This window comes from Salvia hispanica, chromosome 3 (genome assembly GCF_029641045.1).
Source record: "Salvia hispanica isolate PSC_SH4W2 chromosome 3, Shi_PSC_v1, whole genome shotgun sequence".
Classification (NCBI taxonomy): Eukaryota; Viridiplantae; Streptophyta; class Magnoliopsida; order Lamiales; family Lamiaceae; genus Salvia; species Salvia hispanica.
In genome coordinates this window covers 20,847,644-20,919,732 of record NC_142694.1, presented here as the reverse complement: position 1 = coordinate 20,919,732, position 72,089 = coordinate 20,847,644, and the positions used below count along the sequence as shown (strand labels likewise).

At 36.9% G+C, this 72,089-nt stretch overlaps 4 protein-coding genes across 4 annotated transcripts; all 4 read left to right on the top strand.

Moving 5' to 3' along the window:
* Nucleotides 1-6,890: 6,890 nt before the first annotated feature.
* On the top strand, nt 6,891-8,707 carry LOC125211620 (uncharacterized). The gene is made up of 2 exons (XM_048111496.2): nt 6,891-7,673; nt 8,287-8,707. Exons 1-2 carry the CDS (start codon nt 7,330-7,332, stop codon nt 8,504-8,506), a joined length of 564 nt encoding a protein of 187 aa, XP_047967453.1. The 5' UTR covers nt 6,891-7,329; the 3' UTR covers nt 8,507-8,707.
* Nucleotides 8,708-29,809: 21,102 nt separating this feature from the next.
* LOC125215909 (putative WRKY transcription factor 65) lies at nt 29,810-30,995 on the top strand. The gene is made up of 3 exons (XM_048117491.2): nt 29,810-30,018; nt 30,127-30,279; nt 30,360-30,995. Exons 1-3 carry the CDS (start codon nt 29,924-29,926, stop codon nt 30,886-30,888), a joined length of 777 nt encoding a protein of 258 aa, XP_047973448.1. The 5' UTR covers nt 29,810-29,923; the 3' UTR covers nt 30,889-30,995.
* A 2,825-nt stretch (nt 30,996-33,820) lies between these two features.
* On the top strand, nt 33,821-34,356 carry LOC125212880 (uncharacterized). Its single transcript, XM_048113166.2, has one exon. The coding sequence runs from the start codon at nt 33,853-33,855 to the stop codon at nt 34,237-34,239; it is 387 nt and encodes a 128-aa protein (XP_047969123.1). The 5' UTR covers nt 33,821-33,852; the 3' UTR covers nt 34,240-34,356.
* Nucleotides 34,357-37,773: 3,417 nt separating this feature from the next.
* LOC125209542 (uncharacterized) lies at nt 37,774-38,363 on the top strand. The gene is made up of 2 exons (XM_048109142.2): nt 37,774-38,111; nt 38,222-38,363. The coding sequence occupies exons 1-2, from the start codon at nt 37,856-37,858 to the stop codon at nt 38,317-38,319; spliced, it is 354 nt and encodes a 117-aa protein (XP_047965099.1). The 5' UTR covers nt 37,774-37,855; the 3' UTR covers nt 38,320-38,363.
* The last annotated feature ends 33,726 nt before the right edge of the window (nt 38,364-72,089 follow it).

Below are 72,089 nucleotides of genomic sequence, written 5' to 3'. Positions count from 1 at the left end.
ACTCGAAAATCGGATACATCTATTTGATGCGCTACAAGTCTGAAACTTTTGACAAGTTCAAGGAGTTTAAGTCTAAAGTAGAGACGCATCATGGTAAGAGTATCAAATGCCTGCGATCTGATCGCGGAGGCGAATACCTAAGTGCCGAGTTTTTGGACTATTTATCAGTGGCGGGAATTGAATCCCAAACGACTGCGCCGGGCACACCCCAGCAGAATGGCGTGGCTGAAAGAAGGAACAGGACCTTATTGAATATGGTCCGATCGATGATGAGTTATGCACGGTTACCTGTTTCGTTTTGGGGTCACGCTTTGCTTTCAGCAAACTATCTTTTAGACAACTTACCTTCTAAATCAGTTCCTACTACCCCATATGAGTTGTGGAATGGGCGTAAGCCCAATCTGGAACATCTCAGAGTATGGGGGTGTCCGGCTCATGTATTGGAAAAGGATCCAACTAAGCTGGAATCTAGGACTGAGGTTTGTGTGTTTATAGGATACCCTAGAGGAACGAAAGCTTATGAATTCTATAGTCTCAGAGATCAGAAAGTGATTGTGAGCACTCATGCCACATTCTTAGAGGAAGACTATGTAATGAATCATAAGTCCAGCAGTGAGATAGCTCTTGAAGAGCTAACTCAAGTCACAACTTCCATTAACCAAGAACAATCACCTAGTGTGACAACAATTCCAGAAATTTCAACTGATACTCCAAATATTGTAGTGCCGCGCCGCAGTGGGAGGGTCTCTCATGAGCCCGATAGATACATTGGTTTGGGAGAGTGCATGGATCACTCCTCGGACAGCAATGTACTCGATCCCTGGAATTTTGCAGAGGCGCAGGCAGATGTCGATCATTGCGAATGGGTGAAAGCAATGGATTCGGAACTACAATCAATGATAGACAAGGACGTCTACGATTTGTCTGTCCTACCCGAAGGCTGTACTGCCATTGGGAGGAAATGGATATACAAACGTAAACGTGGACACGATGGACGAGTTAAAGTCTTTAAGGCAAGACTAGTGGCTAAGGGGTATACCCAAAAGGAAGGCATCGATTACGATGAGACCTTCTCCCCAGTGGCCATGCTCAAATCGATCCGTATACTTTTGTCTATAGCAGCTTACATGGATTGGGAAGTATGGCAGATGGACGTTAAGACTGCGTTTTTAAACGGGAGTCTTGAGGAGACCATCTACATGGAACAACCCGAAGGCTATGTGGTAAAGGGCAAGGAACACATGGTTTGGAAGCTTAAGAAGGCCATTTATGGCCTCAAGCAAGCATCTAGATCATGGAACCAGTGTTTCGATCAAACAGTTCAAAAGTTTCGATTCGAAAAATGCCCTAATGAAAGCTGTGTGTATAAGAAGGTTGAAAAAGGAAATGTTGTGTTCTTAGTTTTGTATGTAGATGACATTCTTCTAATTGGAAACAATAAAAAGATGTTGTCATCAGTGCGAACTTGGTTGTCCAGCCAGTTCGAGATGAAAGATATGGGTGAAGCGGGACACATTCTCGGTATCAAGGTTCTTAGGAACCGAGCTAAGAGAATGTTGTGCTTATCCCAAGAATCTTACATCGAAACAGTGCTTAGACGATTTAGCATGCAAGATGCCAAGAAAGGTTTTCTACCTTTTAGACATGGCATCCATTTATCTCAAGAGATGTGTCCTAAGACAGCATCTGAGATAGCAGAGATGAGAAGAATACCATATGCCTCGGCAGTTGGTAGTCTCATGTATGCTATGCTTTGTACTAGACCCGATATCTGCTTTGCTGTTGGCATGGTAGCAAGATATCAATCTAATCCCGGCCAAGGACATTGGACTGCCGTAAAGAACATACTCAAGTACCTTAATCGGACTAAGGACTATGTTCTAGTTTACAATGCAGCCGAGCTCTGTCCTTTAGGATATACAGATTCAGATTTTCAATCTGATGTAGATTCGAGAAAATCAACTTCCGGATATGTGTTTACCTTAGGAGGTGGAGCTATAGTTTGGAAGAGTGTAAAGCAGAAATGCATTGCAGACTCTACCATGGAAGCCGAGTATGTAGCCGCTTCGGAGGCTGCAAAGGAGGCTGTATGGCTTAAGAACTTCCTTCTGGACTTAGGTGTGGTTACGAATATGCCCAAGCGCATCACCGTTTATTGTGATAACTCTGGTGCTGTGGCAAATTCGAGGGAACCACGGGCTCATAAGGCGAGCAAGCACATAGAGAGGAAGTATCATATCATTCGAGATATAGTGCAGAGAGGAGACATACAAGTGGTCAAGATTGAGTCAGAAAACAACCTGGCAGATCCTTTCACGAAGGCGTTAGCGGTAAAGCCGTATGAAAGCCATGTTGAAGGAATGGGAGTTCGACTAATTCAAGACCGCAATCCGCTTTCAGTATAAGTGGGAGATTTAGACGTTAGCACATTTTGTATACTCGAAAGTGTTTTGAGTATAAGTGGGAGATTGTTAGAGTTTGTATACTAGAAATCACGTTTCGAGTGATTGAATACTGTAAAACTCTTATTTTATTTTCCAATGAATAAAACAGATTATTTTTGTCATAATGTTGTTATGTTTTACATTTAATGGATGTTAATGCATGTTTAAATGTATAAGTTAACTTAACAAAGTCTAAGTCTTTGTTTTAGTAGACCGGTTGTGGGCGTCGTCCACTTTAAGGTAATACGGTCAGTTCTAAACAAAGAAAAATATGAATTTCACAACCTAGATGGAATTAGACTACCCATCGAGAAAGGTTGCAATGTCAGTCCGTATATTTCTAAGCCTTACTGAAATAAGATGACATTGGTGTGGTATAGCACTGAACGGATCTAACAGCAAGACTTGCCTTGGGCTATCTACTGAAAGGCGAGGTCTTGATAAATATTTATTTCTTAATCAATGTAGGTTAGCATTGAGCATACGGTATTGATTATGCATTGCTTTGACTTATCAAATGGTGCGGGTTTTTCGTAGCCCAATTATCCTGATATATTGGGCAGTGGTGATCGATATCTAGCGGTGCTAGGATTGCTATTATATTGAATCGTGCACGAGGTGAGTCTCGTTTGATAATGTCCTCAAGAGGAGCGCGAAACTAAGTTTTATTATTCGGAACCTAGCTAGTTGGAGTATGATTACTCTATGAATAATAAATGAGTGTTTCATGCTAAGTCCACTCTTGGAATTAATAAGAAGTTAATTAATTAAGTCAATAGCAGACATTAATTAATTAATGGACATATTAATCTTAAGCACGGGAAATGAAAGATAAACGGAAACCCGGATTACTTATAATTTCGGATTTGGATGGGGAGAGTTCAATATTACTTCTGTAGTGGCTGCTCGTAATATTCCAATTATAACTTATATTAAATTGTGGGTTCAATTTAATTAGTAAAAAGTAAATTGGATGAGCCCATATCCAAAGCCTTCCATAGATCCCTGTCTGGGCCCAAAAGGAACTTAATATAAATAGGAGAATAAAGGAGACAGAAAATACACAATATCTCATATTGCAATTTTCGAAAATTTCGATCTCTCCCAGCTGTAGGAGATTTCGAATTTGAGTCCTATTCCAAAAAGGATTTCTTCTGTCTTCTTTATTTAAGTCCTAGTATTCTAGTAAGATCAGCCCACACTGATATTAGAGTACAGTTCGGGAACCAGAGAGAAGATTTGTGGTCTAGTACTTAAAGCTACACGTGGAGAAGTCGCTAGCCATCTTCAATTCTTTGGAGAATTAATTAGGTATTATTCTACTCCGTAGAAAAGCATGTTTTAGGTTTTCAATATTCTTAAAGCATGATTAATTCAAGTTATGAGCATGATACATGTGATAATTACGCGAATAGATTTTGTCTAAATAATCTGCTAAATAGATCTGATTATTATGTGATTTATTTACATGCTCTTCCGCTGCGTGCACCAACAGCTACCGCTACCACCCGCGTGATCCATCGCTCGCTGATGCTCTTGAACAGAAAGTTAGAGAGAGAGAAAACTCGTTAAAACAAGTGGTGCAAATGAAAATGAAACGAAAATCGCGTTTATATATGATTTAAAAAAAAAAAAAAAAATCGAAAATCGGCGCTGGCCGATCGGGCCTCCACAATAGCGGCTAGCCGATCGGCTAGCGTTTCGGCCAGCGACGAGCGATCGGCGAGCCCACGCCGATCCGCTCGCCGATTTTGCGCTGGCCGGCTGCAATGGTTCGGCTAGCCGATCGGCCAGCGCGACGAATCGGCTAGCCGGTCGCTAGCCGACCATTGCGGATGCTCTAAAAAAACCATCTGCCACGTCAGATTTAGGCCAGCCATAGGCCAGCCGCAATAAAAACAATTCAAAATATACTACATTTACGGAATTAAAATTGCGATATACGAAATTAAATTTACGACACATATACGGGAAAAATAATCCATTCCATTAAAAAAAAAGTACAAAGATTTTAAAAAAAAAGTACATGATTTTTTATAAAAAAAAAGGGCTTCAACACCCGAGCCCCGCCACTCTCTACTCCTCATCGCCGTCGCCGTCGCCCTCCTCGTCGCCGTCGCCCTCCTCGTCGCCGCCGCCGTCTCCGCCGCCGCTGCCGCCACCCGTGGTATCTGAGCCCACGTCGGAACCCCCCAGCCATGACCTCGCGATCTCTAAATCAGCACGCATGCTCTCGAGCATCTCGTAAAGAATCCTCTTCTCCGTGGGGTCAGTGGCGTTCTTCCACTCTCGGAAGACCTGTAACATCTGAGCCCGCGTTTGGTTACGCGAATGGAGAGTGTACTCGAGTGGGGCGGCTGGGAGGGCGGAGGACTGGACCTCGCGGGGCGATAGGGGGATCCGCCCCTCGCAGCCCGCTGCGCCCGCTTCTGTCCAACCGGGCGGGGGCGACCAGTAAATGAAGGAGGGGATGGAAACTCCTCAGCATCCGGGGGGAGGTCGTGGGATCCGCGGCTGCTGCGCTGTAGTCGCCGCTATAGTTAAGTCGCTGCTTCTTCGGCCACCCAGCGTCGCACCCCGCCCGGAATTTCTCCGAGTCCTTCAGCAACAAGAAGCACTCCCAGAAGGTGAACTCCTTATACTTCCCCTCCAAGGGGAACTGACTCGCGGCTATCCTCCGGGCGTCGTCCTCAGTCTGCCCACTTCTGAGCTGACGGAGGGCGTTGGCGTACAAATTCGCAAAACGGCCAACCGCGGCCCTGGTGCGCTCCCACCCCTTCCGGACCTCCTCGTTGCTGAAGTCCTTCCCGTGCGGGCAGTGCCTCTTATAGGCAGCACTGATCTTCGCCCACATGTTGACGACCCGCTGGTTGTTCGCAACCATTGGATCGTCGCACACCTCCAACCACCCCTTGGCCACCGCGGCGTACTCATCCTCCGTCCACTTCCTCCGGCCGGTGGCAGTGGGCTGCGATGACTCGCCGACCGCCTTGCCCTTCCCCTTCCCCCTCGTCTTCTTCCTCGGCGCGGCCGGCGTCGGTCGAACGGGAGTATCATCGTCCCCGAGATCGATCCCCATATCATGCAATGACAGAAGGTCATCGCCAGAGAACTGCGTCTCCACCGGGGTCGACGTGTGAGACGAAGCCGTCAAAAAATCAAGCGAGGGCCGATATACCGCGTCCCCTTCCGGTGACCCCTGCACCCCCCCCCCCCCCGGCATCCCGGGATACATACCGTGCAGCATCCCCCCCTGCCACATCATCCCCATCATCTGCTGTAGCATCATCTGCTGCTGCATCTGGGGCATACCCCCCCACCCGGGCGCTGACTGCCCGCCGCTCCCCTGCTCGCCGCCCGGCATCCCCCACGGCATACCCCCCGGCATACCCCCTGTTTTCCCCCCATCGCCCCCCCGGCGCACCAGCCATCATCCCCATCATCTGATTCCAAGGGATGTTAAATCCCGGGCCCATCTGCCCCCATCCAGATCCCACGGGTACTGTGGGAGTCTGAGAGCCGCTCGTCGCCGGACTGGACTCGTTGTTGTGATCCATCACTCGATGATGCTCTTGAACAGAAAGTTAGAGAGAGAGAAAACTCGTTAAAACAAGTGGTGCAAATGAAAATGAAACGAAAATCGCGTTTATATATGATTTAAAAAAAAAAAAAAATCGAAAATTGGCGCTGGCTGATCGCTGGCCGATCGGGCCTCCACAATGGCGGCTAGCCGATCGGCTAGCGTTTCGGCCAGCGACGAGCGATCGGCGAGCCCACGCCGATCCGCTGGCCGATTTTGCGCTGGCCGATTGCAATGGTTCGGCTAGCCGGTCGCTAGCCGACCATTGCGGATGCTCTTAGGTTTAAGGTTAAAAGGAAAATTAAATGTCAAACAAATATTCTCTCTGTTCCATTAGAAATGAAATGTTTCCTTTTTGGTCTATCCCATTAAAAATGAAACGTTTCCAAAAATGGAAACAATACTCTCTCTGCTTTTTCTTCTCTCTTACTTTATTCTCTTTTAATTAATTCACGCGTAGCGCAGATCTTGCTGCAATGAGCCTGGGTCCAAATCCCATTGCTGTCGTGCTGTTGCTTCCATCTCTCAGACACAAGTGTGAGGCATTGGAAGATGGGCTTCTGGCAGCCAGTGGGTTAAGGCCCCTCCCTTAATGGGTTACTGCGTATCCTGATTTAACCCCCTCACATGATGTCGGGCCAGAGTGTGAGGGCTGCTAAGGTGATAGAATCGCCTTTTTTGCTGTAACAAAACAACACTACATAAAATCTCGTGTCAAAAGGAAAATGTTGCATATTTCATGGGACGGAGGGAGTATAAGGAATATGGATGGATGAAATAATAAATGAAGGAGAATAGTCTTATTAATAAAATAATAAAGTTAATATTCTAATCAACGATTATATAATAAATAAATTTAGTTGAATGATACAGAGAGGCAGGCCCTTGCTTTGCAAGTAGGATTTGGAAGAGAGAGAAATTCTTGGAGAAGCAGACAAGCCGTGGCCGTACCGTTGATGGAAAAGCCAGAATCCTCCTTTGTATTTGCATACGCTCTCTTCGATTTCTACACACTCTCCTCTTTGTAACCATCAAACACTAAAGTTGTGTAATCTACACACACGCAACGCACAGAGAGAGAGAGATTGTTGATTGAGTCAACTGTCAACTGAAGAATTTGAAGAAGCAGCTGTAAACGATGTCGATTTCGTCGCAGAAATTCCGAGACCCCTAATCAGACGCATATGTTATTCCACCCCCTTTTTAATCACGCTTGCTATTGCTGTGCTTCGCTGAATACCCATTCCTGCACTGATTGCTGATTAGCTCCCCATTTTCACTGTGATATTTTGAAAATTGTATTCAATGGATCACGAGCTGCGAGAGATCAATCAGAGAGGCGATCAATTCGGATCCGATGAGGAATCGAATTCAAGCCATTCTGAGGCTGCGAATTCCAATGAAATTGGTGATTCAAATGCGAAATCGAAAATTGAAGCGGAGAGCAAATGCCCTTCCCATGTAATCGACGTGAAATGCGATGGATTTTCAGGGGATAATCAGAGAGTGTGTAGAATATGCCATTTGAATGCGAAGGAGAGTGGGAAGAATTCGGTAGAGTTGACTGAGCTTGGATGTGGATGCAAAGGGGAGCTCGGTGTTGCTCATTTGCATTGCGCCGAGGCTTGGTTTAGAGTCAGAGGAAATAGGTGAGTTTCAATCTATTCAATTTTTTATTAATACTATTGATTATCTGTTGGAGAAGTTTTCTGTTTTGTTGAATCTCGTTGATCCATGCTTGATTGAACTCAATTAGTTCTGCACTGTGTGTGTGTGTGTGAAAAGTAAGAGAGAGAGAGAGAGAGGGGAAATTGAGTTGGCAATTAGTTGATCAAATAAGTTGTTGCAGATCTTGAGAACTTTTCACCATTTGATCCTTATGTATACAATCTCTTAATGTGAACTTTCTATATGAATATTCGTAGTTCTTGATAGTGCACTCGTCTCAATTGTTTCGGATATGAGTTATGTCTAGCACCGTGGTGGTCTATCCTTATGTTCTTGATCCAGCCTAATTCTGAGTATCGGCACTGTGATTTCCATTTTGATGGAGATGTTTCTTGAATCAGAGGAGGAGGAGCCAAATATGCCATAAACATGGCTCTGTTTGATGAAGATTTTGTGCAAAGACGATTTATTACATCAGTTTGTCCATGCTTGCATATCTTTGCTAGTTCGTTAACGAAGAAATCTAGCCTTGTCACTGAGATATGGGGATTTGGTGTTGGGTTTTACATGATTTGCTTCAACTCTTGCTTGCAGAATGTGTGAGATATGCGGTGAGACTGCAAAGAACATTAGCGGTGTGGGGGACATCCGGTTCATGGAGGAATGGAGCGAGTCTCAAACTAGGGAGGTGGAGTCTGGCCCATCAGGTGGGGGCAGAAGGTGCTTGAGCGGGCAGCCGTTGTGCAACTTCTTGATGGCGTGTCTGGTAATAGCGTTCGTCCTCCCATGGTTTTTCCGTGTAAATATGTTGTGACGAGACCAGTTTGAACATGGTTCTTGGTCGTTTTTGACAGTTTTTAAGGTATAGGCCTCCATTTTCCTACTCTATTATACGTTGGCGTGGTTTGCATAGTCTTCTTCTCGTAGATTTTTTGTACCTTTAACGAACGAGTGTTTTGTGGTGTAATACATATATCGATTGTTCATCAGTAAAATGCTACATATGATTTGATTATGTTGCACAAAACTTCCTCTCATCCATGGGAAAAACAGTCAATTCAGCTCATCAAGATCTGCATCACAATACTTAGGAGTCTGTAAGAAGCAAGTGGATGCTCTAGAGTCTAGATGAAGGGAAAGAAATGCAATGAAGATAATGCCTCAAAGTCGAGGTTATTTAGGTAACTTCGCTTTATTATCTGGGTTGGAACTCTTATGTAGATAAATGAAAGAAAAGTATCTTATCAACTGAGTTGCACTTCATCAGGAATATAAAATTAGTTACTAATGATCATTTCCCTCAACTCTTCTATTGCCCATGCTGCTATTCATATTTAAAACAATGGATTTTATTGTGATGTAAAAACAAAATCTATTTATTAGGTCCAATTTTGTCAAAGTCGAAAATCCAGTGTATTTTATAAAAGTAAGCAAACTTCTCTCTAAATATGATATTAAGCCTCAAAACTAAGGATCATGTACGATTTATTAATCATTATATATATTGAATATTATTGTACAAATAAGCTTAACGAGACATTCCATTCAGTGTGTCCGATATTTAATGTTCCATACTAAAACTCAGGTATAATGATAAATTTGGTATGGTAATGATATGATATTTTTATGACAATATTTTCGATACGGTATTTTGTTGGTACGGTTATGACTTTTTTAATACGGTATATCATACAATCCAATCTCTAGTCTTTTGTTTGTTCAAAAGATCGATTGTCGATATCTTGACAAAAACAGTGAATTCCAAAGTATTTTATGAAGTTAATTTTAGACATGTTGAACGTCGGAGATGTCGTTGTTCAACTTAAAGGGGAACGTGAGATTAAGAAAAGAAAAAATTATTACTAGTAAAGAACATGATTGCAAGTAGGGGTGACAAATCGTGCGTGTTGTGTCGTTATCGTGTCGACACGATAACGACACGACACGATAACAACAAACACGAACACGACCCGTTAAGAAAACTCCAAACACGAACACGAACACGACCCGCTACCCTCAGTCACGAACACGACACGGACCCATTAACCACACGAACCACTTCGGGTCAACACGACACGATAACAACACATATATGACACGACACAATAACGACACTATAATAATAATATTATAATATATAAATATTATTTCTAATATTAAAGTTTAAATTTTAATATTAAATTTTAAATTTTAATTTTAAAATTTTAAAATAAATAAAATAATAATAATATTATAATATATCAATATTATTTCTTAACGTGTAACACGAATACGACACGATACAACACGAACACGTTTTCGTGTCCTTATCGTGTCGACACGATAAGGACACGAACCCAATAAGCTTTGACACATATCCATTAATTTCGTGCGGGTTCGTGTTGTGTTATCATGTCGTGCCAAAAATTGTCAGCCCTAATTGCAAGAATAGATTGATCTGTAATTGATAGAGATGCAAAATAATTTCTATGTACACTGGGTAACATCCTCTATACTAAAAGCCATCGACACAATATGAAATATAAAGAAAAAAATATGCAACAGTTGATTCTTATGTATCTAAATCACCTCCCCCTCTCTCGATTACCATCGAAAATATTTAGTTCAAAAATAATTGTTTTTCTTATTATATACTCTTATAATATTTCAAAAATAATTGTTTTTTTTATTATATACTCTTATAATATTGTGCATTTACTTAACAATGAATCTTGGACTACATCTTTTACCTCACTCAAAGGGACAATCAAAGATGTTATAAGAGAAAGTAATGTAAACAGTCACTTTTATTATAATCATAGTTAAATATTTTTGACATTGTTATTGAACATAAAAAACCAAATATATGTATAAATATTAGTATTGTATATATGGAAACACTTTTATTATTATTTCGACAACAATAAATATATTATTTTATACGTCCACGAAAAGTACCATCTGTCCTATTAAAAAAGAAACATGTATATGTATTTGAAATGTCCTATTAGAAATGAAACATTTCTTTTTTATATGTGTATTAGAAAAATGATAAATTTCAAGTGGAAAAATAGTAAAGTAAGAGATAGAATGTTGTGTGAGAGAGAATATGAGAGAGAGCGAAGGAGCACGCCAGAACAAAAGCAAAGGAGCACGCTGGAGGGAGCATGGGAGAGCGAGCTGGAGAGAAAAAGTGAGAACCGAGGAAAGGGAGAGGAAGAGTGACAGGCAGATTCACGGCTAGGAGTTCTCCTACGGACAGGTCCTACCAGAGAAGAAGGGTTGAACAGGGTTACACCCTTTTTATCGACGACATCACCAAGTTCATGTCAAAACAGTGGTTGGAAGACATCTTTAGGTTCAAATGTGGACGAGGATTTCTTAGTGCTTATGTCTCATTCAAGCAATGGAGAAACACGTCAAAACTCTTCGGGTTTGCAAGATACAAGTCTAGAGACTTAGCAGCAGAGGCAAGGGTGATGATGGATGGTTTACTTGTAGGAGGAATTAAGTTTAAAGTTTCTTTTGCAAAGTTCGGAGAAACCCCGAAGCTTAATGTGGTGTCAAAGAAGGTGAACTGTAATGGGTTATTGTACGGGGAGCAGATCCCGCCTCGCTTGAACGGACATATGGACGGAAGATCTTGGGTGGAAGTAGTTAGAAGTCCACCCTTTGGACGGAGGTACATATGATAGTGCCAGTTCAAAGGTTGCCAATGAACCATCCAGAACCATGTCAAGATTGTTACAACTCCTGATAAGTTGGCGCTATAATGACTCAAAAGGTCGATACTTGGCTTCATGAATATCCACACCGAGATAGACCAAATCACTCGAGGTTTGGGTTCAGTACGAGAGAATCTTTGCCTGGGGGAAAAGAAAGTTCATTCTAACCTTGGCGTCACTTGATTCAAAGGAGGTCTTGTTAAACAGGATCAAACAAACGTGGCGGGATTGGAAAGAAGAAGATATGTTTGACACATGTGAAGGATTTTGGTTCAGATGCATAGGGGTCCCTGTCCACAGCTGGACCAGAAAAACTCTTGAAAAGATTGATAATGTTTGGGGTAAGGTCCTAATGGATCAAATTTTGAAGAAGCAACTATCCTCCTGTAAAGTGACACAAAGAGCATGAGAAGCTATAGCAGGAACTCTCCGATGGCCAGACCACTCACCGCTGGCGGACTACTTTCTGATGAGAATACCAGGAGTCACCAACCCGACAACTCAGAGTTTGCCTCCACTCACTGGCCAATTACATGCCCTAGAAAGTAAGGATGATGATTGGAGGACCGATAGAGCTGCTCGAGAAGTGCAGAATGTGAATGCCAGTTGTTCACACTGTCAACCTCCCCAAAACGATGGAAATAAATCTTCTCCAATGGATCTGATGTTGGGCCAGAGCGGGAAAAAAGAAAAGCCCAGTTTGAAAGGGCTAGCTTCTACTCAAGAGGATGACTTAGATTGGGCCGTGAGAAATGATATCTTTGATCTTCATTTTCTCATCTGCAGTAGTAAACCCAAGAAATTTACTTCAAAGAATATTTGTGAGACCTGGAAAGAAAGAAGAACATTCCTCCCTTGGATTTAGGCTTGATCTTGTCTTGTGCTCAAATAACTGCTTCGATTTATCAAATCGGACAAGCGGTTGATGAATGCTTGATGCTGGAAGGAGAGATGAATATGGGGGGTATAGTCTTGACACGAATGCGAATCTCGACAGAGAAAATTGCTTGATGATTAGCAGTCATTGGAACGAAGATGGTGATAATTGTCAAGGGGTAATTGGTTCGAAGGAGGCCGCTGAAAAAGAAAAAGGACGTAACAGAGAGCATGGAGCTACAGAGGAGGATTCTCTCGAATTATGTTACATAAACAACTCAAATAACGTGGTTGGAGCCCAAGTGCTTGACAAATGGTCTGATAGATTTCAAAATCTAACAAATGACAAGCTCGAAAAAGATAAGCTGATTTTCGCTAATTTGCACCTAAGTTTGAACACCCAATCTCAGCACAATCAAGACGAAGACCAAGATAAACCTCAAGATGAAGCCCTTGAAGATGCAGACTACCCACTAGGTTTTGAACCAATAAATCATCCTCTTTCTCCCGATCAGCGGAAAGAGACCGTGGTTTTGGATGATTCTATATATGGTGCTCCCAACTCCAACACTTGTATCCCAAAGAGAAAAGCTCCTACCCCAAAACCTGCTACAATGTTTAGAGTGACCAGAAGCGCGACTAGACTTATGTCGGAAAAAAGAAGCGAAGGAGTGAAGGCGTGAAGCCTTGCAAAGAAGCTAGACATGTTCTCAGCTACAAATGAGGGGGTGATCTCCGAATTGGAAAAAGATGAGTCACGTGCCAAACCCAACCCCTCAAGGAAAAGAGGAAGACCCAAAAAGGTCAAAGATGCAATCTGAAGAAAGATGTGACACTTACTAAAGGTTTTCACATGTGTAGATGAGTATTATTTGTTGGAATCGTAGAGGAGTGGGTTGTAGAAGGACATGGCCATTAAAAGCTTGGTTCAAAAACATCATTGCTTCTTCTTGGGTCTGTGTGAAACTAAACATAAAATCATTCATGATTTTAAGTTTAAGCTTTGGTGGGGACATGAAGCTTTTGATTGGGAAGATGCTCCTACCAGTAAGGGCGGTGGGGGAGTTATAGCATGTTGGGATAAGAGTAAGTTTGAGAGAAAAACACCAGCAAAGAGGAAAAATGGATTGAAGTGGAGGGTTGAAAAGCCACTACTCTGAATGTTCTCAGTGAGTGTTATTTCAGGTTCACGTATAGACTGAAACAGATGGGATTCACGCACTTGATCAAGATAAATCTGTCAACGGATCAAGCAAGCTACTAACTCGTCGTTGGGTGTGCAAACTGAGAGACTTGATGTAACACCCCGACTTTTTCCAACTTTTGTGCACCCGATAATTTGTTTTCACCTTTGTTTCTTTTGCCAAGAGAAGGATTTTATTTTATTTTTGGACCAAACAATTATTCTTTCCAAGCCCAATTTAAAACCCAATTGTTATGAGTCCAAAATATATATATATTTACCCAATTTTGGAGAAGCCTATTTATTCCGTCAGAATCGAATAGCCAACACAAAAATAAATGCTGTTCCACAAAATCCGGCACATTCAGTACCGAGATTAAATAAATATATAGGTTTTCACAAGATATTCCTCACGTTTCACAAATCTGTTACCATAAATATTTCCCCCACTCTGCAAATCTCAGCCGTTATATACACATATGTCTCTCCACATTTCTATATCAAACAGTTGAGGAAGAGAGAGTGCATAGAGAAACGAAACTTGAGAGAGGATGAGCAATGAGTAGGGGTGAGAAAAAAACAGAAGACCGAATCTCCGAACCGAACCAAACCGAAAATTTGAAATTCGGTTCGGTTTTTTCGGGTTTTCGGTTCGGTTCGGTTTTGAAATTTTGAAAATTTTGGTTTTTCGGTTCAGTTCGATCGGAAAAAAAAAATCGAAAAACCAAAAAACCGAATTATATATAAATACTCATATATATATATATGCTATTATTTAATTATACTAAAAATAAAAACTCTAAATTGAAGTTATCTTCACTTTAGTACCGCCGCCTCCTCTCTTCACTCTAACCCTAAATCCCTCCACCTCTCCACCACCAAGCCGTCACCCCTCCATCGCCCAACTCCGGTCCGACCTCCTCCGCGCCGTCAGGGAGAGAGCTCAGAAGGTTTGTCTCAGGCACTACTCCGACGCCCTCCCACAGCTCCAAGTCAGACACTGGCTTTTGCATAGCTTATCAAGTCACGCTTTACATCTGAGCTTGTGACTTGGGCAGTTAATCAAACAATGGCTTATCAAGATGAATGTTGAATTCATATCTGGATGGATGCGACTCAAGCAGCATCTGGATGCCTAAGGATTGTTTGCTAAGTGCATCCACATCTGCTTGGGGCACTCATTGCTGTAAGAGGATCCCAGATTGGCTCTTTGGCCAACTGTGCTGTTTTCTTTTTGGGATTTTCGGTTTGATTATTTGGTTTTTCGGTTTTGGGTTTTTCGGTTTTTCGGTTTTTTATATAATTTCGGGTTTTCGGTTTAATTCGGTTTTTTAAGTTCGGTTTTCGGTTTTTCGGTTTTCGGTTTCGGTTCGGTTTCAGTTTTTGCCTAAATTCGGTTTTTCGGGTTCGGTTCGGTTTGGGCGAAAAATCGAACCGAAACCCGAATGCACACCCCTAGCAATGAGGGTGAGATCCTGGGCAGTAAGGGTCGAATCCCACAGAGATGGAGGTGTGTCGAGTTGTGTTTGGGACATTTGAGAAATTTTGGCTGCTGCCACGCTTCACAGTGGGTTAAGTTTAATCTAAGGAACTGAACTGATCAAGTCACGAAAACTAATGGAACAACTAAACTAAATTAGGACAAAGCAAAGACTTATTAAACTGATCAACTAGGCTGACACACTAAAAGTACTTTTGTAAAAGTAAATCGGGACCACTGACTCAAATAGCGCACTACACTAAAGCTGAAAAAGGTGAAAAAGATGGTTATGCATAATGAAGAACGGCATTCTTCTTCTACGATCAACCAAAAGTAAATTAGCTAAGCAACTACGATAGATCTAACGGAGCATCTAGCATAAAACAAGAAATACGAATAATATAAACTAGATCCATGCAATTTATACGAAAGGAAAACAGATCAACAGAAAACTGCTCCGACATCATGCAAACCAACATCTCAAACTCATATCTAAACGTAGGCAAAAATCAGATTTTTACTAAATCTTAACAAAGCAAGCTCAAACTCAGAAAACATCATATCTAAAACATCGTTCATCAAAAACTTCATTTCATAAACAACTTCAACAACTCCAGCTCAAATCCAAAATTCCAACAACAAACTCATGCGATAAGAACTACTTGCATATGAATTAATTAAGATCAAAACTCAAAAACAACGATAGATTCGAAGATTCAACGAAAACTAAAACTGAAAACTAAGTAACAATGTATCAATCCTTCGGGATTTAGGAAAACATAAACGAACAAAAGTGTCTTCTAAAATTGAGGCACCCTTCTTCCTTGTCGTTCCTTGCCGAGGAAGAAGGGAAGAAATGAAGGATGTTGTAGTAAAACTTCTCCTTCGGTTGCTGCTATCCTACTTGCTCCATTCTAGCTTGCGGTGTGGAGTGATGATAGGTGAAGTGGTGATTTTGTGATGATGTACCCGCCTTTGTGTGTTATTCTTTCCACTATTTATAGAACAGCTTTGGGGCATAAATCCCCAGGGTAAGCTCCTCCTGATTTGGTATTAATGCCCTTGCGTTGGAAGGCATTCTTCTTTCTCTCTCCTATGATTTCTGATTTCGATTTATATTGACCAACTCGTACAACCGCTAGGTCCAGTCGCTCAGTCTGCCTTCACTTGATTAGTTTGCTTCAATTATGGGCAATTTTTCTGCGTCTCTTCCCAATTGATCAAGTTGCCCCAATGTTTGGTCGTTCTGATGCTTTTCAGCTCCTGCACATTCAATTTACCACTTTTTCCAACATTAATGCCCCGATTAGTGTAATAACCACCATTAAATCGTGCTTGAAACGAGCCCTATCCAGGGTGTTTTAAAAGACTGGAATTTTCCATGTGTGATTATTGTGGTGTATGGACCGAATTTGAGAGTAGGGAGACACGCTTTGTGGAATGAACTTGCCGAGGGACAAAATGGAGCTTCTGTACCCTTACTTGTTAGGTGGGGCACCCAGATGAAAGGAACGGTGGTGCAAGCTGCAATGGAAGTATCAGAGAATCGGAGATTGGAGTGATTCCTTGAGAATTGACGGCATTCCTTTAAAGGGAAGAAGCTTCACTTGGGTTAAGGGCATGTCTAGAAGCATACTTGACAGAATGTTCTTCGACCAGGAGTGGAGTTTCAAGTGTCCTGGTGTTTCAAGTTTCAAGTTTCCAAACTCTGTCTCAGATCACGCCCCAATACACAATGTTTTGAAAAAACATGAAGTTTTCTTCCGCTCATTCCGAAACTTGGATACATGGTTCAGCCATGCGGGATTCATCAAACCTGTGAGAGAAGAATGGAAGAAATTAGATGAAATCCCCGTCACCAGAAAGCTCAAGGCACTACACTCTCCCATTAGAAGATGGAATAAGTTTCATTTTGGAAATTTTGATGCCAAGATCGCTTTATTCGAGAAAGAACAACCGAAGATTCATGCGAAGATTGATCGAGCAAGACTGGAAGTGGTGGAGGTATGCTTGAGCAAATGGGTAGATAGGAAGACGAGCTACTGGAAACAGATTTGAAGAAATAGATGGATCAAAGGAGACAGGAACACGCAATATTATCATGTAGTGGCAGTGGGTAAGAGGAGACTCAATCGCATTGACCAAATTAAGAGGGGATATAAACTCTTTAAGAAACCTCAGGCAATTAAGATAGAAATCTTGAATTTTTTCAAGTCTCTCTATAGCCAGAAGTCATTGCCCCGGACTCATATTGAGGAGTCTATTGTCCCCAAAATTTCTTTGGAACATCGCTTACTCCTTAAGAAGAAGAATCCTTCACAAATAGAGATTTGGGAGGCGCTTCTGAACTGTGACTCTGCAAAGGCTCCAGGTTATGATGGCTTTAATTTTCATTTCTTTAAGGAGATGTGGCAAGATATTGGAAAGGAAGTAAGCGAACTTATCCATTACTTCTTTGACACAGGGCGACTACCTTCAGAGATCAACCATACTTGGGTAACTTTGATCCCAAAAGTGGAAGGGGCTGTGGAAGTCGAGGATTTTCGACCAATTAGCATGATTGGCAGCATCTACAAGATTATCGCGATGATACTAGCAAGTAGACTCTCAAAAGTGTTACCTGATCTTATTGGAGAAACTCAGTCAGCTTTCGTAAAATATAGGCAAATTCTTGACAGCGCTTTGATCGCCAACGAGGTTGTGTGCTGGCTGAAGAAGACACACCAGGAAACTGCTATCCTCAAGCTGGATTTTCAAAAGGCCTATGATACAATTAGATGAGACTTTCTAGAAGATACTTTACACGGTATGGGTTTTGGAGAAAAATGGAGTGGATGAATTATGGAGTGTGTGAGAATGACATCTATGTCTATCCTCATCAATGGCTCACCTACATCACCTTTCAACCTACAAAGAGGGCTTAGGCAAGGCGATCCTCTATCTCATTTCTTTTTCCTTTTGGTGGGTGAAACCTTCAACAAATTAGTGCTCAAAGGAGTTGTAATTGGTGTTTTATAGGAGTCTATATTGGGAGGAAACAGAACAGAATCACCCACTTACAGTTCGCCGACGGTACTATTATCTTCTCTCCAGCTGACACGGACACCCTCCATAACTATTAAAGATTCCTTCGATATTTTGAGGTGATTACAAGACTTAAAATTGACTATGGAAAATCCACACTCACCCCGTTGAACTGCAAGGACGAGTGGGTTGAAGCTATGCAAAGTTCCCTGAATTGTGCTGTTGCAAATTTGCCTATCAGTTACCTACGCATCCCTCTTGGGGTGAATCCACGGAGAGCTCAAACTTGGAAGCCGATAATAGAAAAGGTATAGTGGAGACTTGCATTATGGAAGGCATGGAGCCTCTCGAGGGCTGGGAGACTAGTCCTTATTAAAGTCGTGCTCCATAACCTTACTTTGTACTACCTAAGCATATTCCGTATGTCTAAGAAAGTGGCAAAGCGCATTATACAACTTCAACGAAGTTTTTTCTAGGGAAAAAAGACGGCGACAGAAGAGGCAACCTGATCTCTTGGGAAGTCATTCAAAAACCAATGGATCAAGGAGGCCTAGGGTGTTGAAAAGTAAAATGCAAAAAATAAAAGACACTAGAGAACTTTGAATACTACATTGTGATTGTATTTGAAATGTTGTTGTTGATACATACTACATCCCTATTTATAGGACTAGAGAAGTAATGCACCTAGGACCTAAATAATTGGAACTATAACACTATTAATGTTATATTCCTTGAAACTCTAAAGTGACTCTTTCTAATATTCTTGAGACTCTAATAGTCTATTTCCAACACTCTCCCTCAAGTTGAGTATCGAAAGTTTCTACAGTTAACTTGCACGATATTCACTTTGATAAATAGTTTATACTTGTATTCAGAAGTCCTTCACTTTTCATTGACAGTTTATGCTTGTATCATAGAGCTTCTTCAATTCGTCATTGATAGTTTTTACTCGTATTAAGGAGCCTTTTTTTTTGTAAGTTTAGACTCATTTCAAGGAGCCATCTTAGACAGTTTTGATTCGTGTCGAGGAGTTTACTCGTCTTTGGACTGAATTTAATTTGCAGCACAAAGCATCAGTTTGGAAGGCCATTCTTGGCCATTCAACCTCAAATTCATCTGAGCCCAATAACGCCAACCCAAATTTTCTTGCAAATCCAAATTGAGAAGAGTTTAACAACGCCTCCATTTTCTTTTCGCTCTCTATTCTCACCTCCAACAGCAACCTACCGCTACTTGTTTGGTGGATGACGCTTCACCGCCCATTTTGCGTCTCCTTTCTCCCCCTCTTCTATGATTGACGATGACCATGTCTTTTGATTTTCAGGCACGGAATTATCCGCACCATCTCCCTTATCCTGACATTAGTGGCCTCCAAAGCCGAGGTCGCAGCTGCTCTTCACCAATCGTTTCGCCACTCCCTTCTCTCTTAACCGCGCCTATCAGAATATCTCGGAATTGTGCCGTTTTTGTGGTCAGACTACAGCCATTGGATGGCGCCGATCAGAATCTCTTCGAACTTTGAATTTCCGCCTTCAGCACCGCGAGCGTTAGGGTCTTCACGGTTGCCCTTGATGGCAGCTTTTCTCTCTTCTCCGAGGACTGTCGCGGCAGCTTGACTTATCTCTTTCTTCCTTCTTCCTAGGTGGAGGTTTTCGACTTAATCTCTGTTATCCGTTCAGTTCAGGCTTGATACGCTCGGATTTTACACTGTTAAGGCTCTTAATTGGTCTGTTTTCAATGTCCAAATCACAATTCATGTCCATATTTTACATGTTTTATCCATTTTGGTATTTTGACATGTTTTGTGAGAATTGTGCATATTTGAGTAAAAAAGATAGGAAAAAGTCGAAGATGAAAGTCTGGAGCGTTAGAGACGTCCAGCGGCCCGCTGCGTGTGTCGCAGCGACCGCTGCACCTATTGCGGTCCGCTCCGGAGAAAGTTGCGCTAAAAATCTGAAGACGCCCAGCGACCGCTGGGGAGTGCGCAGAGACCGCTCGAGAAGGCCCCGAGGCCACTGGACTAATTTGCAGCGACCGCTACAACTCATGCAGTGAACGCTACACAAATGGGCAGAAGCTACGGGCAACGCACAGCGACCGCTGGCCAAGGTGCAACGGTTCGCTGCGAAAACACGGCACACGATTTGACCTAGATTTCCTCTAGACATTACCAAAATTAGCGAACCTTTTCCTTATATCCATAGGGCTCGAATTATCCCATATATATACTCCCTCAAACCTCTTCATTAAACACACACTCATACTTTACTTTGCAAACTTTTTGCCTCACAATTCTAGAGCATAATATTTGAGAGTTCTTCGCCGTGCAAGAGGTTGAAGACGGATTCAAGTGAAGATCAAGGCTACGAGGATTCTACCTTTGGGTTTTATCTCTTTAGTTCTTATGTTTACTTTGTTTTCCCTTCAAATTATGTTTTTAGATTATTCTATCATGTGTAACTAAATTCATAGGATTCTAGGGATGTGTTAGTAACGACTTTGGTTATACAATTTCCTTTGCTATTTAATATTCGTTTTGTTTTTACTTCGTTACTTTCTTAAGTTGTTCCGTAATACTGCATGTTTGAGTGATACATTCGATGCAGATTTAATATAACTTGCTACATAATCGTGAAAAGAGGTTGGCGAGTTAAATCCACTTAATAGACACTACAATTAGCTTCCCTTAAAATGACACTGTTAATTGAGAGTGAGGACTTTTCAAGGGTCTTAGGAGCTTTTAGGAGTTACGAATCTAGGATTGACAACCCTAGTGTTAGTATTCTACGCTTGTACCGTATGAGCATAACCAGTGTGACTCGTTCTATCGAAGTATAAACTGTGCTAGGGTATTGTAGGTGGTATTTGTATAACCATAACTGTGAACGCGCATCCCTGGAATTCTCTTATCTCATATATTTTACCTCTAGTCTTAGTCGCAATTAGCTGTTTACTGCTTTCCGTTTCTTGTTTTCAAAAGTTTTTGAAAAAATCTTTGTTTCTCCAAATAGTTGAAGAAGCTTCGTAGAAGGTAGCCAGTCCGTGATATTATTCCCAGTGTTCGACAACCCGGTACTGACCTTTAGCTATACTAGATCTACCCTGTATACTTGCAGGTATTTTTAGTGCTAATAAAAAGTGCATCAGGGCTCGGCCCCCTTCGACCATCAGTGATTGCCTACCCTTAATCATCATTAAATAGGCTGGAGTGCACTCTGTTTTCCCTCACAGGCCTATCTGATTTTGCCGGCAGCAGCTCCATTTCCGGTAGCTATTATGGCCCTACTTTTGATGTTCCAGCTATAGTTTCTTTTCTCCGAAGATTCTTCTCGGTTGTAGCGACGTGCTGTTACGGATCGATCTTCTCCGATTTTCATTCCTACCATCCATCGTCTTCTTTTTGACCATAATTCATGATGGGCTTTGACGATGGCTACTTCGAACTTTGAATGTTTTATTCTAACCATGGCCTTCACAGCGACTGTGGCGATGCTTTCTCTCTCCTCCTCACCGTGCAGACGCCGGATGCTCTGCCTCTTCCTCGGCGATTCTCTCCTTGATTCAGAGATGAATCGTTTAACAGTGGCTGCTTTATTCCTTCAATATCAAATCGGACTTCTCAGCTCTCTCTCTCTCTCTAGAGTGTTTTAGCTCTTCATCCACCGGCGGGTCTTTGCCATCTCGGCCAACATACATTTGGAGAGGTATTGTTCGGTCGGATACTTCTTCTCCCCCTCGGCCGGACAAACCAAGGACCCCTCCATTGTTTTCTTCTCTTGACGGTGGCTGGGCAGCACCGCTCTATTAACACCATTGATCTCTTGGCTGGGCTGCAACCATCTAGACAGGCTTAGCTCTTCTTTCTGTGGCTCTTTCCTCAGTTCGAAGAGGTAGAGAGGAATTGTCTGGAGAATACATCCTCTCCCCCTCGATCAGTCAATTCTTCGATTGCTTAACATCCTTTCCAAAATGCATTGCTGTTGGTCTCAACAAGTTCCTCTAGGGCCATCTCTTCTTACTCCTCTTCTTTTCTTTTTTTCTCAATTCGCCAGAATAGCATCCTCGTGAATTTCCCTTCGCCTTTCTCTCATCGGTTTCGTGGTGAAACAACACTATCGCTGCTAGCTCTGTTCAGCCGCCAACATTGCTTTTCGCCGCTACCATCTTCACCGTGGTCTGTCGTTTGTAGAGCAGCGGCCTCGTCGTTGCTGTCAGGGTTTCGCCGCCATTGTGTGTTGGCGTCTTACTGCCTTTGCCCAGCCTCCTCGCCACCAGCTCTGTTGCAACACCCTCTCGCCATTTCTGTCCCTACTGTGTGGCGCTGCTATCGCCCATGTTTCATGCATTTGCTCAATCATCAGTTGGCACTTTCCCGACTATTGTGCGCCCCCGTCTCAGGCTCTTCTCCGTTCACAATGACCACGACCTTTAATTTTTGGGTGGCATGCTCATGCTCCCTCGACGGCCTCATCGTGCAGATGCATGTTTGGTTTGAATCAGTAAAAATCCCAGTAGTTTGAGATCAATTTTCACTGCTGTTTGGTTATCTGGGCAGATTCTTGGTTGTATATTTGGAAGGTTTTTTTTTGGTGCTATAGAGACAGATCAATCCATGCAAGAGATCGAGACTACTCTGATACCATGTTGAAAAGTAAAATGCAGAAAATAAAAGACACTAGAGAACTTTGAAGAAACATTATGATTGTATTCGAATTGTTGTTGTTGATACATACTACCTCCCTCTTTATAGGACTAGAGAAACAATGCACCTAGGAACTAAACAATTGGAACTATAACACTATTAATGTTATATTTCTTGAAACTCTAATGAGACTCTTTCCAGTATTCTTGAGACTCTAATAGTCTATTTCCAACATAGGGGTGGAGGATATTTTCATTAAAAATGTTTCTTTACTCTTCAAGTGGTGGTGGAGATACGCATACGAGCAAAAACCGTTAAGGAAGGAATTCATCAACTCAAATCATGATCATAATTACAATGGGAGGCCTCGGACTACGAGCTACACGAGGATGAGCAGTCTTTGATGTCAAATCGCTAACTTTGAGAATTTTAGCAATGAGACACAAGAAGTTGTGAGAAAAGGAATTCGAGTTAAGGTGGGAAACGGGGCACAAGAGAGATTATGGGTGGACTTTTGGGTCGGGGAAGATAGTCTTATGGTAATGTTCCCCAGACTGTTTGGCTTATCTACCCAAAAGGAGGAGGTTGTCGCGAACTTTGGAGAATGCGAATGAGGAGAATGGACATGGAAGTTCCAATGGAGAAGAAAGTTTTTTTCCTGGGAAGAGGACTTAGTTGGAGATCTTCTGCATGTCTTGATTCGTTGGAGGATGAGAGAAAGCTCAAGGGATGTGAGGGTGTGGGCTTTTGACAATGCATCTTCCTTTATGGTCTCTAAATTTATTTTGCAGGTCAATCATCAAATGGAGTCAATAGACCATTCCTTGGAAGATGGAAGATTGGCTTGGAGGAAAATTGCTCCGCCACGAGCGCAATTACATTTGTGGTTTTTGCTCCATGGAAAAATCAACACAATGGAAAGATTATTCAGGCATGGAGCGCAAGGGATTGGTGGTGACAGGTGTGCGCTTTGCAAGGATGAAAGTGAAACCATTGATCATCTCTTTTTTAAATGTAGATTCTCCAGCAGCTTGTGGTTCTACTGTTGTCATCAATGGAACTTTTCTTACTGTCTCCCAGACCAAGCAAAGGCAAGTCTTCTCTCTTGGAATGGGGCGCCTTTTGTTAAGTTTGACAGGAATATTTGGATGTCACTGTTCTATGTCATTGCATAGTCCATTTGGAATATCCTGAACAAGGTGGTCTTTCAAGGCTCGACTCTGAACTGGGATTTTGAAAAAAAGGAAACTTTTCTGGCAGCTTGGCTTGTGGACTCGGGGTTAGTGCCATGATTTTCCCTTCTCCCCTGAACAAGTTCTTGAAAAGTTGAATGATTTGAGGAGATGGTCAGGCAAAGACAGCACACACAACTCGAACCGATGGGGGTATGGTATTCAGGTGTGACAGCTTTATCCTTGTGTGAGTTGCCTGTTTTTGTGCTGGTGTTGGCTTGTTTTGTCACTTCTGTAGGTTTGTTGTTGGGACTCTTTGTAGGCGGCCTTGTCTTTGTTTTTGGTTTGTCTGTCTCTCTAGCTACTTGGGCTTTTGCTTTTCCTTGTTATCTGTAACATTTTCTGGCTCGCCTGTAAGGCTTGAGCATTTTTATTTATAAAAAAAAAGAATATTGTAGAGGAGACTCTCCTCTACATTAATCTCTCTCTTACTTCACTTGTTCTCCAAGTTAACTATTTATTATTATTTTCCCAAAATACGTGTAAAAAAATATTTCATTTCAAATGGGACATGAGTAATATCTTTTTTGGGCTCGTCTAACAAAATTAGTCTTCATCTATTTGTGGTATGATTTTCTACCTTAGGCGGGGTCTCTTTTTTCTCTAACAATATTTTGACTATTTTTTTTACTCTTGCTCTTCCATAATTTTACATTAAAATATGTACCATCTATTACGGAGATTATTTATCTTGTATGAAAATTTATAACATCTTCATATCATATATAGATAATTTCTACTTTGCACTAAGTACTTCTGCCGTTAATATGCCAGTAATGTTGGATTGTTTCCAGTGAACCCTTTCCGACGCTAATCTGCCAGTAAATATTAGTGTTGGTAAATAATTCGATGCTAAAATATTAATCTGCAAAAAATATGCAGCTATCACACTCGCCATTAATGTGCCAATAATTCATTAAGACTCTATTCGCTATCATGGAACTAGGTCCGCGAAACTGGAATTTGAGCCTTCAATTCCAAATCCAATGTTCGGGACTGTAAAAATTGAAAAATTCTAATTCCTACAAATTCCACAAGTTGAATATCATATTAAAAGTAGAAAATTGAAATTCCAAATAGTTATAAATTTGGGCAACTTCACACACTGCGCGCGTGCCACACCTTTATATCAATTAACATTTTTTTATTGAACAAAGAATTTGGAATTGAATTATAATTTAATAACTTAAAATTCAATATGAATTTCATGTACCGAACGAACCCCGACAAAATTTAAGAATTAACTAGTTGAATATTCTGCTTTGACGTTATTTTAAGTGAGTTTTGTAGTGAGAACTTATCTTTTTAAGTGAATTTTGTAGTGAGAACTTATCTTTTTAAGTGAATTTTGTAGTGAGATATTTTCTGCAAGAATAGTCTGTGGATATACAGTATACTGCACAATTTCAAATTCCCAAGGCATATCCAAAAATTTGGTGCCAACATTTTCAACGAAGTATTGTTGTATCGTTTATGTGGCAACTCGAACGTGATTTACCAAATTAATAGACATAATGATGAAAACAAATGTTAAATAATTACTATGCATGCACTTATGTTGCAACGTAAATATATCATGCACATATCTCCACTTGTGTTTATCAATTAAGGACTGTATTAAGAATTAAATATAGACAGTTATGGGATGTTCGGTTGACAAGACTAAATCTAATGATTAAATATATATCATGTTTGGTTTATAAGATTGACCCCATCAATTTAATCCTAGATGGATAGTCTCATGATAATTAGTCATAGCCTCCCCCCTCCAACTAAAATAATCCCACAACTTAATCCTAGATGGATAATCTCATGATTATTAGTCATGACAACCGAACGCCACCTATGTGTATTAATTGAGATTAATGTCATTGCTTATTTAGTTAATTTCGCCAATTCGAGTTTTTACTTTAAGAAAACGGATTAGGGAGTAAGTGTGTTGCACGTCTAATCTCTCATTAATTTAAATTGAAGGTTTTATATAATACTCCCTCCATCCCATAATATTTATCACTCTTTTCCCTTTCAATCCGTCCCACAACAATTGTACTATGAGTTATATTACAAAATTTAGGAATTTTTTAACTATAATGTCAAATTGCGCGCATAAAATTGAGAACAAAACCAATAATGATTCCGTTGAGAATATTTTGTATGTGAAAATTAACTATTAGAGTATACGATAAAATACATTACTATAGTATAATATTTACCTCGTAATGGTAAAATTAGGAATTAAGTTGATTGAAGTATGGACAGAATTACTGGGCAAATCTACTTTGGCAGTAACTACAGTAAAAAAAAGTCAAATATTTACTGCTATGCTGCCAAAGAAGAATTCACCCTATAATGCATCCGAACTCTCATACATTTTTTAATAAACAGTGCAATTTTTACTCTTATTTATAGCTGAATTCTAGTGGAAATTGAGCCTTTTCCCTCTGGATATTTGTAGCATATTCTTTCATAAGGAATTCTGAACAGGAATAAAGTGTGTTTCAAAGAGGAAAATAGAAATTTTTTTACTGTTACTTTTTTGTTATGTACATAACATAACGATTCTTGTGAGATTAAAGGTTTTATTGGTGTGATTAATTAGTTATGGATTGGTCTAAGCAGAATTCAGATATTTTGTCAAACAATCACTTATTTCTTCATTCTGATTTGAACTATGTGTTTGATCAATTAGTATCTTAAATTATTATGGCATGCTTGGTATGATGGAATGGAATGAGGTTGGAATGGAATGGAGGTTGGAATGGAATGAAGATAGGAATGAAATGTCAATTTCCTTGGATTTCCTTTGCATTTTCATCCATTTACTCATTCATTCCATCACACCAAGCAAATTAATAGAATGGAAGTAGGAATCACATTCCATTCCATCGTACCAAGAAGCCACTAGGGGTTTCAGTTGCTCAACTTGTGTCACGTATTGAATTGGCTCGTGATTAATTTTATCACATGAAATATGCCAAAACGATAACAAGTTAGGTTGAATAGTCATTCATATAGTATAGTATAAGGGGTTTTCTTTTTTGAGAAGATGTGAGCTTTTAGTATCTTAGGACAACACAATTGCGGATTGTTTACATGAAATTTTGTGTATCAATGTCACGCCATTCTTTATGCTATATCACGATTTTGTTATACTATTTTTATTATTTTGGATACATATACATATTTATTACTAATTTTAAAGACCAAATTAGAGGCTAAATTAAGTTCCTTAGACCTAATTTTTTTATGGATGAGATACGGTGATGTGTAAATTATTCCACCTTCATCGCAAGCTTATTATACTTCAGCCTAAGGTAATTAAGTTATTACACATATTAGGAGGTTTTTACTTCATTCCAGAAGGTTTAATACTAATTCCAATACTAATAAATTGAAAACGAATAGGTTGTTACTCCATTCCAGTAGGTTTATTACTTCATTCAAATGGGTCATTACTTCATTCAAATATGTTTTAAGTTTATTCATGTATATTTTCAAATGATTCAGTAAATACACATTCGAATTCATTGAACATGATTTTTACTTTATTTAATATAAACAATACAATTCATTCTAGTAGGACCATTTGATCTCTAGTGTAACTAGAGACCAAATTAGGACTATTAGATTTTGATTTTAATGGATTAGATAAGATGTAGTGTTATTTTATGTCATTCATCACATACCGAAATTACTTCAACCAAAGGCATTTAGGTAAAATCTTACGTACTGGAATGAGTAATAAAACTACTGAAAATAAGTTTTGCATTGGTATAGTTCAATTTATTAATTCAATATATTATACGTCAAACGGTAGTATTTATTAAACAATGAACTATATGTATGTTAGTGATGAACCATTTACACCTTTTGATAAAACATGATTTAGTTCAATATTAACAGTCACAGAGTGTTTGGTTCTTTTTATTTCTTATATTATTCAATCATATTTAGATGTCTATAGTATTTCATTCAACTAGGTTATTAGTGATTTAAATAGTTTCACCACTTCATTCAATTAGATTCTTACTCTCAGACTTTAAAAATTTATCCTCCTAATGTGTTACCCTAAGATGAAGTAAATTGTGCTTCTAACGAAGGCGAAAATAATTTACGCATGAACACGTCTCAAGTCTCATCCACTCAACTTTCTCTCTCTATATGTATACACGAAGTCATAGCAATAATTGGACATTTGCGCGTAAATAATATGAACTGAAAGAAAAATTGTGACAGAAAATTTATAAAAGAACAAGAAAAAGTCATTAATGAATTAGAATATAGTTTTGATACATGATTCAGAATTTATAGTGTAGATTTTACTATGACATGCGGCATATTTCTTGGAGTTAGCTTAGTTTTATATATATAATCATATCTTAGTCAAAGGTTCCAATATTTATATATCATTATCACAATTAGTCGTTACTACACGCAAATACTAGTAAATTGCGTGCCGATTAAATTACTAATTGATAATGCAAATGGGGTTAATTTATTTAACTAGGATTGGCTTCTTGTGCAGCATGATTCGACCCTTCTCTACAATATAGTCATGGATTTTCATTTTGTAATAGTCGTGGCATCTTAAATGGAGTATGTTATATACATTCATGTGTGTGTGCGCGCAAATAAAATTATAAGAACCTAATGGAAAAATAAAAATTGAGTAACAATGGAAAGTCAACTAGCTAAATAGACATTATGGGTACCGAATACCGATAGTATCATAATATGATTTTTATGTTAATGAACTAATTTTAAAATGGGATATTGGCCATAATATGATAATATTATGGAATTTTCAAAAAGTTAAGTTTTTTCCACGAACTTTTAACTTCGCAAATAATATCACGAACTTTACTTAGTTTGTTAATTTTCACTAGAAATGGGATATTATAGAGATGAGATATACTTTCTATGTTTAAGGTTATTTGCACCTTTTTATTTCGACTCGTCCTAAACTATTTACTATTATTTCTATTTTAAGTAAGAATTAAGGTATTTAATTAATATATTTAAGTTAATTAAGTGTTTCTTTATTTAGTTATCTCTCTTTACATTTAAAATATTAATTTAATTACAGTAAAATGTCTCTCAAATTTACGATCTAAAATGTAAAGTGTGAGGAGCATGAGATAAGACAGGAGTAAAGGACGCAGTATATAAGAATGCATTCACTCCACATTTAATAGCAATTCCTATAACTGCTGTTCACCAATTACTAATAGGAGTATTAACTATGACTAAATGTCAACTCTAGCTTAGTACTAGTACTACGAAATAAATTAAGAAACAAGAAACTAAAATTATAGTAAAAAATACTTCCTCCATCTATGAAATGTTATCCACGTTTAACTCAATACGAGTTTTAAGAAATGTGAAAAAAAGTGTGAATAAAGTTAGTAGAATGTGAATTCCACATTTATATATTAGTATTATAATAGAATGTGAATATAATGAGTTATGGAAAACTGAGCTCCATTTATCAAATATAAAAAAAACAAAGTGAACTATATATTGCGGACAAACCAAAATAGCAAAAATGAACGACATTTTACTAAAAGAAAGGAGGAAGTAAATAAAATATGAATCAACAAATAGTTAAACATGTAATTTCAAGTGTAATAAAAATTTTGATTATACTACTAATGTATTTAATCTAATAAATACTCTGTCACCATATGCTATATTCGTTATTATAGTACTCCTTCATCCGTCCCATTATAAATGAGACGTTTTCTTTTTTTTAAGTCATTTTATTAATAAAAAAAAGAACATCATTCTATCTTTCTTTTATTTTGCCATCTTTTCTAATTTTTCTCTCATCATAAAAATCTGTACCAAAAAAAATGTGTCGCGTGACGGATGGAGTACACATTAAAAAATAAATAAAATAAAAATAAGTATTTCTCGTAAATATCAATTTATATAGGTAGCTTTCACATTGTTAAATTCAACTTTGGATTACTTCAACATTTTCTTGCACGTCCATTGTATATTTGCAGTACCATATTAATATACATTCCGATTGAGATCACATTCCTTACTCTCCATCTCTCAAAGCATCCATGATCAATACTCATTAACATGAACAATAACAGATTCAGCAGCACCCATTTTGCTACAGAACTGAAGATCAACTCATCCATGGCTAAAGATCTCAAGATCACTGCTAAGCTACGGTAATCAACTATATACATAGAGAAAGAGAGTTTGTGTTTCCATGCAAAAATAGAGTTCAAAATCACGAAAAACTTAAATTTTGCGTAACTCTCTCGATTTATACACAGGCGCACGGCTATAAGGAAACGAGTGATGTCGGTCCCGATCAAGGACATCCAGCGGCTGCGGCTCAAAGGCGACCACGCCAGCGCTCCGCCCTCGGATTCGTGGGCGTGGCGGAAATACGGCCAAAAGCCGATCAAAGGCTCCCCATATCCCAGGTCATTACTAATACTATCTTAAATTAATTAATCACCTTGTTTAATTGAAATTAATTAAACCAATTCAATTAATTTTCCAGGGGCTATTACAGATGCAGCAGCTCCAAGGGCTGCCCTGCGAGGAAACAGGTGGAGAGAAGCAGCGCAGATCCAAACATGCTGATCGTCACCTACTCCTGCGACCACACCCATCCGCCGCCATCCTCTCGCAGCATCCACCACCGCGATGCGCCAATTTCAATTTCTGAAGAGGAGGAGGATGAATTGGGGGAAAACGAAAATTCGATGGATCTAGGTCATAGTAATCAGTTTCACGAGTTCAATTTGGAGAATCGATTTGGGGAGAATTTGATTCATGGCGGTGAATTTGGTTGGTTGACCGATTTCGAGTCGAGATCTGATAGGATTCTCGAGACTCCGATTCTGATGGAGGAGAGAGGGAATACGGAGAAAGAAATGGCTGTAATTTTCGGCCTGAGAGAGGAGGAGGAAGAAGAGGATCTGTTTGCGGGGCTCGGGGAGCTGCCGGAGTGCTCGACGGTGTTCCGCCATGGGATGGCGGAGCTGCGGCGGCGGAGATTGGCGACCACCGGTTGTGCGGGGCCTTAGATAGTGGATTTGTCAACTTCATTCATTTAAAGAATTATTTTTATTTAATTATGATTTCTAAAGTTGAAAACTTATTTAGATTGATTATACGGCGTATTTTTATTTTATTTTGTTATAAAGTTGAAAAGTTAAATTTGTAGTTAGTGTCTTAGCACCTTGTTTTAGATCCAATGGATACTGACTGTATCTGTAATTTTATTTTATAAAATGATTTTTGGTATTATGCGCAGGCTCATGCATCATGCGACAATTTAAAAATATAGGGTTACTAGTGCAATAATCACTGAATTATCCGATATATGGAATTATTTTTATAAAATTAACATCCTCGCAAAGTTCATATTAATATTTTTCTTAAACTTTGAAATTCATGAAAAAAAACATTCAGATTTTAGATAACTAATGGTATTTGGGCTAATAAGTCTAAAAGAAATACGATCTCTGTTGCCAACTTTCTTAAGTTGTCAACTCTGTTAACTCATCAATGCAATGTATGAAAAATGTTAACACGATGACATTGGAATGCCAACATAAACTTAGTTGATATTTTAATACACTGTGTTGACATTGGAGAGGAATTTCTGAACTCTTGTAAGAAGCAACTCAGGGTCCATTATTGACATTCGATGATCTATCGCCGAAAATCAAAGGGTGCACGAAAGATAGAAAATGAACGGAAATGATAAAAACCCTAGTTGAGGTTCTAGGGTGCGTAATTCAAGGAAATCGATTGGATATTAACTTTTGATTGTGGTTCCTAAAACTCTACATTCCTTAGCCTGCTTTATATTTTTTGTTTTTATGTTTTCCGTTATTTATTTATTTATTTCTGCCTAGTATAAATCCAACCAAAATCTCGTGTCTCTAAATAGTATATGACGCTTAGTATATACTCCCTCCGTCCGTGAATAGGAGTCTCCTTTTTCCATTTTGGTCCATCCGCGAATAGGAGTCCCGGTTCATTATCACTATAAATGGTAAAGAGACCTCACATTCCACCAACTCATTCCCCTCACATATCATTACTAACTAATATATACAAGTGAGACTCATATTCCACTAACTTTCTTCCACCCACTTTTCTTAACATTTCTTAAAATCCGTGCCGGAATGAAATAGGACTCTTATTCATGGACAGAGGGATTAGCAGACAGTTGCAATCTTATTCACTGTGTTCGATATCCAGTACTGACATTTAGCTATACTAGATCTACCTTATATACTTGCAAGTATTTTTTGTGCTAATAAATAGTGTATCATATACTGATACGCTTGGATTTACACTCGGATGTTGCACTGTTTCAAGGCTATTATTCGATCCGTTTTGAGTGTCAAAGTTGCATTACATGTCCATTATTTGCGTATCTTATCTATTTTGGTATTTTGACGTGTTTTGTAAGATATTTGCAAAATAGAGCCTAAAAAAATAGAAAAAAGTCGAAAATAGAAATCTGGAGTATTCGAGCCAGCCAACTGTCCGCTGCACCTATGCCAGCGACCGCTGCCCCAGTACCGACCCGCTTCAGAAAATAAAGCTGAAAAGAAGAACACGCCCAACGACCATTGGGATGTTCACATCTACCGCTGATTTAGATCCAGTAGCTACGAAGTAATTGCCAGCGACCGCTGATTGAGATACAGAAGCTACGAGATGATTTGCAGCGACCGCTGAACAAAGTGCAACGATCCGTTAGGAAAATGCGGCGCATAGAATTTGCCATATTTTCTCTCTAAGACTTACAATACTATGTTGAAGATTTACCATATTATGAGGCACGATTTTAAGGCTATAAATACCCCTCAAGCTTCACCAAAAAGAGAACCTTTTACAGCATAATTCCATATCATAATATTTGAGTGTTCCTTCCACTGTTATCATTGCTTAAGGGTTTGAAGAGAATATCAAGACTACAAAATTCAACATTTGGTATCTATTGCTTAGTTCTTACTTTTCTATGTTTTTTTTAGAAACTATGTGTTTAGATTATTCCATCATGTGTAGCTAAACTCATATAATTCTATGGATGTGTTAGTAACGACTTTGGTTTATACAGTTACTATTTATTTAATATCCGTTTTGTTCATTACTTTGCTTCTATTCTAAGTGTTGGATAATACTTCATGTTTGAGTTACACATTCTGATTTATTGACGTGCAACATAATCGTGAAAGGAGGTTTGCATGTTAGAAGAGCTTACTTGACGCTACAATTGACTCCTCTTAAAACGGCTCTATTAATTGAGAACGAGAACATTAGCTTGGAGTCTTATGAGTCTTTAGGAGTTACAAATCTATGACGCCCCTAGTGTTTGTGATCTACTTTGTATCGCATGGACAATGATTATGTGACTCGTTCTAGTAAAGTATGAATTGTGCTAGGGTGTTGTAGTTGGAACTTGTATAAACCATACGTGTGAAAGCACATCCTTGGAATTTCCTTATCTCATCTAATTATCTCTGGGGTTTTATCTGTATTTGCTTACTTGTTTTCTTTATTTTACTTTTCAAAACCAAAAATCTTTGTTTTTCCAAATTGTAGAAGAGGCTTTGTAAAAGGTAGACAATCTGTGATAGTTTTTCCCGTGATCGACATCCGGTACTAACCTTTAGTTATACTATATATACTTTGTATGCATACAGATTCATTGAGCGCAAATAAAAGTGCATCATATGCCTGTTGTTATTATTAGTGGTAATAAACTGGGATCAATATGCATTTCAAGCATTAATTGTATTTGATTTTGACTTAAATTCTCTATAACATTTAAAAAATTGAACCAAATTCGGGCGACTAGTGGCTTTCACACAAGAATCAACTAAACACATGTACACTAAACAAGGACGGCGGGCAGTGGCAGCACTCGGCCCTCTCGCCACCTTCTGGCCATGCAAATCCCCTATCCCCTCTATAAAAAGCACCCCATCCTATTACTTTCTCATCAAAACAAACAACAAGAATCAAAAATGGCCAACGCAGCCGCTATCCTCATCCTCCTCATCGCCAGCGCTGCCGCCGCCAGCGCCTCAACCCAGACGACGACGATGTTCAAGGACGAGAAGTGCAAGAGGGAGTTTCAGGAGATGACGCAGTGGCAGTGCGTGATGTGGATCGCCAGCGAGCCCTTCGGAGACGCCATTGCGCCCAACCGCCGCTACCTGCCGGAGGAGCACCTCTTCAGCTGCTGCGAGCACCTCAAGAGCCTCAGCTCCGACTGCCGCTGCGACGCCGTTTGGGAGATGATGATGGAGTACACCGGCTACGGAGACATCGCCTGCGCCCTCGGGGAGCAGTGCGGCCTCGAATGCTCCCTCACCTGCCCCGGCTACCGCCGTGGCCCCGCCCTCGCATGAACTACTTTTTCTTCCTAATAAATCACACATACCATCGTGTGTGTGTTTGTGTATGCTTTTTAAGAAAATGTAGCAACCTTTGAACTGCCCTTTAATCATATTGCATCGTTTTCCTTTTGCCTTTCTACTACATATATTTTCGAATCCTTTAACGATCTCACAATCTTAATTTTCCTACGTAGAATGGAATATCTTGCCGTTGTACCACAAGTGCGTAACATCTTCTTCATAGAATGTCAAATAAATCCGCCATAAAACCAACTACTACGAGACAAAATATTGTTTCTTTTCGATAAAATGAATTGGAAATATTTTTTTTATTGTTGTTGTTAAATTGACCTTTACTTAGCAAATTGATTATTTAGAGGTATCGACAACCAAAGTTATAAAACATATATTTTAGAAATTAAAGTATTGTTTTATAGTGAATTTGAGTTTTTTTTTATTTATTTATCTATTACTCCCTCCGTCCCGGTTAAGATGCTACATTTCTTAGCCGGCACGGGATTTTAGGAGTTCTTAGTTAAAATGTTTAGTTGGAGAGAGGAAGGGTGGGTAAAAGTAAATAGAGAGAGAAAGAAAGATGAATATTTTAATAGGAGTGAAAAAAAGTTGTTGGGAGTATTATTTGGAGAGAGAGTTTCCGAAAAAGGAAATATCTCATCTTAATTGGGACAAACTAAAAAAAAATATGTCATCTTAAGATAGATGTCACACTGAGTGAAGGCACAAGATTTTAGAGCATCCACAATAGATTCCGAAAACCTGTCGTTTGCGAGCGGCGATTTTTAGTGCTCTGTTGCAATTGAGGAGACGAGGGGGCCTCCGGGTGCATGTGCCCGCGCTCAGAATTTTTTTATATATACTTTTAATACATTATTCTATCTTCAAATACCCTCATTCTTATTGGTATTTTAATCTTTGTTATTTGTTTTTTTAATCTAAAATTAAAATAACAAAATATGAAAACAATAAAATAAGTTGTGGTGGATTTTGGTGAAAAATGGGTTGTGGTAGATTTTGGGGCCGTTTTTTGTCCAGTATTGCTGAAATCATTAGAAGATATTATGTGTATTGAGTAAAAAGAGAAAATACATTGTTGTCCTCCCTCTATCCCATGGAAGATGACATGTTCCTTGGACAAACTAAAAAGTAAAATATGTCATCTTTAGTAGGACGAAGGAAGTATATTATTGCGAGAGATAATTATTTCCAAGAAAGGAAATGTGATATCTTTGGTGGAATAAACTAAAAGGGAAAGTGTGTCATCTACGATGAAACGGAGGAAGTTTAAAATTGAAGGTTATTATTTTGTTTAGTTGGTTATAGTATTATAAAAATCATCAATGAAGTGTTGAATCATGTGTCAAATAGATGGAAAAATAGAAAATAATTGCACCTAAATTAAACCCACCGGACCGGCCCATTTGGCTCTGGGTCAGCTCTACTCGACTTGTGGACTTTTCAGATTGTATATCGGTCTAAAAATTTCCAGTCCAAATCCTCTAGAATTAGCAAGCTATTGATTTATGGCCAACCAACAAGTTCCAGGCGACATTGACTTCCTAACTAAATAATTAGTGATAGAAAGCCTCAATAATTACTAGCAAAAAGAAAATGGTTTCAATAGTATCTCAAAATTCAAAATGAGATGATTTTGAGATACTATTAGTCATTGGAGCTAGTTTACTGTTTTTGGGTTTTTTAGTTTTGACATATTAATCAAAAAAGGAAAAAAAAATAAAAGTAGAAAGAAATAAAGAAATTTGCATTGAAATAGATTATTTTAATTAATTGGCCTAGGAAATGAGTTTAATTAATTATTTTTAAATGTTACTGGGGAAATTAATTAAATAAATTTAACAATTAAAATGAATTACTTGATTTTATTAATCATCTCATTTACTTAGTATACTAGTATGAAATTTATTGAAATAATTGTTAACTAGCATTGATCATTAACAAGGTACTAATGTAGATATCAATATATCTTAAAAATAAAAATTACAAACAAAGTAAATAAAATAAGGCAAATAATAAAATTAAGTTTTTCGGTTGATCTTGTTGAGATCTTTCAAATATAATGCGTTTTTTTTTTGCTTGAACAAAAAGTACGATCATGAGGATATTTTATGGAGCTCAAATTCATAGACGTTATTTTATGTTCTTCCCTCGATAGTCGATACTATGGTCTTATCATAGTGCTTTTAATATATTTTTTCAAGTTGTTTAATTTTTATTCAATAAATATATACTCCTACTTAGAATATAAATATATTAATAATAAAATTATTACTTTTATTTTGAAATAAGTTATTGATAAAATATTATCGGATTAATGTGTAATTAGAAAAATATTAAAGCAAAAAAGTAAAAAGAAATAGATTTTATGTAAATTATTGAAATAAAAACACTATTTAACCTGATAGTTACACTATAATAGTTTTAAGTTTGGTGTTCATGACTGCAGATGATCCGAAGAAAGAAGATGCGCGACACAATATATTAATTAACTTTCGTTTGCAACAAAACTTACAATACACAATTGTGTACTTAATTCATTTAATTAATAATGTCTTCATCTATAAAAAAATGAATTAGACATTAACAACCTTGAGTGGAGTACTGTATTATTCACGTATTTTTATATACTATCTATATCTATGAGCATAAAAAAATTAAGCACTGCAATATCAATCTATTTTTTTACATATTACAAATTATTTTTAAATATAACTTTTGATTAAACTAATTTGTGAATAAAAAAAACCCACTGAAATTTCATTAAAATAATTTAATTTTTGAAAATGGAAAGTATGGTAGTATTTAAATTTCATCCAAATAATTAAATATTACTCTTTCGGTTTCAAGGTAAATGTCACACTTGGTGTGATGACATAAAATTTTAAAAAATGTTGTTTTGTGTGTGAATTTAGAGATATTATTTTATGTATTAAATACATAGAGAGAGAAAATATGTATTTTTATATGAAAGAAAACTTTTTCTCTAAAAGAAAATGTGACAAACTATTAAGCCAAAATTCCTAATAATGCTTTGCACGTTCACAACCTCTATAATTGCATACATATATAGATATATTCATGCATAGGGAGTGATTCCAATGATATTTTTTTTAAATTAAAATTTTGAGAACTAAAAATTACTATATCAGTTCGGTGATACATAACATATTACTTACTGATGTTGAGTTAGTAACACATATTGATCAGAGATTGATATTCGTAAATCAAGCAAATTATATTTAATTAAAAATTGATATGTTTTGTAGAGTAGACTTTTTTTATAATATTTTTTCTCTTGCATTACACTCTCTCCACTTTAATTATTTATCATTTTACTGAGTGAAAAAAGAAGAAATGAGACAACTAGCATGGGATAGATGGAGTATAATTAAGTATTCTAACTTAAAAAAAGTTCTGTCATGATCCAATATCTCTTATTCATGCCTATGCACATGTATATATACTATATATCAACATTTTCAGAATTCTAGTTGTCTCATACCCCACCATCACAAACCTACAAACACCATCCATCTTGTACATTGAACCATATATATTTGACGTATAATAAATCCAAATCAATTGAAAAAAAATGTCCATCTCTGAAACCTCATCCTCTCCCGATCCCCCGATTCAACTCGTCTCCAAATCCGTCTCCGACAGACTCCTCTCCAAATTCTACGACGTCTCCGAGTTGGGTTTCGACTACACACAGAGCGCGCTGTGGTCTCCTCCGGTCCAAAGGAGAGTGTTTCTCGACTCTCCCGGCAATATCTCCACCGAGCACGACTTGGCCGCCAAGCTCCAGAGACGAAGGTCTCGTTCGTCTCGTCTCTCGTTCAATGTAGGTATTCTGATTCTGATTTTGTCTACGGCCGATATTATTTATTTTTTTACAATTATTTGGTGTTTTTAGTTAATGTTTATGGCTATTTATTTATTTGTTTAAATTGTGCAGGCTTGCTTGTGCTCTCCGAAGAGATTGTGAAAGGTTGGAGTTTGGGCATTGTATTTTTGGAAATGGCAGTGTTTGTGCTTGTGACTAGATTTGTATGATAGATCTTTTTATGTATAAAACTATAATATATCACCTTGGCGTATGTTCAGTCCAGTTTTCTATCTTGTTATTTTATTCTCACAATCCAGTATATTATTTCAACTACTTTCTCATGTTTTACCAGATAGCATTAAAATCTGTATCATCCCCAATTAGGCTATTTTTATGAGACGAAGAGAGTATAATTATTGAGACGAAACTAATTACAATAAACTCAAAGTATGATAACAAAGACTCGAACTCTAACCTCACTACAAAAGAATTACTTTATCCATCCGTGATTTATAGTCTCACTTTGACTCTACACGAATTTTATGAAATGTGAAGGAAAGTGGTGGAAAATATTAGTAAAATGTTGGTCTCACTTTTATATATTCATTTTATAATAAATTGTGAGTAAAGTTAATGGAATATTGAGTTCATTGTCTAAAATAGAAAAAGAATACTATAACTTTATATTATGGACGTACCAAAATAACAAATTTTGACATTGTTTTGTGGGTGGGGTTATAAACCTATCAACTGCACTACTAACCAAACACATGTTATATTTGAACAAAATAACCGTGTAATTTAATACTCCTTCCGTTTCATATTAATCGCAATTTCATTTTTTATTATTAATTTATGATTGATTTTTTAATGTAATTAAATTACTCCCTCCATCCTATTGAAGATAATCCACTTTCTTTTTTAGTTTATCTCAATCAAGATGAACCATTACCAAAAATGGAAACACTTTTATCTCCACTTTATTCTCTCACTCTTATTTTACTTTTTCCACTTAACAAACAAAATAAAGTTGCATAAAATCCCGTGGGTCATCTTCCTTGAGACGGAGAGAGTAGTATTTTAAGTATAATGAGAGATCATTTAATAATAAAATATTTAATTAATTCTAATATAATAATTAAATATCATAATTCTTTCTTAAAATATAAACAGTGTAAGTAGTTTGGGACGACTAGTGCGAGTAACATGGGACTAAAGGACTAAAATATGCTCCCGTCGTCACAACTAAGTTGAGTCAAAACTTTTGGGCACCGGAGATTAAGAAATTGGGTTGAAAAGTAGGAGAGAGAAATAAAATAGGAAGACAGAGTAAATAGGTGATGAAATAAAGTAAAAGTAATTGAATGTTTTGTTTTTTATCTAATATAAAAAAAATGATTCAATTTAGTTGGAGCAAAATAGTGGAAAAAGTGGGAATAAAACAGACACAGAGAATTAAAGCTAGCTACCTGCATAAACAACGACATGTACCTCCTTCGAAAGAATTTGGATGTCGATGCATTTAGGGCAAATCTACTGCACTCAACGAGAATGAATAGATGCAATAAATACAAAGATGCTGTTTGTACAACTAGCTGTAGTCCTATTTACTGAAGCTATTAGGAATAGCAGCATATATATTTGATATTTTGATTATTTAATTTCAGGCTTAACACCTTTGATTAACACAAATTCAATGAGGTGATCAGGCACGTGAAAGAAGAATAATTACTCTCTTCATTAACCATAAGCTCGAGGGGCCCGGACGATAGGTTCAGACAACAAAAATCAATTTTAAAATATTATTTTAATCAATTTTTAATTATTAAAAATGATTTTTGATTACAAATTTATTTGAAGAATGATTTTTTAAATTAAAATAAAAAACTAACGATTCATACTAAAATACGCACCCCTGAATTAGTGAAAGACTATATTTTTTAGAATATAATCCTTCAATAAGCAAGTTTTGCAGAGTAAACATTTTATAGATATATATTCCTTCACTCCGACCTTTTATAAATAGGTTTCGGCTCCAATTTTCATTGTGATTTCGATTTGAGATAAATGGTGTTTTATAGAAAGGATTTCAACTCTAAATTTCTTTGTGATTTTAATGTGAGACAATTAGTTTTAGTGTTTTACACTTAGAAAGAGAGTTTTTGATGTAACAATTAGTTTAGTAGAAAGGAAGTGTTCCTCAAGGGCAGCAGAATCTTGATACACAAACCTCATCATCTGGATATTGTTCCAGAGGAGAATTGCCCTGATGCACAACCTCTCCAAAGCAGAGATATGCACACCTCTAACAAAGTTAGATCATGTTATCTACTTTCTACAGTAGGAAATTAAAGGTTACAAAAGGCTCCTCTCATGCAACTTAACTTCTTTGTGTTGCTACTTAATCAAAATAACCTATGCTTATTAGTATTACCTTTACACTGGGCTTCATCCTTAATCAACGACCACACAATTGCCATGAAGAAAAACTATTGTATTACTCCACAGTCCACACAATATATAAAGTGTAAGGGCAAGCTAATTGCAGCCCAAATGTTTCTCGTTATGTGTATTTGTTGATCAACTTGTGTCTTGCAATATTAATCTCAATATTTTATATGATAATGTAAATTTAATTTAAGTAATGTAATTTTTTTTTTTTAAATAAGGAATATAGATGTTCTTTTAAATATGTTGTGTTTAATACTCCCTCCGTTCTATAGTAATGGAGGCGTTTCTTTTCGGCATGGAGATTAAGAAAAATTGTTTTAGGTGAGGTAAGTAAAGGGAGAATAAAGTGGAAAATGAAAAAGGTAGAGAGATGAAGAGAGAAAAAAGTAAGAGAAAGTAAAGTAGGTGTGGAAAATGTGTTGACTTTTACTAGAAGGAAATGACTCTATTACTATGGAATGTACCAAAATGGCAAAATGACTCTATTACTATGGAACAAATGGAGTATAATATACTCCCTCCGTCCCTCTGTAGTGAGTTAAGCGAGTTAAGTGAGTTAAGTGAAGGGAGAATAAAGTGGGAAAGGAAAAAGGTAGAGGGATGAAGAGAGAGTAAAGTAAGAGAGAAGAAAAGTTGGTGTTTTTTACCAAAATAGAAAATGACTCAGCTACAGTGGGACAACCAAAAAAGGAATATGACTCAGCTATAGAGAGATAGAGGGAGTATTTTGCTATTTATAATATGTGAAAACAAAAAATAATAATAATAACACTAAAAATTAAATAAAAAAATGAGTTTTAATTGATAGAGCGGACACTAGTCCGAATCACTGTAGACGGAAGGGTCGGATGAATAAATGTTGATGTGGCGACCACTAGTCCGCCCACTAAGGCGAGCTAGTGGTCCGACCATTGTGGATGCTCTAATTAATTGTTTTTCCTTTTAACAAAATTATAGCACAGGTTATCTTTCTTATTTTATTCTCACGAGTCACATCTGCTTTATTATCCATTCATTTTTCTATTTTTCCACTATCTTTGTGTTTCAGTTAATTCTTTAAATATTATTTTCTAAAAAGAACCAACAACTCCTTGATAATTTGCATTCGAGAGAAGTTTTTAGTGAGAGTGTTCGAGTCTTAGGAAATAAAGGAGTTAATCTTGACGTATTAGGATGAAACTTTAATATTAAAGTTAATCTACAGAATGTGTGCAATCGGGAGAGGCCTAGCCTAGACTAGGGACTTTCCTAGTAAACCTAAAGACATAAATCCGCATAAACATATTTTTGAATTGAGCTTACAATATTTCCGTTGTAGTTGGATCATTAACTCTACCTTTCCCCAACTTAATATATATTTTACTCATTCTTTTTGTTTAATTTGTTCATTTTTTCAGTACATTGCTAGAAAAACCAAACAAACTACTACCTCCATTTCATTACATGAGTCACATTTAGTGTGCATTTAGTGTGCGCATGGATTTTAAGAAATGTAAATAAAAGTGGGTTGAATAAGTTAATGGACTATGAGTCTCACTTATATATACTCCTCCGTCCCAAGGAAGATGACCCCTTCTTGGGACAACATGGGATTTTATGCATGCCAATTTAAATTGTTTAAGAAGGGAGAGAGAAAGTTATTGGGTGTTAAAAAGTAGGAGAGATGAAGTAAATTAATAGAGATAAAAATTATTGATATTTAAAAGTAGAAGAGATGAAAAAAATAAGAGAGAGAATGGTTGTTGGATGTTTAAAAGTAGGAGAGATGAATAAAGTAAGAAAGGAAAAAGATAATTGAGTATTTTAAATATGTCCTAAATAAGAAAGAGATCATCTTGGTTGAGACAGACGAAAAAAGGAAGTGTGTCATCTTCAATAGGATGGAGGAAGTATTAATTTTATAATAAAATGTGAATGAATAAGTTGGTGGAATGTGAGGTAAACTTAACATTTATAGTAAAAAATAAATGTGACTTTTATTGTGGGACAGACAAAAATGATAAAATATGACACATATTGTGGGACGGAGGTAGTATTTGCTAGTCTAAATACTATTCAAAATTCATTCATGTACTTAATTAAGTTGTTTTTTTTTACTTGTTCTATTTAATTACTTTTTTACTTGCTTATTTAGTTTATTATTTGGATAAAATTCATCTATACAAATAGTATATGAAACTTAGTACTCCTTAATAGCTAGCTAGTATGTGAATTTATTCCATGTGTTTGATATCTTGTGCTTACCTTTAGTTATACTACAAGATCTACTCTGTATACTTGCAGATATTTTTAGTGCTAATAAAATGTGTATCAAATTTTTGGCGTCGTTGCCGATGAATAATTTCACGTTTAGATTGATATGTTAGAAAGGTCAATAATACGAGTTTGGATTTCTTTTTTACTTTTTTTAGTTTTGTTTATTGTCTTTTACAGGCAGTACATGCGAACACACTCCGGGAAGAATATCTTGGAGTCTTTACACTTAGAAAATCATAAGAACATGTACAAAATTCAAGTGTGAAGAGATGGGAGACAATGATCTTTTCGCTAGGCTACAACAAGAAGTGGAAGACTCTCGGCAGAGTTGGCAGAACAAAGAGCTGAAAGAGAAATATTGGCCAAAATAGATACTCATGTCATGAACATGTTTAATCATGGTGTGAATATCCCTTTAGGTCTTAGATTGGATGCCAACAATTTCGAGTTGAGGATGTCATTAATCAATAGTGCTGAGCAAAGCGCTTTCGCTGGAAGGGTCATTGAAGATGTTAACTGCCACCTGACCAAGTTCATCAAGATCGCATATACGGTCAAACTAAATGAAGTAGATGATGATGTCGTAAGGATAAGACTCTTACCCTTTTCATTAATTAATGTGGTTAGAGAGTGGTATGAACGTATGTCTGCAGAAAAAGTGACCAAGTGGGACGACATAGTTGGGCTCTTTTTAGATAAATACTACCCGTCTGAAATTGAAGGGCGAGATCTTCCTGTTTCTCCAACGAGATGACGAGCTCCTGTATGAAGCACTTGCTAGATTCAAAACCTAAACCATAGTTTCGATTTAAGCATGTATCCTTTTTGATGTATGTAATGAAAAAATTGCAAGTTTGTTGGATGCAGGTAGCAATGGATCATTCTTGAATAGAGGAGGAATAGCTACCATGGAAGTTATAAAGAAGAGTTAGCATCGAAGAGTATAAATTGTTCAAAGGAACTGCATAACTCGAGGAGGATAGCTGCATTAGAGAGCGGAGGAATGGAGGACTTTGCAAAAGAATTGACAGCCATGCACAGTAGGATGGATAAGATTTAGTCACCAAGACAAGATGGATGAGAAACTTACAATATGGTGGTAGCGAACTATGTTCAGAATGGGGGATCTAATCGTCCGTACAATAGAAATTATCCCATAATTAGGGGGAGTAATTATAATAACTATTCTTGAAATAGTCCTCGTCCAAATCTTTCCTATGCTAACAATAATTATCTTCAACCTCCAACACAATTTTTAGTGACTAATGGAGCAATCAACAGGGATGACAAAGATGACGTGCTCCAAAATATTATGGCGAGGATGGATAAGGATAAGAAGGCTACAAACACCAGAGTTGATGGGATAGAAGGAAACATAGTCAAACTATGTGAAACCTTGTCCTCATTGATCACTCATATCAGAAATCCGGCGCAGTCCACACACATCCTAGTCCAAGCCCAAATATTATACTTCTTGTATTTCCTAAATATAATTTTTTTTTTGTCTGTTTTCCAAAAATAGAAACTTTCCATTTTAGAAAATGTGCCTCACAATCCGCTAACACTAATTCCAATACTTTTTGCTTCCTCTCTCTTACTTTAATCATTTTTTCTCTTCATCTGTCTTATTTTACCCATTGTGCATAAAACTCGTAGAATTTTCAATGTTCCTATTTATAGGAAATGAAGGAAGTAGTTATTTCTCGTCCAAATTCTAATCTTAACATAATTTCATAAGTACGGTAAATTTTTTATATTAACTCATATATTTTAAAGTTCCTACCATTTTGATTTTTTTCAAAAATAACTCAAAAAACACGGCATAAAATTGCGTGCTAAAAAAACAAAAATATGTAATAATTAATGGAGGGGTTATAAAATTGAAAAATACGTTAAATTTTAAAATATATACTATGAAAATATAATTTTATGTGCAACCTATCCATAACTTCACCGGTGGGTTTAGGCTAGGCCGGGCCTGAATTTATAGAAAAAAACACAACCCAGATCGTTTCAACGTTAGGCTTGGGTCTGGCCAGACTGGACCCCAAATCGTATGGCCCATGACCGGTTCCGCCTCGGCCAGGCCAAACCAATCCATTTGACAACTCTAGCTCACAAGAGGGAGTTCAAATTTAACTTGGCCCAAGTACATATAATAAATCTTTTCCCCACCACAAAACACTCCCATTGATCACTCTCCGTCCCAATCTCTCTCTATCTCTAATAAACTAAGATATCCTCCACCATGGCTCCAAAATCTTTGATCTTCATCTCTCTTCTTCTTCTCCTCTCAACCCTAATTTCCTCAACAAGAGGTAGGCAACTGCCGGAGGTGCCGGAACGGCGGCGAAACCAACTCCCGGCAATGGACGAAAGGTTGTACCTAGAGGCGCTGCCGAAGGGCACTGTGTCGAACTCAGCCCCAAGCAAGAGAGGCCACTCACACAACAACGATGAGAAGCTCATCGCCCGCCATCTCGCCACCGTTGACCGGATCCTCCGGTCCGTTCCCAGCCCCGGCATGGGCCACTAGCTCCGATCACCCTAAATTATTAATCTTTTTTTATTATTTAGAGTTTTAAAAAAGAGTTTTTCTTTTATTTTATTTATTTTCTTGATTCGATCTTAGTCGAAACTATTGATCCTTTGTTGATGACAAGTTTAGAGATTCAAATTTTTTGTACATGAAAGAAATGTATAGAATAATCCTTTCTGGGGGTGTTCAGCTTGAAAGATTGTATCCGAAATTAAATTTGTTGTGTGTTTTATTTATGAGATTCAACCTCATGACTCAATCCTAGATACATGGAATAATTAATCATAGCTAACCCTCTAAGACTAAAATAATCTCACCACTCAATTCTAAATTGTATTTTATATTATTTTATATTGCAAACCGAACGCCACCTTTATGGTCTATCAATTGTAATGAAAGTTTTATAAGTATGCTTTTATTAGTTGGTAAAAAAGTGGTTAGCTCTTGATGATTATATATTCTTTATAAACGAATGGATTCAATCGGATGATAATAAAAGTGTAAATGATTTATAAGGTCGAATTTTTTTATCTCGTCCTAATCACGTGTCTACAATTATGTATACCAGGGTTGGAGAAATGAACACGAAATGCGATATTTTTTCATCAATAATATAGTATTGTCGGTAAAGTTTTGAAATTTTGAAATACATATTGAAGCGTTTATCGAAGATTTAGTGCAATTTCTGGGCCATTTTTAAGGAATTATGATCTAAGTTCCATGGCTTGAAAGATTTTCATTTACGTTGGTTCTCAAAATTATAGTTAAAAAAAACATATATTCAAAATTGAATTAAATTACGAAGGACGATGGTTGGGACTTGGGAAGCAAATTGAATCGATTCAAAATTTTCCTATGCGATCCATTTGACTTTGATAGAAGTTGATATGAACGTTTCAACAGATATAGGGATGGCAAATTGTGTGAATTGGGTAATTATCGGATTAATCCTATATCGACTCAACCCTTCAAGATCAAATCCTAAACCAATTCAAAATTATTGGGTCCAACTCAATAACTTCGTGCATGTTCGTGTGGATTATCATGTCATTCAAAAAATGTCAACCCTGCGGTTAATGATAGTAACTTAATATAAAATTTAGTTTGATATAACACGATAACAATATATATATATATATAGGAGTGCGATCATATCATAACTCATATTTATGTGATAACCTAATAACCCTATCATTTTATGGGTCAAAAGTATCATTTTTACTAAAAATGATATTTATACATGATAAAATGATATTTTTTCAGCATGCATAAAATGATACTTTTATTCCATAAAATGATATTCTGTTCTATAAAATGATATTTTCGTCCATAAAATGAGGGTTATTAGGTTATCACCATAAATATGGGTTATGATATGATCACATCCCTATATATATATATATATATATATATAGGGGCGTGTTAGGGTCCTTACAGCATCTTAGTGTAAAACACAGCACTAATCACAGCCCTTAGATCCTTAGATTGGATGGCTGTGATAAGCTACATTATCATACTAAAAATGTACATTATTCGCCGAGGTACATTATTAGAATGGAAATGTACATTGTAAGACTAAAACTGTACATTATTAAACTAAAATGCTACATTATTATCCGAGCTACATTATTAGTCTAAAATTCTACATCATTAGATGACACGTGGCATTAATCTAACCGTTAGATCATAAGATCCAATGGACTGCAAGTGTTTTGAGTTTTACTTATACTTAGCGTTCTGACCTGAATACATCCCTATATATATATATATATATATATATATATATGGATGTGATCAATTGCTAACTAATTATCAATCCAAAATTGAGACCAATTTTTAACCATTAGATTAGAAGATCTTGTGGTTGATATAATACCAAGTGTAATATATTTTAAATTTAAATAATTATTAATTAAATTAAGAGAGTATTAATGTCAAATCAATATGTGTAGTAATTATAACTAACTACTTTCTCTCTCCTCAAAATCATCTCAAATCTTTAAATTTACGTAACTCTCTCAATTTAAATTATTTTTTTGCAAAAAATATATCAAATTAAAGATAATTTAATAAGGATTCCTACGAGATCTCAATTGCATATGTTCTGACGATGTTCGGGAGATGAAATTTGATAAATTATATTTCAATTTTCGTACATGTTGACAAACAACTTTTATCAACAAATGCAACAAAAAATCTCAATATATTGTAGGCAAAATGTCAATATTATGCATGTCCAATCTCAATAAAATTGATATTTTCTTGTTCTTGTGTTGATATTCTAATGTCATATTGTTGATATTTTTAATACACAATGTTGATATAAAAAAACACTCACGAAAATTATCATATGATAACATAATGACGATATTACCCTTTTATTGATATTTTGTCTACTATTTATTGAGATTTGTGAGCTTTAATCTCATCCACTCATTTTAAAATCCAAGGGTAGAGATTTAGTCTTGATTTTGGATTAGGGTGCTATAAGCATTAGAATAGGACCCTCTATATATATATATATATAGGTTCATGATCAATTGAGATTTTTTAGGCTAAATGAGAAATGAGATGCAATATCAGCCACTCATTTTTATTAAATGAGTGGTCCATAATTTGCCACATAGAAAATATTTTCAGATTAATTAGTTATGGAAGGGCACAATGGTAATTTCATGTTTAAATTATGTTCTTCCGTTCGTCTCTCCTTCCCAAATCTCTGTAGCTGATTTCCATCCCAGCCCATCTGCCGCCGCCCTAAAAATCTCCACCACAATCTCCGTCGGTGACAAGCTCCTCGACGCCACTTCTCCGTCTCCATCGCGCCGCACGTCCAAATGCTCTGCTGCCAACCCGCCGACGCCAACGTCACAGCGCTAGCCGCGCTGCTCAATCCCGCCGTCAAGGACGATTTGTGAGTGAAAGAGACCTCAATTGAAATCGTTTTTGTTTGAGAAGCTCCTCCGATAGCGTTCAAGGCGGCCTCACCATCTTCTGCCCCTCCGATGAAGCTCTCGATGATTTCCGCCCTCGGTTTTTCTTTAATTTCCCCCCAATTTCAATTTTATTGACCTAATTTAGCTCAATCGACTCGATTTCTGATCTGATTTTGACAATTAGGTACAAAAACCTCACCGCCGAGGGGAAATCGTCGCTGCTGCTGTACCACGGCGTGCCGGTGTACAACTCGCTCAAAATGTTGAGAGCGAGCAACGGATTGATGAACACTCTCGCGATGAAGGGACGAAGAAGTTCGACTTCACGGTGCAGAATGACGGCGACGACGTCAAGCTGAAGACGAAGATCGTGACGGCGACGATCACCGGAACTCTGATCGACGAGGATCCGCTCGCAGTGTTTAAGATCTACGAGGTGCTGCTGCCGAAGGAGCTCTTCAAGGCGGCGCCGAAGCCGGCGCCGAAGTTGAAGAGCAAGAGCAAGGGCGCGGCAGCTGGCGGTGATGACGACGATGAGGAGGCCGATGGTCCTGGACCTGATTCCGACGATCTGGCGGCGGCGGATGAGGATGATAGCAACGACGGCGAGAGAGTCCGCGGCGGCGGTGTTGCAACGCTCTGCTTCAGTTTGGCGCTGGGATTTTTGGCATACATTTGTTAATTTTCTTTTTTCGTTTTTTTTTTTTAAAATATTTAAGTATATTTGTAATTTATTTATTTTTGCTTTTGGAGTTGTGGTGTGGATTTGATTCAATTGAAATACGAGTTGTTGACATTCGATAGTTTCGGTATTGATATGTGAATTATAAGTATTATTTTTTAGTTGTTGACATTTTAATACAAGTTGTTGACATTCGATAGTCTCGGTATTGATATGTGAATTGTAAGTGTTATTTGTTAGTTGTTGACATTTTAATCGAGTTGTTGACATTCGATATTCTCGGTATTGATATGTGAATTGTAAGTGTTATTTTTTAGTTGTTGACATTTTAATACAAGTTGTTGACATTCGATATTCTCGGTATTGATATGTGAATTGTATGTGTTATATGTTAGTTGTTGACATTTTAATACGAGTTGTTGACATTCGATATTCTCGGTATTGATATGTGAATTGTAAGTGTTATTTATTAGTTGTTGACATTTTAATACGAGTTGTTGACATTCGATATTTTCGGTATTGATATGTGAATTTTAAGTGTTATATTTTAGTTGTTGACATTTTAATACGAGTTGTTGACATTCGATATTGATATAGAAGATTTGAAGATTTGAATGTTGAAGATTTGATAATTTGAAGATTTGAATGTTGAAGATTTGAAAATTTGAAGATATGAATGTTGAAGATTTGAAGATTTGAATGTTGAAGATTTGAAGATTTGAATGTTGAAGATTTGAAGATTTGAATGTTGAAGAAGATTTGAAGATTTGAAGATTTGAATGTTGAAGATTTGAAGACTTTAGAAAATGATTTCAAATATATTTTATTTTTGTCCTCTACATTATTAATGAAAAGACAATTATACCCCCTTGTTGACATAATGTGATAGTTGTTGACATTAAGTTAATCTTGTGAATTAGTGGCTGAGATTGCATCTCATTTCTCAATTATGCCCAAAAAATTCATCCTAACAAGACCCTACATATATATATATATAGGGGTGCGTTAAAATGACAACACTCTTAAAATGACAATGTGACACCACGCTAGACTGCAATATTATATATGCTAGACTGCAATAGTATAAACGCTAATTGCAGTCTAGCGTATTGGATATTGCAGTCGGGAAAAGTTGCAGTCTAGTGTATTGGATATTGCAGTCCGTGAAAATTTACCCTTGAGCAATTTTTATGATTGCCACATGGCAGCTTATTATTCGTCCACATGTACAAATGATTGGCTAGGAATGGTGGTATGGTGTTACTTTAAGAGGTGTTGTCATTTTAACACAATCCTATATATATATATATATATATATATATATATATATATATATATATATATATATATATAGGGAGATGATCAAAACAAGTATGTGTTTAAATCCAGAAATGCCGCCCAAATCTTGGCCCTAGGATTAGATGATCTAATGGTCAATAATTAACCCAAAACACGAAAGGTCATAATTAAGTAGTTTTAGGTCATATTATAAGATTTGGGTTTATGTCATGTTAAGATCATTTTAGGTCATGCTTTGTTAGCATGACCTAAAAATAAACTAACTATGACCTAAAAATGCCTTACGTATGATCGTGTTCTGCATTTCTGTATTTAAATCTGGTCTTCATAGATCAAAACCCTATATATATATATATATATATATATATATATATATATATATATATATATAGGGGAGCATTAATCTCCTTTTACACCCTTAGATACTATTTCCTTCTTAATATCATCCACTAGATTATAGTAATGGACGGTCAAGATCAATCTTGGTAAATGGATCCCGGCTTGCATTATTTGTCATATGTTGTGCATTATGAGGGTGTATTAGTAATCACACCATAGCTCAGAAACGTTTTAAAACGGAAAGGCCGAGAAATTAGCGGGATTTTGTTATTCCTTCCATCTGTTCATTCTCTCTCACTCCATCCCATCAAAGCACGACTCAACAACTTCTCCCCTCATTCAAAGCCCAAAAACCCTAGCCGGCAAAGGGGAAACCGCAGATTCCGAGCGCCGCCGTCAATCGTGTCAGTGAATCGCGACGCCGAGCATCGATTCGGAGTCACCGAGTTCAGGGTTTTGTACGCTTGCGCCGATGGACGTCGATTCAACTAATTTATATAGAAAAGGTGTGTTTTTAAGTCTTGATTCGTAGTTTGAAACACTTCAAATCGCGGTTTTTTTGTCAAGTAAGCCTCCGCACGGTAATCGTTGTTCGTTTTTTTGGGCGATGGAGTTCCTTTTTGCTGTAATGCACAAAACTTTTGTTTTTTTTAAAAACAAAATTACGAATTTCTGAGTAGCAGTGGTTGGGTTATCCCAATTTTCAAGTATATTCATGGTTTCTAAGTTGAATTTTGTTTGGTCTTTGAAATTGACGTTTAAAACGTACTGCAGTGGTTGAATTTGCTCTAAGACTACGAGTTTTCGTTTGCATCTTTTGTAGGTGATAGATTTTGGTCAAGATTTGTGGGTTCTGTTGACGAATTAACTTTGGTTATGGTGTAAAATCTAAAGTGTGTTCTGTTCTTCTTGCGTTTGTTAGTGTGGGAATGTCGAAAAGATGGCACCCCTTCAGAAGCCAGCCAACGCAGCCCGAACGTGAGAATGCCTCGCCTTTTAACTAATTTGATAGTATTTTTTTACACTTATTATGGTGCATTGTTCAGTATTTGTTATGCATTTGTGTCATTATTATTTGCATTATAATTCTATTCTATCTCTGTTGAATTGTTGTCACATTATTAAGCGCATTAGCTGCATTATATTGAGGGATTTCACCATTGTTGATGTATGTGCTTTGTAATAGTCATTATTAGGTTGGAATTGTGCAATATTGGTTATTTGGAATCACAGATGTACATTATTAGGTTGAAGTTATGCATTATTATATGGTCTATTAATATTACTGTAAGGTCATACAGCGGAAATTTTAACAATGACATAGTATGATGTTGTCACTTATTATGTTGCATTTTTCAGTGATTGTTGTGCATTTTTATCATTATTATTTGTCGGAACTGAAAGTAATGTTATTGATCTCGACTCTGTAAAATTGTGACGTTTTCAGTAGCTTTCTGAATTTTTTCTGGGTTTATAGTGGATTTCGATCCGGGACTGAAAGTGATGTCGATTTTGTGTCTTACAGAGAACAAATGACGAAGAGAGGTAGAGCATACAATACCCAACCAACAGACTACGAAGGTTACATACTAGTGCCCCTGTGTTGATGCATTATTTATAGGTTTTGTGAATTATGAAGGCTTTTCTTTGCATTATGACTGGTATTAAATTAATATTAGCCATTATTAGATTATTATGTTGCACTACCCAGTGGACATGATTGCATTATGTTTCTGATTTATTGCATTATACATTGGCAGACATGTGTTACTGTGAGTTAAGTTATACAACCAGAGATATGCCACCGGGTTTTGGAAGAAGAGGCCGCCAAACTTCGTCTTCGAGAAGTGGGTCGAAGATTACGAGCTGAATTGATCACATGAGTAGTCATTGAAACGCTCTTTAGTTTATTTTGAACAATGTGGTTTTTTTAGGATAACGCATTTTGGAAGGAAAAAAGACGAATTATTTGTTGGTCAATTTTGAAAAATACTTAGCTCTTGCTAAATGAAACATATTGTGGTGCTAGTGTGTGATGTCGTAATCAGAACATATATAATGTATGTAATGAGCCAAGTAATGCCAATGTATTGATTAATAATGTCAAAAAGGGTAACACGTTAACAGGATTTTACTGAACTCTTGCTAGCTGCTGGCTATGCAATAATGAAACAAATGATTCGAATAATGTACAGAATGTGCTTAATTATGCAAAAATGAAATCTACAACAAGTTCTGTCGTAGCGTGCAATAATGCACATAATCATGAACGATAATGCACGGAACAAGGTTAATAATGCAAGGCTAATAAAATATTTTTAATATAAAGTTCATCGCTACAACTATATAATGCAAACTATATGTATTCAAAATGCACATTATCATAATAAAATTCAAATGTAGTATGTATGGAATGTTCATTGTAGTATGTACAGTAGTAAGTTAACAACTAGAACAAAAAAATGAACAATTTCTTCATTTATAATGCACATTAACGTGCAAAAAATGCAAATGTATTACCCCTAAAGTGTTTACATTGGTAGGATTACTAACAATAACATCAAGCTTTCCTCTTCCCCTTACTCAGCTTTTTCTCCTTCGACATCTCCTTAAGCATATGACAGTTTCTAGAGTCGTGATGCCCCATCTCATGGCATGCCTTACATTGTCTTAGAGGACTAGAAGCGTCCTTCAAAGCCTTTACAAAATATGCATTACAAAGTCTATTATATGCATTATAGAAAGATACATGTCCCTTATGTGTATAGGTTAAGAGAACTCCATAACCCAGACGAATTGTAAACCATATATGATTCAATGAAACTCGTTCACTTTGAAGAAAACACATGGTACTTAGTAATTACTAAACCCTAGCCCCCAATGGTTGCTAAACCCTTGGGGAATAAATGAAACTTTCGGTAAAGACAAAAACATGCATTAAAGAGTACAAAACATGCATTACAAAGTATATTATATGCATTATAGAAAGAAACATGTCCCTCCTTATGTGTACAGGTTAAGAGAACTCCATAACCCAGACGAATTGTAAACCATGTATGATTCAATGAAACTCATTCACTTTGAGGAAAACACGTGGTACTTAGTAAGTACTAAACCCTAGCCCCCAATGGTTGCTAAACCCTTGGAGAATAAATGAAACTTTCGGTGAAGACAGAAAACGTGCATTAAAGATTACAAAACGTGCATTACGAAACCTATTATAGGCATTATAAACCGATAGGTGTCGATTATGTGTATAGGGGAAGAGAACTCCCTAACCCAGACGAATTGTAAACCATATATGATTCAATGAAACTCGTTCACTTTGAAGAAAACACTTGCTACTTAGTAAGTACTTTACCCTAGCCCCCAATGGTTGCTAAACCCTTGGGGAATAAATGAAACTTCGGCAAAGACACAAAAACGAACAGAAAAAAAATATTTGCAATGAACCATTATACCAAACAATCGGTGTTCAAGTCAGCCATCGGTATTATAAACGATGAATGTAGAAATTTAATTACTTTCTTCCATTTTGTAGAAAACAAAATCAATAAACTATTGCTCCCAAAAACGGTTTCCAATAATAAACCACAACCAATAGAGATTTTACAGAGAATGTGACGGAAGAAAAGGGAGATGATCCGACAATGGAATGTCTTCAACGTTGGAAAAAGGGAGAAGATTCTGGAGAGAACTGTTTATTTTTGTGAAATAATCGCTAGAATCATGGGAAGGAGAAAATCATGGACATACCATAACCAACTCAAAGTTTGAATACCAATTTGGCCCCTATCGGTTTTTTAAAGGATTAAAAATTAATAAATCAGCCACAATTTTGGGCCATTAGATGCATAAAATAAAGGGATAAGATTAAAAAGGAAAAAGAACAAAAGATGTAAAAAGGATTTGAATACATCCATATATATATATATATATATATATATATATATATATATATATATATACATACAGGGGTGTGTTAGGGTCCTTACAGCATCTTAGTGTAAAACACAGCACTAATCACGGCCCTTGGATCATTAGATTGGATGGTTGTGATTAGTTACATTATCATACTAAAAATCTACATTATTAGCCGAGGTACATTATTAGACTAGAAATGTACATTGTAAGACTAAAACTGTACATTATTAAACTAAAATGCTACATTATTATCCGAGCTACATTATTAGTCTAAAATTCTACATCATTAGATGACACGTGGCATTAATCTAACCGTTAGATCATAAGATCCAATGGACTGCAAGTGTTTTGAGTTTTACTTATACTTAGCGTTCTGACCTGAATACATCCCTATACATACATATATATATATAGGGTTTTGATCTATGAAGACCAGATTTAAATACAGAAATGCAGAACACGGTCATACGTAAGACATTTTTAGGTCATAGTTAGTTTATTTTTTAGGTCATGCTAACAAAGCATGACCTAAAATGATCTTAACATGACATAAATCCAAATCTTATAATATGACCTAAAACTACTTAATTATGACCTTCCGTGTTTTGGGTTAATTATTGACCATTAGATCATCTAATCCTAGGGCCAAGATTTGGGCTGCATTTCTGGATTTAAACACATACTTGTTTTGATCATCTCCCTATATATATATACATATATATATATGGGAGAGGTCAATTGTTAACTAATTAGCAATCCCAAATTAAGACTAAATCTTAGTCATTAGATTAGAAGATCTAGTGGTTGAAATAATGTCACATGGATTATATTTTTAATTAAGAAAATTAATAAATAAAATTAGAGGGTATTAATGCCAATTCTCTCTCATTAAAATCATCTTAAAACTTTAAATTTACGTAACTCTCTTGATTTAAATTATTTTTTCACAAAAAATATATCAAATTAAAGATAATTTCATAAGGATTCCAACGAGATCTCAATTGCATATGTTCCGACGACCTTCAGATGATGAAATTTGATATTTTTTATTTTAGTTTTCGTGAATGTTGATAACAGATTTTTATCAACAAATACATCAAAAAATCTCAATAAAACCATGTAAAAATCTCAATAAATATGTGTTGATATTTTCTTGTACTAGTGTTGATATTCTTTTGTCATATTGTTGATACACTATGTTGATATAAAAAAACATTCACGAAAATGATCATATGATAACATAATGACGATATTACCCTTTTGTTGATATTTTGTCTACTATTTATTGAGATTCGTAAGATTTAATCTCATCCATTCATTTTAAAATCTAAGAGTGGAGATTTGGTCTTAATTTTGGATTAGGGTGCTATATGCATTAAAATATGACCATATATAAATATAGGGACGTGATCAGATTAATAAGTGAAATTCTGTCAAAAATTAAAGCAAATCTCAGTCATTGGATCTTGTAATGTAACTGTTAGATTAATGCCACGTGTCATCTAATAATGTAGATTATTGGTCAAATAATGTAACTTAGCTAATAATGTACTAATTTAGTACAATAATGTAGAATTTTAGTCTAATAATGTAGCTCGGTTGATAATGTAACATCTTGAGTTAATAATGTAGTTTATCACAACCATCCAATCTCAGGATCCAAGGGCTGAGATTTGTTTTGATTTTTAACAGAATTTCACTTATTGACCACAAATCCATCCTTAAAAACCGAACTAGAGACCAAATTAGGGCCACTCATTTTTCTTAATCTTATGGTTATGATTAATTTACAATTAGTTTAATATTTTATTAAATAAAAACGTTTTTTTTAGATATTTTTTATTATTTTTTAAAAAAAAAAATTTTTTAATTTTTTTAATATTTTTTTTAAAAAAAAATTAGTTTTTTTTTTTTTTTTTTTATTCGATAAAAACTTGCTGGAGTAAATAATGAACTATATTCACTACATAATGAACTAAATGAATGTATGTTATGAACTTATTACTTCATTCAGTCGTGCTATTACTTCATTCCGTTAGTTTATTACTTCATTTATTCATGCTATTACTTCATTCTGTTAGTTTATTACTTCAATCAGTCATGTTATTACTTTATTCCATTAGTTTATTACTTCATAATGTGTTATGACATAATTATCTTTCAGTTGGGTTTAAGGTTATTACTTCATTCCGTTAGTTTATTCCTTCATTCAATCATGTTATTACTTCATTCCGTTAGTTTATTACTTCATTCAGTCATGTTATTGTTATGAGCTTATTACTCCATTCAGTCGTGTTATTACTTCATTCTGTTCGTTTATTACTTCATTCAGTCATGTTATTGTTATGAGCTTATTACTTCATTCAGTCGTGCTATTACTTCATTCCGTTAGTTTATTACTTCATTTATTCATGCTATTACTTCATTCTATTAGTTTATTACTTCATTCTGTTAGTTTATTACTTCAATCAGTCATGTTATTACTTTATTCCATTAGTTTATTACTTCATAATGTGTTATGACATAATTATCTTTCAGTTGGGTTTAAGGTTATTACTTCATTCCGTTAGTTTATTACTTCATTCAATCATGTTATTACTTCATTCCGTTAGTTTATTACTTCATTCAGTCATGTTATTGTTATGAGCTTATTACTCCATTCAGCCGTGTTATTACTTCATTCCGTTCGTTTATTACTTCATTCAGTCATGTTATTGTTATGAGCTTATTACTTCATTCAGCCGTGCTATTACTTCATTCCGTTAGTTTATTACTTCATTTATTCATGCTATTACTTCATTCTGTTAGTTTATTACTTCATTCCGTTAGTTTATTACTTCATTCAGTCATGTTATTACTTCATTCCATTAGTTTATTACTTCATAATGTGTTATGACATAATTATCTTTCAGTTGGGTTTAGGGTTATTACTTCATTCCTTTAGTTTATCACTTCATTCAATCATGTTATTACTTCATTCTATTAGTTTAGTACTTCATTCCGTTAGTTTATTAGTTCATTCAGTCATGCTATTACTTCATTCCATTAGTTTATTACTTCATTCAGTTATGTTATTACTTCATTTTATTATTTTATTACTTCATAATGTGTTATGACATAATTATCTTTCAGTTGAAGTAAATTCAGTATATAATGAATGCGAAAAATTACTTCATAACATACATTCATTTAGTTCATTATGTAGTGAATATAGTTCATTATTTACTCCAGCAAGTTTTTATCGAATAAACAAAAATTCTAAAAAAAAAATTTTAAATTAAAATTTTTTTTAAAAAATTTTAAAAAAATTTAAAAAAAATAAATTAAAAATGTTTTTATTTAATAAAATATTAAATTAATTCTAAATTAATCATAATCATAAGATAAAGAAAAATGAGTGGCCCAAATTTGGTCTATAGTTCGGTCTTTAAGAAGGGTTCGACATTGATCACAACTCTCTCTCTCTCTATATATATATATATATACACAGGGGAGCATTAAGGTCCTATTGCCCCCTTAGTGTCTATTTCCTTCTTAATATCATCCATTAGATTAAAAGGCTGGATGGTCTAGATTAAGATTTCATAACTGACTCCGTGATACATTATTTGGTGGATTTGGTGCATTATAGGGGTAGAAATGTAAACAAAGCATTTATGTCACACGTTTAAAAACTGTAGGTCCGATAATTAAGCAGGATATTCCCTTCCACACACTCTCTCTCATTCCAAACGTCTCCCCCATTCCAATTTCGATCATAACCCTTTCCCCCAATTCCACTCCTAGTCAAAACCCTAGCCGCCGAGAAGAGACCACCAAAACGGTTTTCCACGCTGTTATATCTTTGTTAAAACCTTTCGGCCAAGTGAACTCTACGTTTCTCAGTCGTTTCAGCCTTCTTCGTCGTTGTACGGTTGCCATTGCAGTGCAGATCTGGTGGAAACTGAATCAAAGCCGGCGATTTCGGGTAAGTTATGAAGCTTCGACATTTTAGCAAAGTTATTATGGTGGGTTTTTCTATAAATCAGCACTTCGTGTTCATTGTTGTTAAGTTTTTTCTGTAAATCAGCACTTCGTGTTCATTGTTGTTAAGTTTTTTCTGGAAATCAGCACTTCTATTAATTTACAGTTTTTGGTTTGGTGATGGATTTCGATTTTGGTTTGCTACATTACTGATTTTAGGTTTTTCAATTGGGTTTTTCTTCATTATTGATTGATTGGTTTGTTATTAATTATTGTGTTTAAAATTGTGGTTTCTGTTCATTACCATTTATTTGTGTTTATGTTCATCAATGATTCTAAATCCTTGATAGTGGAAGTTTGATAATTTGCAGTGCGTTATTTGTGCATTTATGTGAAATTGTGAATCAATTAATACATTATTTGTTTGATCATGTTACGTCATGTAATCAGATGCGTACATTAATGGTTCAATTTTGGTGGATCATATTAATGTACATCATTTAGCCAGTTATGTACATTAAATGGTTCTATTTTGGTGCATTATTTATACCGTTTTGTACATTACATTAGTTTAATTTGATACATTATTCATACTGTTTTGTTGCCTTGTTCTCGACAGCAGCAAAGCAACCTAGGTTGGATTTTGATGAAGCATCCGATGATTTCTCTTGCCATTGCATAGAAGTTTCGCCAGCGATTGGCCGAGATAGAGTCTAGTAGAGCCCAAGAAGAAGCTGCTCAAAGAAAACCTAGAGGGAAGAAAGAGAACCACCTGTACTGCCGACGGTGCCCGACAGAAGCATAATATGTACATTATTCACTATTACGAATGTACATTATTAGATACTATTGGTACATTATTCGCTATTACGAATGTACATTATTAGATACTATTGATACATTATTTACCGTACCAAATCTAATACACACATTAAAAAATGAAATTTAATTCATTTGGTGGTATTATACCCTAGCCCCATTGATTGATAAACCCTAGGGGAATGAATCAACTTCGGTGATGGTTTCGTTTGTGAGTGAGTACTACAACCTAGCCCTATGGATTGCTAAACTCAAAGGCATGAATTCAAGTTCCTTTCAAAATTATTCTCTACCATCTGTACATTATTCACTGCTACAAATGTACATTATTAGATACTATTGGTACATTATTTATTGTACCAAATCTAAAACACACATTAAAAAACAAAATTTAATTCATGTGGTGGTACTATACCCTAGCCCCATGGATTGATAAACCCTAGGGGAATGAATCAAACTTCATGCCATTGGTGATGATTTTGTTTGTGAGTGGGTACTACAACCTAGCCCCATATATTGCTAAACCCAAAGGGTATGAATTCAAGTTCCTTTCAAAATTATTCTCTTAAATCTGTACATTATTCACTGCTGCAAATGTATATTATTAGATACTATTGGTACATTATTTACTGTACCAAATCTAAAACACACATTAAAAAACGAAATATAATTCATGTGGTGGTACTATACCCTAGCCCCATGGATTGATAAACCCTAGGAGAATGAATCAAACTTCATGCCCTTGGTGATGGTTTTGTTTGAGAGTGAGTACTACAACCTAGCCCCATGGATTGCTAAACCCAAAGGGTATGAATTCAACTCTCGCCAAACATTAAATACTTACACAAGTACATCATTAAGTATTACGCGTGTACATTAAAGGTCACTTGGTGTACATTATTTAGTTGTATTTAGCCTAAACATTATTCCCTTAAACATGTACATTATTTAAATTCGGACGGTACATTATTAGACATTAGGCGTACATTATTTCTTGTAAGAGACATATGCATTACTGAAAGACCACCCAGTGGTTAACACGCTGTGTGCACAGAAAGAGTATAACAGGTTCCCTTGGTCCAGCAAATCCACTAGATCACGCGGTCTAGGAACTCATTGGTCGTCGGAAAATCCTGGTCGTCGTACACACAGAGCACTCTTTCAAAAACCCTCAACCAGTTTACTAAACCTAGCATAGGGAAGTAGGGATCGATCCCACAGAGATGGATGCATAATAATCATGTTCAAGGATTTGGGGATTGTTTTTGGGGTTGTCTGCTGCCACGCATTTTTCGGGTTGAGGAAAATAAACTTAACTTGAGAATTTAAACTGCTACGCTAACAGCTAGACCTAGGCGAAACAGCAAAGCATGCACGAAAATTTAACCGAACAATCACTAGATCTAAGAAACCACTCTAATTACCTAGATCTAGAAACAAACTGAGCGTGGGGACCATAACTGAAAAGGCAGAGTACGGACGAAAAGCTGGAAAAACAACTAACTATGGTACTAACTAACAACGACATCATCTTCTCCAACCAAATTGCGTAAAAATTCAGAAGAAAAACAGTATAAGCGAAATCAGAACAGAGCAGACTGAATTTAAATAATTTTGACGAAGAACAAATAAAAAAAACTAACAGATCTATGGATGCTAGACGGAGCAAAACAGAAAGCAAACAGAAAACTCAAAATTCATGCATAACTCGACTTCCTCTCTTCAGATCCAACCTCGGACGCTAAATCCACTCCGGATCCAAGTGTCCGACACAAACTCCAGCCAAAAGAAACATTTCATAACTTCAGATTTAACCAACAACCTCCAAACAATCAATAACACCACAGATCTACCACCAAATTCCCAGATCGAGCACCACAGCAGCAAAAACAAAGATCAACATATAACTTGTCAAAATAAAACTCTCAACAGCAGGATCTACGTAAATCAACTTGAAATATCACAAATAAACGCAAACTAACAGAAGTGAATAGATAATAAGTAACATCAACAGCTAAATCGACTTCCAAAAGTGAAGTTCGACCGTAAGAGTGCAAAACAAACTGAAAATAAAGAGATTGTATCTTCGCCCTCACGCGGACGGTGTTACGACTGAAATTTCTGAAGAACTAACCCCTCTTGAACCGAAATTACCCCAGAACTCCCATTTCCCAAGTGTGTGTTGTGTGTGAGCTAAGAGTGAGCGAAAAAGAGTGATGATTTGTGTGTTGCATGCTCTTATATTTATAGGCGTTGAAGTGGGGCCCAGCGAGGTATAGATGGACTTTGTTGCCCTCAGCTATTGACTCCCTTCTTCAAGCCTTCTTTTTCCTTAGATTCTGCTCATTTCTACTTCATTCCTTCGCTAGACTGTTTCCTTCAGCATCTCCTTGATCAAGCGATTCTGTCACACACCTGGCTTAGAACCCGTGTTAGACCCAGCAAAATGTAACGCTTTTCACCATATAACCGATGCATGAAATTAGCCTTATCAATTACTCAAAAACTGACGAGAATATTGAACTCATGTTTCTCCAATATTTTTTACCGAAAAAATAGTTAGAATTGAAGTAAAATCGATGAATCATAGAAAGAAATAAGCATGTTGAGATTTAATTAAGGAAAAGAAATAAAATATAAGTAAATATGTAATAGAAGGCGTGAATCATGGAATTGCAATAACTGCCGATTTTTACTACTCCCTAAACACCCTTTTTGAATTTTTTAATCATTAAAATTGAATAAATCAGGCTCTATTTTCAGCCATTAGATCTTGAAAATGGAGGGCCAAGATTGAGAAGGAAAAAGAACAAAAGATGCAAAAAGGATGTGAATACATCCCTATATATACGATTAAAACTTGATATTACACAATTAAACTTGTTATAATATGATTAAAATCTTATCATGAATCTAGATAAAAAAATTAAAGTTTAAAATTTTTAAATAATAAAATAATTAAAATAATTATTTTATTTCTTAACGGATAACCCAAACACGACACTAACCCAACCTCATATCATGAGGTTCTTATTTGCGCGACCATATAAAAACCAAAACCCAAAAATTGTGTGTTCATATCGGATTAACTTCGTGCATGTTCATGTCAGATTATTATTTTGGGTCAAAAATTGTCAAAACCCTACAAATACGAAATATAGTGCTGGAAAAATGAATATGCGTATGTGGAATTCATGATATATAGCTCTAGGGGGTCCTGTTAGGTTGAGATTTTTTAGCTTAATTGAGAATTGAATTGCATTTTCAGCCACTCATCCACAATATTTTTGAAATGTCAACTGCAAGTCTATTATGTCAACTCGGGGGTATTATCGTCAATGGCCTGCAAATCAAATGTCAATAGTCTGCACATCAAATGTCAACAACGTATAGTTGACATTATATGTGCATAGTTTACATGAATTGTATATGTAGTTGACATGAATTGTATATGTAGTTGACATGGATTGTACACATAGTTGACATTATATATGTGTAGTTGACATGAATTGTATATGTAGTTCACATTATGTACGTGTAGTTGACATGAATTGTATATGTAGTTGACAAAAAAAAAATTAAAATTAAATAAAAAAGAAATTAAAAAAGAAATTATTTATTGAATAAAATGTACCATGAAATTACCATTCTGCCCTTTCATAATTAATTTATCTAAAATTATTTTCTATGTGGTAAATTTTGGACCACTCAGTTAATAAAATTGAGTGGCTTGATAATGTATCTCAATTCTCAATTATGTTAAAAAATCTCAATTGATCACCACCGTAGCTTCAGGTATATATTTCTGTTAAGCAAAATATCCAAATAAGGTATGAATGATATTTGAATAAACTACTACTCCATTTTTCTGCTATAAATACACTCTCACGTCTCTAATATGCCATCACTATATTCACTCTTTTGTATTTATTATTAATGTTTTTCACAAAGAAAAAGTTGCAAAACTTATAAATTAATGTTTTATAATTTTCACGCAAAGTTTTATTTATATATTTTTTATTTCTTCGAGATGGTGTTACACAATTGAAATATTTAATTCTTAGTTATATTGTTGATGTGTGTTTGTAATTATTGTATTAGATGTTCAAATGATTTTAACATATTTATAGTTAATTTTAACAAATAATTTTTTTCTTATTTAATGTGTGGTAATTTGTCATTCTATACGCTCTTTTAGGAAATACAAGAATTCGTACATGCACGGATGACTGGATGAGATATTGGTACAAATAAAAGAAGATAGGAGAAATCAAATAAATCCATTGTAAACAATGATTTTTAATTTTCATAAAGAATTAATTATGAGCAAATGCAATATAATGATACGAACATAAGCTATAATTTAAACTGAGTGATTTAATTTTGATTTAACTTTGTTTATATTGTAGTAGTTGTTTGAGATGAAAGGCTTCTCTCCAACTATTACCGAAGAAAACAAAGATTTTATATGATTTTAAAACTAAGAGAAAAAAATATCTAAAATTTAAAATCATTTTATAGTGGAAAATTTTTATACAAGAGATTATTTTCGAAAGTTATTAGGCCCGAATAGCCCGATAGGTTAGTCCGAAACCCGGCGGGTTAGGGTTAGGGTTGAAAATTTATGAACCTAAATAACCCAATAACCCGAATGGTTTGGCCCGAGCCCGAACAAGTCAGCCCGATTAACATCCCTGTTAATCCCTACAGTAACAATTAATAAGAATCTGTAACATAATTTATCTCTTCATTGAAAGTGTTAATTGCTTGAGATTTTATTTAACTTCGTGATCCAATAAAAATAGAAACAAATAAAAAAAGAAAGCAAGAAAATCGGCCAAAGTGGGATTATTTAATATAATTACGATAATTTAATTTTTGGACGTTCCACTTCATGAAGGTGGATGTTGATATCGTTCATGCAAAACTCTCGTCAAAGGTTAGGTAGCATTGATTATTAATTTATTTTGTTTTCTAAATTTAATAAAAAAATATTCACGCGTGCAAGTCATGCGTTTTAATATTAAAAAAAAAATAGTATTGTATTAATTCTAAAAACGTGTATCCCATTCTAAAATTAAAATCTAAAGAGATGCCGGTGGCAAAAAAGTCTGATTTTCGCTCTACGTTTTTTTACAATGAACAAAACTAAATCAAATACTAGCGTAGTCAGGATTGTCGGCGTCCGGTAAACATTAATTTGATATTATCCGCTTTGGGTCAAGCCTGCACGGATTTGTTTTTGGGTCACTCCCAAAAGGCCTCAAACTAATTTGGGGTTGGACTTGAATTATATACACCTTACAACTTCCCTCAAATGTCCGATGTGGAATCCTAGTGACCCAAAAACAAATTCGTGCGGGCTTGACCCAAAGCGGACAATATCAAACTAATGTTTGCCGACGCCGACAATCCTGGCAAGTGGTATCAGAGCCAGGTTGGCGTCGGGTCTGGTCCGATTTGCGAGACCCATGTCTGAGTGGGGCCGACGATCCGTCTGAGTCGGAGCTCATTATGTGTTTCGATGTGGTCTCGGTTTGAGGGGGAAGTTTATTAGTACAAACCTATCCCACATCGGACATTTGGGGGAAGTTGGAAGGTGTATATAATTCCTGTCCAACCTCAATTAGTTTGAGGCCTTTTGGGAGTGACTCAAAAACAAATCCGTGCAGGCTTGACCCAAAGCGGACAATATCAAACTAATACTGCTGACGACGACAATCCTGACAAGTGGTATCAGTATCAGAGCCAGATTAGCGTCGAGTCTGGTCCGATTTGCGAGACCCATGTTTGAGTGGGGCCGACGATCCGTCTGAGTCGTAGCCCATTATGTGTTTCGATGTGGTCTCGGTTTGAAGGGGAGGTTTGTTAGTACAAACCTATCCCACATCGAACATTTGAGGGAAGTTGGAAGGTGTATATAATTTCTGTCCAACCCCAAATTAGTTTGAGGCCTTTTGGGAGTGACCCGAAAACAAATCCGTGCGGGCTTGACCCAAAGCGGACAATATCAAACTAATGTTGCCGGCGCTCACAATCCTGACAAGTGGTATCAGAGCCAGGTTGGCGTCGGGTCTGGTCCGATTTGCGAGACCCATGTTTGAGTGGGGTCGACGATCCGTCTGAGTCGGAGCCCATTATGTGTTTCGATGTGGTCTCGGTTTGAAGGGGAGGTTTGTTAGTACAAACCTATCCTACATCAGACATTTGAGGGAAGTTGGAAGGTGTATATAATTACTGTCCAACCCCAATTAGTTTGAGGCCTTTTTGGAAGTGAGCCAAAAACAAATCCGTGCGGTCTTGACTCAAAGCGGACAATATCAAACTAATGTTTGCCAACGCTGACAATCCTGACACATATTAAGTTCGAATCGAAGACTATAAAGAATTATCCGCAGCGGGCTGCTGTCCGTCCGTGCCAACGGCACGCCCTGCCGCTGTCCGCCGCTGCGAGCCGTCCGTCCGTGCCAGCGTCATGGCGCTGTCTTAAATAAGAGCACGCCCGTGCCGCTGAGCAGTCTTACGTGGCATCTCCTGATTGGCCAATGGCATAGCCGTTGGCAAATTTGATTTTTTCTTTTTTTTTCAAAAAATTCGAAATTAATTAAAAAAAGTTTATAAATAAAAAAAATATTTTCCCACTTCCCAGTAAATTATATCCGTTTTCTACACACTTTTAATTTTTTTTTCCCCAAAGTTCACATTTTCATTATAAATACCCACACTTCAACACAAAAAAATTCCCACCACATTACACAATTCTAATCTATTCTATCATCTAAATTCTTTCATCTATTTTCTCATCAATTCTCATCTATTCTCTCATCTTTTTTCATCTATTCTCTCATCTAAATTCCCACCACACTACACAATGTCCGGCTCCGGTGATCAACCCTCCGGCTCCCGCAGTTGGAACCACGATTGGTTCAACTCCGAGCCATTCCCTAGTCCGGAAACGTAATTTTTGGCCCCTCCTCAAACCCAAGGTTCTCAAGTTCCGGGTGGCTACCGGCCTTACCGGGTGGACGACCAAGATGCCCCCGATGGGCGATACGGGTGGGCACCCGAACCCGGATCGGGAGGAAGCGGCAGCTCTGCTTCTACTTGTACTTCTACTTCTACTCCTAATCCTACTCCTACTCCTCCTACTTGTGGTACCCGCACCCCGTACACTCCGGATGAGATGATGCAGATGTTCAAAGCCTACTTAGCAGTCTCCGAAGATCCGGACGTTGGCACGAACCAAAGCGGGGAAACGATTTGGTGGCGCATCACTCGTCTGTACAATGAAAATCGGCCCGAGGGAACCATCTATCGCAATGATAGTATGGTGCGCAATTGCATCTACAGAGCCAACGACGCAATCAATACTTTCCAGGGGTATTACCTCCTGGAAGAGCGGTCGGCGGGGAGCGGAAAGAGCGAGCTCGACATCATCAGTGCCGCCTTGGCGACCTACCAATCCTTGAACTTGAAACCGTTCAAGTACCTCAGCTTATGGCAGGAGGCGCGCAATCATGAGAAGTATAGAGGTGGTGTAGTAGCATCCTCCTCCAGTTCCTCCAGCAAACGGTCAAGGTCGGTAGCCTTATCCGGCGGTGCCTCCGATGAAGTGGCTACCCAACTTGCCGGAACTAACTTGGGTAGCTCCGACGCTGGCCCAAGCAGTTCTCGTCGGACGCAAGGAAAGAAGAAGGCGACGGCCAGCCGCCGTCGCGCCCCAACTCCATCCACCCCTGCTCCCGCTCCCGCTCCCTTTGTGCCACCTCAACCCCCCGACCAACTCGTTGTCCTTGCGGAAGAGCATGGATGTGGGTGTTGTTCTATTACTTAAGGACAAGGAGTAAGAACATCCCCATCCGTGCTCTTAAATAAGAGCACGGAGGTGGGCCCAGACCCACTTTTACTCATTTTCCTTAGCTAAGAGCACAACACCCACATCCGTGCTCTTCCGCAAGGACAAGCTCAAGGGTCCCACCATTCTATTATTCAATTTAAATACTTCAATTACTAAAAACATTTCTCTATTATAAAAATACATTAAAAAATAAAAATTACATAAATAAAATCCTAAAAAATAAAAATTACATAATTAAAATTTTAGAAAATAAAAAAAATACATAATGAAAATCCTACAAATTAAAAATTACATGATTAAAGACTAAAAATACCCACGTGGAAGACTAGTCCTCTATCCCCAATGTTCTCTTGAGATCACGGATCATTCCCTCATGTGTTGCAAGTTGCTCGGGAGTCATCTTAGACGTATCGTTCATATAGAGTTGACCCAAGAGGGCCCACAACGAGTTGTTCGAGGGTGGAGGAGGCACAAAGGAAGCGGGAGTGAGAGTGGGGGCGGGGGCGGATGGAGTCGGGGCGCGAGGGCGGGTGGTCGTCGCCTTCTTCCTTCGTTGCGGCTGGCGAGAACTGCTCGGGCCAACGTTGGGGCTACTCAAGTTAGTTCCAGCAAGCTGCGTAGCCACATCATCGGAGGCGCCGTCGGATAGGGCTACCGACCTCGACCGTTTGCTAGAGGAGCTGGAGGAGGATACTTGAACGCTTTCAACTCCAAGCTTTGGTAGGTCGCCAAGGCGGCACTGATGATGTCGAGCTCGCTCTTGCCGCTCCCCGCCGCCCGCTCTTCCTGTTAGAAGTACCCCTGTAACTTACCGATTGCCTCGTTGGCTCTGAAGATGCAATTGCGCACCAAACTATCATTGCGATAGATGGTTCCCTCTGGCCGGGTTTCATTGTAAAGACGAGTGATGCGCCACCAATACGTTTCCCCGGTTTGGTTCGTGCCAACGTCCGGATCTTCGGAGACTGCCAAGTAGGCTTTGAACATCGCCATCATCTCACCCGGAGTGTACGGGGTGCGGGTGCCACGAGTAGGAGGAGTAGGAGTAGGAATAGAAGTAGGAGTAGGAATAGAAGTAGGAGTATGAGTAGAGCTGCTGCTCCCTCCCGATCCGGGTTCGAGTGCCCACCAGAACCGGAGGCATTTTGGTCGTCCACCGGGTAAGGGCGGTAGCCACCCACAACTTGCGAACCTTGGGTTTGAGGAGGGGCCGAAAATTGCATTTCCGGACTAGGGAATGAGTCGGAGTTGAACCAATTGTGGTTCCAACCGCGATTGTCGGTGGGGTGATCGCCGGAGCCGGACATTGTGTAGTGTGGTGGGAATTTAGATGAGAGAATATGAGAAAAAAGATGAAAGAATGTAGATGATAGAATACATGAGAATATGATTTTATTTGTGTTGAAGTGGGGGTATTTATAGATGAAAATGTGAATTTTGGGGAAAAAAATTAAAAAATAAATTAAAAGTGGGTAGAAAACGGATATAATTTTTTGGGAAGTGGGAAAATATTTTTTTATTTAAAAACATTTTTTTTAATTAATTTTGAATTTAAAAAAAAAATTGAATATGCCAACGGCTAAGCCATTGGCCAATCGGACAGCGCCACGTAAGGGTGCTCAGCGGCACGAACGGACGGCTCCCATCGACGGACGAACAGCGTTCCCGCCGCTGGCACGACGGACGCCTCCGCGCTGCGGATGCTCTAAAAGTGGGTCTGGGCACACCTCCGTGCTCTTATTTAAGAGCACGGATGGAGATGCTCTAATAATCATCTTTCCATCTCCAAATAGTTGGCGTCATTTGCTATATATCTATATTGTTGCATGTTTCTTTTTTAGGACATGAATCTACAAGCTAATTTATATTTTAACTTTATAAATAAATTTATTTACCAAAAAATTATACTAGTATTATCTCCACTTATAAAATTATCATCATCATTCAACAATTTAGGTTTAGGGAATGAGCACGTAACTCCATGTCACACAGACCTCATCGTCCACTTGAATTTCTACTAAAAGTCGATATAAAATAAATTAGGTAAAACAGTGTGAAAAGATCAGACAAAAGAAATGCTACAAAAAAATTCAAATTTAAATGAGTCAATTCGAAGAGCAATGTATGCGTATCTTTTAAGGTAGTTGGAGATGGGACTAATATCTTTTGACTCCAAAATTGCTATACGTCTTAATCCATAAGTTTTATAATCATAATATTCTCTTTAATGATATCTTTATAAAAGCGATTTATACCTTTTAGGTCCAATTAGTCAATTAATTGCCTGTGGATAATTCAATAGTTTAATCGATATTATGTGTCGCCACTAATTAATTTTATCGTTTAATTGATATTTATGAGTCCCTACTTTTGTGCTCCGAAAATCACATGTTTCTCTTTCATATAAAGGCTAAGTTCCAGAGTTATAGATATATTTATTAAAAATATGAGCATTAAAAATAGGAAGTTCAAATCAAATATATCATTTATTACAATGAGCATTTTAAAATTCGAACATGCACCCAAATTATTGTTTTGTTATGATTTTAAAGTTTAATTTATATCTAAGTTGCATACTTTCGCCAAGTTAAGGTTCTGCTCTTATTTTGCAATTAAATTATTGATTTGTTATGATTTTATAATTAATCAAAATTTCGACGATGACATAACTTAGTTACTTATTTACATGACACCATTAGATGTTAACTAAAACACATCATGTTTTAGATAGCAAAATAATATTATATAGTACTAAATTAATTCATTTTATTTATTAAATTAAGGTTAATTATATTAAGCCTTGTTAACTCTAAGGCTTTAATTGGCTATAAAATCAGAAAAATCAAATACTAATTTACAAACGAAGCTATTTAGAAAGAAAATAATTCAAGTAAACACTAATGGAACTATTTTACGTTATTTAAATATGACGTGTCAATTGAAATGGAAGTTAAATTAAAATAGGTCGTACAACATTGGGTCGAGTTGATGATGGGTTGGAATGGGCTTCAGTTTATTTATTGCCCGCGACATAATATAATCGACATTTTATGTTGGTTGATTTCAAGCATTTTTTTTTTATCTCTTATACTCCCTCCGTTCCATAGTGATAAGGCTAATTTCATGCATCGGTTAAGGGATAAATTCTGTGATTTCTCGGGTCTAACAAACTTTTTTGAGTCAGGTGTGTAGAGAAAATTGTCAACCCCAGGAAGAAGAAGGAGATCACCTGGTGGAGGAAGCCGACAAGGGAAATAAGCTGAATAAGGAAGAAGTGCTAGACAAAAGAGCATTGAATCGAAGGGCAAAATAGGCATTGCAAGAACAGTCTAGAAGCTCTATCCATTATAAAAAGGAGCACGCAATCAACATGAATATCACCTTTCAGCTCCTAGCTTAGTTTTTCCACTTTTTCTCTACACACTCATACACCGAGCGGGAAAATTCAGGGGGGTTCTAGTTTCATCGAAGGTTTGGGTGCAACACCGTCTCTACGGAGGCGAAGAAATAATTGTCTCTAATTTTCTGTCTTTAATTATCTTTGGTGTTGTTTCTATCGTTGGATATTTCGTATTTTGCAATGGATATGTCTGTTTATGTTCCGTTTATCTTATCGTGTTGTTTTGGATTTGATTTGCTGATTATTGTTGGTTGATTTGAGTTTGGAGTTGGTTGTAAGAAATCTGTTGTCGATCGGTTGAATCTACGTAGACTAGTGAGGATCGGAGGTGGAAATGATGTTGGTTGTTGTGGATGGCTTGGATCCGGAATGAATTAAGCGTCTCGTGGTTGGATCTGCTTGTTTGTTTCATTCGATTGTTTAAGTTCTGTATTCTCGTTTTACCTCGTCTAGTAGCCGTAGATCTGCTTTAGTTTTAACTGTTTTTTCATTTCTATCGGTTTAATTTCGTCTACTTTGTTTTGATCTTCGTTCTTGCTCTGTTTAACTTGTTGATTCATGATAAATGTTGGAGAAGATGATGTCGTTGTTAGTTAGTCCTTTAGTTAGTTATTTTGTAAGTTTTCCATCGTACTCTACCTTTTCAGAAAATGGTCCCCACATTTAGTCGCTTTCCCAGGTCTAGGTTAATTCAGGAAATTGTTCGTTCGATCTAGTAATTGTCTCGCGCTGTTTCGTTTGATATGCATGTTTTTGAGTTTCTGCCTAGATCTAGCCGTTAGAGTCAAAATATTTCAATTACCAAGTCTAGGAATTAAAGCTCAACCCCAAAATTGCGTGGCAGCAGCCAACAAAAAAATAGTTCCTGAGTCTTTGAACATGTTTACTTGCGCATTCATCTCTGTGGATTCGATCCCTATTTCCACGTACTAGTTTTCTTAACTAAAGAGGGTTGAGGGTTTTTGAAGAGGGAGTTAAGGTAGTGATTGTGTGCCCAACGACAGGTAGCTCAAGGTTCTCTAAGTTCCTAGACCTAGTGTCTAGCGGATTTCCTGGTCTGAGGGTTTTCTTCATTAATTTTTAGAATACGCTTTCGCTAACCACCATTAGCTTCTAACAACCAAAGCCGACTCTTCACATAGTAATAGAGTCATTTTGCCATTTTGGTACATTCCATAGTAATAGAGTCATTTCCCTTTTTAGTAAAAATCAACATATTTTTCCACACCTACTTTACTCTCTCTTATTTTTTACTCTCTTCATCTCTTTACCTTTTTCATTTTTCACTTTATTCTCTTTTTACTTAACTCACCTAACACAAATTTTCTTAATCACCGTGCTGAAAAAAAACGCCTTCATTACTATGGAACGGAGGGAGTACTCTCTACTTGGGCTCAAAAAGTTTTTTTCAAAAACCTTGTAGTATTTATGAGATTTTTGTTTGAAAATCAATTTACCCCTTGTAAAATTTTTAACGAGGGATGTCATATATGCCAACTGCATGGGCATATTGTCAATTTCTTTGATGATA

Excerpts from the sequence above, each read along its gene's own strand:
- LOC125209542 (XM_048109142.2), top strand. The coding sequence starts at position 37,856 with ATGTCCATCTCTGAAACCTCATCCTCTCCCGATCCCCCGATTCAACTC. Across the intron at positions 38,112-38,221 it reads TCGTCTCTCGTTCAATGTAG|GCTTGCTTGTGCTCTCCGAA; the intron begins GTATTCTGATTC and ends TAAATTGTGCAG.
- LOC125215909 (XM_048117491.2), top strand. The coding sequence starts at position 29,924 with ATGAACAATAACAGATTCAGCAGCACCCATTTTGCTACAGAACTGAAG. Across the intron at positions 30,019-30,126 it reads AAGATCACTGCTAAGCTACG|GCGCACGGCTATAAGGAAAC; the intron begins GTAATCAACTAT and ends ATTTATACACAG. Across the intron at positions 30,280-30,359 it reads AAAGGCTCCCCATATCCCAG|GGGCTATTACAGATGCAGCA; the intron begins GTCATTACTAAT and ends TTAATTTTCCAG.
- LOC125211620 (XM_048111496.2), top strand. The coding sequence starts at position 7,330 with ATGGATCACGAGCTGCGAGAGATCAATCAGAGAGGCGATCAATTCGGA. Across the intron at positions 7,674-8,286 it reads TTTAGAGTCAGAGGAAATAG|AATGTGTGAGATATGCGGTG; the intron begins GTGAGTTTCAAT and ends TCTTGCTTGCAG.
- LOC125212880 (XM_048113166.2), top strand. The coding sequence starts at position 33,853 with ATGGCCAACGCAGCCGCTATCCTCATCCTCCTCATCGCCAGCGCTGCC.